The 60,948-nt window shown below is 44.6% G+C and overlaps 1 protein-coding gene and 1 pseudogene across 2 annotated transcripts; both read right to left on the bottom strand.

Annotated features, from left to right (window-relative positions):
• Positions 1 to 2,080: 2,080 nt before the first annotated feature.
• On the bottom strand, positions 2,081 to 2,652 carry LOC308616748 (large ribosomal subunit protein uL22-like; annotated as a pseudogene). Its single transcript has one exon. The product of its transcript is annotated as a large ribosomal subunit protein uL22-like (transcript).
• Positions 2,653 to 25,575: 22,923 nt separating this feature from the next.
• GCNT4 (glucosaminyl (N-acetyl) transferase 4) lies at positions 25,576 to 51,754 on the bottom strand. The gene is made up of 2 exons (XM_081233938.1): positions 51,435 to 51,754; positions 25,576 to 27,593 (listed from the first exon to the last, which is right to left on the bottom strand). The coding sequence occupies exon 2, from the start codon at positions 27,590 to 27,592 to the stop codon at positions 26,228 to 26,230; it is 1,365 nt and encodes a 454-aa protein (XP_081090064.1). The 5' UTR covers position 27,593; positions 51,435 to 51,754; the 3' UTR covers positions 25,576 to 26,227.
• Positions 51,755 to 60,948: the final 9,194 nt, after the last annotated feature.

Raw genomic sequence — 60,948 nt, forward strand, 5'->3', positions numbered from 1 at the left:
CAGGGCTCAAACCCGTGTCCCCTGCATTGGCAGGTGGATTCTTAACCACTATGCAACCAGGAAAGCCCAAGAATAAGGTTTTTAGAATTAAAAACATGCTAGCAGAAATAAGAATGTCACTAGAAGGTGACAAGTATTATATCAAAAATACAATAGAGGAAATGTTTCAGACAGCTGAACAAAATGACAAGGAGATAGAAAATATGCGACAAAACTGTTACAAGATTGATCAAGAGAGCCCAAATTTTCAATCAAGAGGACCTCCAGAAAAAGAATCAAAAAAAAAAAAGGACAGGAAATTATGAAAAAGGAAAAGAAAATTTCCCAAACTGAGGCGTATGGACCTCTAGATTTAAAAGGACCACTAACTTCCCAGTTCAATGAATTAAAAAAAGATCCATACCAATGTAAATTGTGACAAAATTTCAGGACACCTGAGCGAAAGAGAAGCCCTCAAAAGCATACAAAAGATCAGGAATTAGAATGGCACAGAGACACAGGAAGTTAGAGGACAATGGGCAAATGCCTACAGCTTCTGAGAGGACAGGATTGTCACCTGGAATTTCATACCCTGACAAACTACCAGCCACATGTGAGAGTATAAGGAAGACTTTTTCAAACAGGCAAGGCAACAAAAATTTTATCTTCTATTCATTCTTTCTCATGAAACAACAGAAGCATGTGTTCCATCAACTCAGAGTGAAAAGATACAGGGTCTAGAAAATGGGAAACTCAAACAGGAGACTGTAGGAAGCCCCCAAACAATGCTGAACGGAAGCTGCAGGGTTACAGTTGTACAGAAGCCGAGAGATCAGTCAGTGCAGGTCACAGAGTAGGACAACTCCAAGGGATTGTTTAAAAAAAGGGGGGGGGGACCCATTATTTACTTGATATGACTGTCCTGCAAAGAGCATGATTTAGTGTTATTTAGAATTATGAAGGCAAATATGAAAAAATACAATGAGAAGATTTGAAAACTGTTCTTCTGGGTAGTGGGAATTGGAGATCAGGAGGACCTTGGGGAGGTGACTATTATTTTTGTTTTGTTTTGTTTTGTTTTGCACTACGCGGGCCTCTCACTGTTGTGGCCTCTCCCGTTGCGGAGCACAGGCTCCGGACGTGCATGCTTAGCGACCATGGCTCACGGGTCCAGCCGCTCCGCGACATGTGGGATCTTCCCGGACCGGGGCACGAACTCGTGTCCCCTGCATTGGCAGGCAGACTCTCAACCACTACGCCACCAGGGAAGCCCCTATTTTTGTTTTAATCCTGTATTTCTATTTGATTTTTAAAATTGTATTCATGTAATTACTTCAATACAGCCAAAAAAAATGTAAAAGGTAAGAGGCCTAGAAATTGAAGTTCACAAATACCAAACCTACTCCTGGCTCAAATTCTTCCCTGATACGCTAAGGGATGTGAGTGTGATTGCTGTGTGAGGTCAGAGCGTGGGGCTCGGACTCCGAGGGGTCACCTCAGGTCCAGAGCACAGTTTTCCAGCCCTTCAGGTCTGGACCTAATATAGAGGGATGCTGGACCCCCTGAAAACTGGCGTACCATGTGAATTTATGAGAGACTGTGGCAGAAGCCCAGTTTAGTAGTTTATAGTGAGAAATGCAACTGCCCAGGATGCTTGGAAATCCATGTAGCAAGTCTGCACATCCTCTTTCTTTAATAGAGAAACATACTCCAGAAGCCCAATTACATTCAGGACGTTGCTTGATAAAGAGGGACTCAAAGTGAAGGATGTTACACAGTCCTCAGAAATACTTCAGTAAGATCACAGTATCCTGGTAAGTCACGCTGCTCCTTTAATAGCTACCGAAGATAAGCGAACTTTTTCTGTAAAGGGCCAGATATTCAATGTTTTCAGCTTTGCAGACCATTTCTGCTGCAAACAGTTAATGCGACAGTTACAGAGGAGCCACAGATGGCACGTACACAACAGCGCGGCTGTGGCCCAACTTTATCTGGATCCATGCAGACGAGAGCTTGGTTAGCCCTGCCTGTTAGACCTCTGTCCCCTGACAGTCTGAGAGACTTACAAATTCTTTTTCTTTTTTTTACTTTTATTTGCATTTATATTTTTGCGGCATTTATTCCCGGGCCATAAGGTTTTGTTTCTTCAGTTTCTTCTGGGATATCTTTTTCTTCTGGGCAACCTCCTCTTCTGGTTTAGTAACAATCTGCTCTTTTTCAGTAAGGATCATCTCAACGTGGCAGGGAAAGCTCACATATGGGTTGATCCGACCACAAGCTCTGTAAGTCCTGTGCCGCATCTTGGGGGCTTTATTCACCTGGATGTGCTCAATGACCAGAGAATCTACACCTAAGCCCTTAAGTTCAGCATTACTCTCTGCATTTTTGAGCATGTGCAGTAAAAATTCAGCACTCTTTTTGGGCCACTGACCCCTACGTCCAGCCCCAGTGTTTGGCCTGCGCACACCTACCAACCCCACCACTGTAACGATGGAACAGCACACATTGCTTCTTTAAAGTAACATCCCTCAGATACTTGGTGGCTTTTCAGATATGCATACCCTTAATGGCCTGGGCAGTTTCACGAGTGTTCTTAAAGTGAACATGAAGATTTGAACCTCTTGACTTGCATGATTTTGTGGGGTTTTCTGGGTCAAGTGAATAGCGAACCATTTTTAGAGGTAACCTCAGGCCGCTTACCGGAAAAATGAGACTTACAAATTCTTATTCTCTGATTCTCCTTTCTTTAACTTTCTTCATTTCAATAATCTCATAATGTCTTTAACCTCTGAGACTAGAGAAAAATTGATCTAGTTTTAGTTCTAAATGATAGCATCTGGGTTAGGTAAAGGAAACATCTTAAGGTCAATAGTGGATCAGCCTTCATATCAGCTTGCATCAAAGTTACTTGGGGGACATTTTTCACAGAGGCAATGGGGCATACCAGTGAGAATGTAAGTTCTCCTGTCTTTCAGAGAGCAGAAATTCCTTCCTTCCTCTCTTCCCTCCACCTCCCCTCCTTTGTTTTAAGCCTCTATAGTTTTGGTCAGCATTGCTAGACTTTTCTTTACCTACATGGTATACAGATCTTTTTGAGATACATCATTATAAGCACCGTGTGATATGCAGCTTTCCTCTGAAATGTGTTTGCAGTGTTTGTGCTCATTGGGAGAAAAGGCTGCCAGTATCAAGTGTGAACCAGTGTTGAGCTGAGCTGTACAACTGGTGAGCTGCATTCACAGTCATTTACGCTCCTTCTGGAGGGAAAGCACACAGCACACACTGAAGGGTGTCTGGGCCAACCCTTTCTAAGATGCTTCCTAGACCCTGCTTCAACCTCATGGGAGGGCATGATGCTATTCCTAAATGATAAAGGAAAGTATTTTCCTTATCCCCTCGGAGTTACAGAGCCCATAACCCAATGCCAGGCACATTTTCAGAGGAATGGCAGAGGGCCAGATAATTCCGGAATGGTAATTGCTCACTTGTCCTAACCCCCAGTATTAATTCCACAAACCAGCTTGCTTGGGGTTTTATCCTGCGATTCCCCAGGATATGTTTTTGAACCACTTACTCTCTTTTAGAAATTCATGTCTTATTGATCCAGAGCACTGGCTTCTCACGGATCTCCGGGCCCAATGAGAGTTATAAATGTGAAGGAGATTTCGGCCATTCATGTACTCATTAACAGGCCAGCTGCTCTGGAAAAATAAAATTTCATCATTTAAGAAATATTTTACACCCTCTGTGTGCCAGGCACTGTTCTAAGTGGTAGGAACTTCGCTGTTAACAAAACAAAGATCTGTGCCTCGCTCTAGTAAAACTTAAGTCCTATGTGGTGCAGAGTGAGGGAACACACAAAATAAATGAGTCAGGTGGTGATGAGAGCTAGTAACAAAAATAAAGTAGGACAAAAGGATAAACATCTAGGGACTTCCCTGGTGGTCCAGTGGTTAAGAATCCACCTTCCAATGCAGGGGACGCAGGTTTGATCCCTGGTCAGGGGATCTTGGAACTTTTCTGTTCCAAGTCCAAGGGATTAATGGTTGCCAAATAGACAAATACAGAATCTGAGAACTAAGATCCCACATACCCATGTGCTACAACTAGAGAGAAGCCGGCAGTGAAGAGCCCATGTGCCCTAACGAAGACCTGGTGCAGCCAAAAAAAAAAAAAAAAGGAGGGGGGTGGACTCCCCTGGTGGCGCAGTGGTTGAGAATCCACCTGCCAATGCAGGGGACATGGGTTGGAGCCCTGGTCTGGGAAGATGCCACATGTTGTGGAGCAACTAAGCCCGTGCACCACAATTGCTGAGCCTGTGTGCCACAACTACAGAAGCCCATGTGCCTAGAGCCCGTGCTCCACAACAAAGAGAAGCCACTGCAATGAGAAGCCCGTGCACTGCAACAAAGAGTAGCCCCCGCTCACCACAACTGGAGATAGCCCGCGTGCAGAAATGAAGACCCAACACAGCCAAAAATAAATAAATAAATTAATTAAAATAAATAAATTAATTAAAAAAACAAAACAAAGGATAGACAGCTAGAGTTGGGAGGGGTCGGCACGCTAGTTAGATGTGTGCTCAGGAAAGCCTTGCTTGGAGGTCATGATGTCTGAGCAGGGACTTCAGTGTAGTGAGAGAGGAGCCATGTGGACACAGGCTCCCGGCAGAGGAAACAGCGACTGTAAAAGGCCCCAAGGGCTGATCAGTCTCAGTTGTACCCACCATGGATTTCAATTTATGTAGGTGACCGAGTGATGATGTGGAAATGCTAATGCCATTGAAAGAAAAATGTATTGCTTACAGTTCCTGGGGGGATGGTGCATGCCACGCCACACAGGGCCCCACTGGGAGGAACCGGGTTCGGTCACAAGGCAGAAGTGGAGTGAGGGGAAAGCCTCACTGCCAGAGCCTTGAATGGGGTTTCCACAGCAAAGGCAGAGGAAGCAGCAGAGGCGTGGCTAGTCTGAGTAATGTAGGCGGGCTCTGGCTGTAGAGGTGGGCACTGGCCCTGGGGTGATTTAGGGCAAGGAAAACATCGGCTTGGTGTGTGAGAGTTAGACAAGGAAGTGGTTCAGAGCGTGGGCTCCAGATCACAGCGAAGGGTAAGCAACTTTGAGCCTTAGTTTGGTGCTGTGATTAATGGATGCCAAATAGACAAATACAGAATCCGAGAAAACACAGAACATTATCATGTAGGGTCTTGCAGATCATGTTAAAATTCCTACAGTGGGAAAGATGGATGCATCTGGGAGAGTCAGGAGTCCTTCCAATCACCAGTGACCTGTGTGACAGTGACAAAGGTGAGCGCCAACTGCTTATACTCAGTTTTTAAGATTCTTACTACCTCCTGACTTATTTTAGGCTCTATCCCTACACTCATTTGTACAGCTGCTTACAAGTTTTAGCTGATCATTCTTGGTATTATTTAGCACATTTTGCTTTTTCTTTCTGTTTTTTTTTTTTCCTGTTCCAAGTCCTATTTTTCTTTCTGTTCCAAGAAAAGTAACAGCAGAATTTGTACCCATGCACTTTCTAGAACAAGACGGATGATGGCAAAGATGCCAGGGAGAGCCTATGCTTTGTGATTTGTCATTAAGCTCTCATTTCATGGAAGAATGTATCATGAGATTCACACTCACATACAAGGACAGTTTAAGGTTCATTTGTGAACTCACAGATGCTTCTTAAAAAAATTAGAGATGTCTCTCAAAGCCTGGCTGTCTGACCAGCTTTGTCTTTTGTTCATTTGTTTTCACCACAATTAAAAACCACAGCAATTATTCAAATGCAGAGAACCGTAATGGCAAGAACTGAGGTTTGAGCCTTGGAAAATGAACACTTTGCTTCCCACTTGCTGCATGCTGGCTTATTTCATCTGCTGAGAGCAAAAAGGCTAAATAAATCATGTCTTCCTAGAGCTGCCTCAGTTCAGATGACAAAGAAATGTCAGTTGTAGATTCAGTCACAGAAAGCTCAGAATTTGATTCATTTGGCAGGTATTGGTTGGGCATTTGCTGTGTGCCTGGTACACACAGAGGACGTAGTGTTGAATGAAATAAACATGGTCTCTGGCCTCATGGAACTTAGGTCTAGTGGGGGAGACATTTAAAAAGGAAAAACAGAAGACGCGGAGATCACCTTCCTCCCCACGGATACACCAGAAATACAGCTACACGTGGAACAACTCCTACAGAACACCTACTGAATGCTGGCAGAAGACCCCAGACCTCCCAAAAGGCAAGAAACTCCCCCACATACCTGGGTAGGGCAAAGCGGAGAGATTCCCGCACAGAAGATCGGTGCCGAGCGGCACTCACCCGCCCGAGAGGCTTGTCTGCACGCCCGCCAGGGCGGGCGGCGCTGGAAGCTGAGGCTCGGGCTTCGGTCAGAGCGCAGGGAAAGGACTGGGGCTGGCGGCGAGAACTCAGCCTGAAGGGGGCTAATGTGCCACAGCTAGCCGGCAGGGAGTCCGGGGAAACTCTGGAGCTGCCGAAGAGGCAAGAGACTTTTTCTTCCCTCTTGGTTTCCTGGTGCGCGAGGAGAGGGGATTAAGAGCGCTGCTTAAAGGGGCTCCAGAGACGGGCACGAGTCACGACTGAAAGCGCGGAGCCCAGTGACGGGCGTGGGACGCTGGGGCTGCTGCTGCCACCGCCAAGAAGCCTGTGTGTGAGCGCAGGTCACTGTCCACACCGCCCTTCCGGGAGCCTGTGCAGCCCGCCACTGCCGGGGTCCCGGGATCCAGGGGCGGCTTCCCTGGGAGGACGCACGGCGCGCCTCGGGCTGGTGCAACGTCACGCCGAACTCTGCCGCTGCAGGCTCGCCCCGCACTCCGTGCCCCTCCCTCCCGCCCGGCCTGAGTGAGCCAGAGTCCCCGAAGAGGCTGCTCCTTTAACCCTGTCCTGTCTGAGCGAAAAACACGCCCTCCGGCGACCTACACGCAGAGGCGGGGCCAAATCCAAAGCTGAGACCCAGGAGCTGTGAGAACAAAGAAGAGAAAGGGAAACCTCTCCCAGCAGCCTCAGAAGCAGCGGATTAAAGCTCCACAATCAACTTGATGTACCCTGCATCTGTGGAATACATGAATGGACAACAAATCATCCCAAATTGAGGAGCCAGGAGTCAGTGCTGTGCCTCTGAGGTGGGAGAGCCAACTTCAGGACACTGGTCCACAAGAGACCTCCCAGCTCCACATAATATCAAACGGCGAAAATCTTCCAGAGATCTCCATCTCAACACCAGCACCCAGCTTCACTCAACGACCAGCAAGCTACACTGCTGGACACCCTATGCCAAACAACTAGCAAGACAGGAACACAACGCCACCCATTAGCAGAGAGGTGGCCTAAAATCATAAAAAGTCCGCAGACACCCCAAAACACACCACCAGACGTGGACCTGCCCACCAGAAAGACAAGATCCAGCCTCGCCCACCAGAACACAGGCACTAGTCCCCTCCACCAGGAAGCCTACACAACCCACTAAACCAACCTTAGCCACTGGGGACAGACACCAAAAACAACGGGAACTACGAACCTGCAGCCTGCAAAAAGGAGACCCCAAACACAGTAACATAAGCAAAATGAGAAGACAGAAAAACACACAGCAGGAGAAGGAGCAAGATAAAAACCCACCAGACCTAACAAATGAAGACGTAATAGGCAGTCTACCTGAAAAAGAATTCAGAATAATGATGGTAAAGATGATCCAAGATTCTATTTCCCAGATCCAAAATCTTGGAAATAGAATAGACAAAATGCAAGAAACAGTTAACAAGGACCTAGAAGAACTAAAGATGAATCAAGCATCGATTAAAAACACAATACATGAAATAAAAAATACTCTAGATGGGATCAATAGCAGAAAAACTGAGGCAGAAGAACGGATAAGTGAGGTGGAAGATAAAATAGTGGAAATAACTGCTGCAGAGCAAAATAAAGAAAAAAGAATGAAAAGAACAGAGGACAGTCTCAGAGACCTCTGGGACAACATTAAACGCACCAACATTCGAATTATAGGGGTTCCAGAAGAAGAAGAGAAAAAGAAAGGGACTGAGAAAATATTTGAAGAGATTATAGTTGAAAACTTCCCTAATATGGGAAAGGAAATAGTTAATCAAGTCCAGGAAGCACAGAGAGTCCCATACAGAATAAATCCAAGGAGAAATACGCCAAGACACATATTAATCAAACTGTCAAAAATTAAACACAAAGAAATCATATTAAAAGCAGCAAGGCAAAAACAACAAATAACACACAAGGGAATCCCCATCAGGATAACAGCTGATCTATCAGCAGAAACTCTACAAGCCAGAAGGGAGTGGCAGGACATAATTAAAGTGATGAAGGAGAAAAACCTGCAACCAAGATTACTCTACCCAGCAAGGATCTCATTCAGATTTGATGGAGAAATTAAAACGTTTACAGACAAGCAAAAGCTGAGAGAGTTCAGCACCACCAAACCAGCTTTACAACAAATGCTAAAGGAACTTCTCTAGGCAAGAAACACAACAGAAGGAAAAGACCTACAATAACGAACCCAAAACAATTAAGAAAATGGGAATAGGAACATACATATCGATAATTACCTTAAATGTAAATGGACTAAATGCTCCCACCAAAAGACACAGATTGGCTGAATGGATACAAAAACAAGACCCATATATATGCTGTCTACAAGAGACCCACTTCAGACCTAGAGACACATACAGACTGAAAGTAAGGGGATGGAAAAAGATATTCCATGCAAATGGAAACCAAAAGAAAGCTGGAGTAGCAATTCTCATATCAGACAAAATAGACTTTAAAATAAAGACTACTAGAAGAGACAAAGAAGGACACTACATAATGATCAAGGGATCGATCCAAGAAGAAGATATAACAATTGTAAATATTTATGCACCCAACATAGGAGCACCTCAATACATAAGGCAAATACTAACAGCCATAAAAGGAGAAATCGACAGTAACACAATCATAGTAGGGGACTTTAACACCCCACTTTCACCAATGGACAGATCTTCCAAAATGAAAATAAATAAGGAAACACAAGCTTTAAATGATACATTAAACAAGATGGACTTAATTGATATTTATAGGACATTCCATCCAAAAACAACAGAATACACATTTTTCTCAAGTGCTCATGGAACATTCTCCAGGATAGATCATATCTTGGGTCACAAATCAAGCCTTGGTAAATTTAAGAAAATTGAAATTGTATCAAGTGTCTTTTCTGACCACAGTGCTATGAGACTAGATATCAATTACAGGAAAAGAGCTGTAAAAAATACAAACACATGGAGGCTAAACAATACACTACTCAATAACGAAGTGATCACTGAAGAAATCAAAGAGGAAATTAAAAAATACCTAGAAACAAATGACAATGGAGACACGACGACCCAAAACCTATGGGATGCAGCAAAAGCAGTTGTAAGAGGGAAGTTTATAGCAATACAATCCCACCTTAAGAAACAGGAAACATCTCGAATAAACAACCTAACCTTGCACCTAAAGCAATTAGAGAAAGAAGAACAAAAACACCCCAAAGTTAGCAGAAGGAAAGAAATCATAAAAATCAGATCAGAAATAAATGAAAAAGAAATGAAGGAAACGATAGCAAAGATCAATAAAACTAAAAGCTGGTTCTTTGAGAAGATAAACAAAATTGATAAACCATTAGCCAGACTCATCAAGAAAAGAAGGGAGAAGACTCAAATCAATAGAATTAGAAATGAAAAAGGAGAAGTAACAACTGACACTGCAGAAATACAAAAGATCATGAGAGATTACTACAAGCAACTCTATGCCCATAAAATGGACAACCTGGAAGAGATGGACAAATTCTTAGAAATGCACAACCTGCCAAGACTGACTCAGGAAGAAATAGAAAATATGAATAGACCAATCACAAGCACTGAAATTGAAACTGTGATAAAAAATCTTCCATCAAACAAAAGCCCAGGACCAGATGGCTTCACAGGCGAATTCTATCAAACATTTAGAGAAGAGCTAACACCCATCCTTCTCAAACTCTTCCAAACAATATCAGAGGAAGGAACACTCCCAAACTCATTCTACGAGGCCACCATCACCTTGATACCAAAACCAGGCAAGGATGTCACAAAGAAAGAAAACTACAGGCCAATATCACTGATGAACATAGATGCAAAAATCCTCAACAAAATACTAGCAAACAGAATCCAACAGCACATTAAAAGGATCATACACCATGATCAAGTGGGGTTTATTCCAGGAATGCAAGGATTCTTCAATATACGCAAATCAATCAATGTGATACACCATATTAACAAGTTGAAGGAGAAAAACCATATGATCATCTCAATAGATGCAGAGAAAGCTTTCGACAAAATTCAACACCCATTTATGATAAAAACCCTGCAGAAAGTAGGCATAGAGGGAACTTTCCTCAACATCATAAAGGCCATATATGACAAACCCACAGCCAACATTGTCCTCAATGGTGAAAAACTGAAACCATTTCCACTAAGATCAGGAACAAGACAAGGCTGCCCACTCTCACCACTCTTATTCAACATAGTTTTGGAAGTTTTAGCCACAGCAATCAGAGAAGAAAAGGAAATAAAAGGAATCCAAATTGGAAAAGAAGAAGTAAAGCTGTCACTGTTTGCAGATGACATGATACTGTACATAGAGAATCCTAAAGATGCTACCGAAAAACTACTAGAACTAATCAATGAATTTGGTAAAGTAGCAGGATACAAAATTAATGTACAGAAATCTCTGGCATTCCTGTACACTAATGATGAAAAATCTGAAAATGAAATCAAGAAAACACTCCCATTTACCATTGCAACAAAAAGAATAAAATATCTAGGAATAAACCTACCTAAGGAGACAAAAGACCTGTATGCAGAAAATTATAAGACACTGATGAAAGAAATTAAAGATGATACAAATAGATGGAGAGATATACCATGCTCCTGGATTGGAAGAATCAATATTGTGAAAATGACTCTACTACCCAAAGCAATCTACAGATTCAATGCAATTCCTATCAAACTACCACTGGCATTTTTCACAGAACTAGAGCAAAAAATTTCAAAATTTGTTTGGAAAAACAAAAGACCCCGAATAGCCAAAGCAATCTTGAGAACGAAAAACGGAGCTGGAGGAATCAGGCTCCCTGACTTCAGACTATACTACAAAGCTACAGTAATCAAGACAGTGTGGTACTGGCATAAAAACAGAAAGATAGATCAGTGGATCAGGATAGAAAGCCCAGAGATAAACCCACGCACATATGGCCAACTTATCTTTGATAAAGGAGGCAGGAATGTACAGTGGAGAAAGGACAGCCTCTTCAATAAGTGGTGCTGGGAAAACTGGACAGGGACATGTAAAAGTTTGAGATTAGATCATTCCCTAGCACCATACACAAAAATAAGCTCAAAATGGATTAAAGACTTAAATGTAAGGCCAGAAACTATCCAACTCTTAGAGGAAAACATAGGCAGAACACTCTATGACATAAATCACAGCAAGATCCTTTTGGACCCACCTCCTAGAGAAATGGAAATAAAAACAAAGATAAACAAATGGGACCTAATGAAACTTCAAAGCTTTTGCACAGCAAAGGAAACCATAAACAAGACCAAAAGACAACCCTCAGAATGGGAGAAAATATTTGCAAATGAAGCAACTGATAAAGGATTAATCTCCAAAATTTATAAACAGCTCATGCAGCTCAATAGCAAAAAAACAAACAACCCAATCCAAAAATGGGCAGAAGACTTAAATAGGCATTTCTCCAAAGAAGATATACAGACTGCCAACAAACACATGAAAGAATGCTCAACATCATTAATCATTAGAGAAATGCAAATCAAAACTACAATGAGATATCATCTCACACCAGTCAGAATGGCCATCATCAAGAAATCTAGAAACAATAAATGCTGGAGAGGGTGTGGAAAAAAGGGAACACTCTTGCACTGCTGGTGGGAATGTGAATTGGTACAGCCACTATGGAGAACAGTATGGAGGTTCCTTAAAAAACTAAAAATAGAACTACCATATGACCCAGCAATCCCACTACTAGGCATATACCCTGAGAAAACCATAATTCCAAAAGAGACATGTACCAAAATGTTCATTGCAGCTCTATTCACAATAGCCCGGAGCTGGAAACAACCGAAGTGTCCATCATCGGATGAATGGATAAAGAAGATGTGGCACATATATACAATGGAATATTACTCAGCCATAAAAAGAAACGAAACTGAGCTATTTGTAATGAGGTGGATAGACCTAGAGTCTGTCATACAGAGTGAAGTAAGTCAGAAAGAGAAAGACAAATACCGTATGCTAACACATATATACGGAATTTAAAAAAAAAAAAAAAAGTCATGAAGGACCTAGGGGCAAAACGGGAATAAAGACACAGACCTACTTGAGAATGGACTTGAGGATATGGGGAGGGGGAAGGGTAAGCTGTGACAAAGCGAAAGAGAGGCATGGACATATATACACTACCAAACGTAAGGTAGATAGATAGTGGGAAGCAGCCACAGAGCACAGGGAGATCAGCTCGGTGCTTTGTGACCGCCTGGAGGGGTGGGATGGGGAGGGTGGGAGGGAGGGAGATGCATGAGGGAAGGGATGTGGGAACAGATGTATATGTATGACTGATTCACTTTGTTATAAAGCAGAAACTAATTAAAAAAATTAAAATAAATAAATAAATAAGTAAATAAACGAAAAAAAATAAATAAAAAAAATAAAAAGGAAAAACAGGACTTCCCTTGTGGTGCAGTGGTTAAGAATCTGCCTGCCAATACAGGGGACATGGGTTCAAGCCCTGGTCCCAGAAGACCCCACATGCCACGGAGCAACAAAGCCTGTGAGCCACAGCTACTGAGCCTGCGCTCTAGAGCCTGCAAGCCACAACTACTAAGCCCACGTGCCACAATTACTGAAGCCTGCGCGCCTAGAGCCCATGCACCGCAACGAAGAGCAGCCCCTGCTCGCCACAACTAGAGAAAGCCTGCGCACAGCAACGAAGACCCAATGCAGCCAAAAATAAAAAAAACAAAAAAAAGGAAAAATACCTAATGACGTTTATAACTATAAATTGTGATATGTGCCAGAAAGGAAAAGTAAAGAGGGGAATGTAATTTAGACTTGGAGGAGGTATCTAAGGAGACCTCTTTGAAGAAATGTTACTTGATCAGGCCCTTAAAAGACGAACAGGAATTTCCAGTTATCTATTATTGTGTGATAAACCATCCCAAACTCAGTGACTTAGAATACCATTTTATTATGCTCAGAAGTTCTATAGGTCAGGATTTCAAACAAGGCATGGTGATTGTGGCTTATGTCTGCTCTACAATGTTTAGGGTCTGAGCCAGGAAAATGTGAGTGTCTGGCAGTAACTCAAACAACTGGGGGCTGGAATAATCTCTAGGCCACCTCGTGCACATGGCTGGGGCTGTATTAGGCTGAACAGTGGTTCCCAAAGAGATATGTCAAGTCCTAATCCCCAGTACCGGTGAATTTGGCCTTATTTGGAAAAAGGGTCTTTGAAGATGTAATCACAGTTAAGGATCTTGAAATGCTATCATCCTGGGTTTAGGGTGGGCCCTAAAGCCAATAACTGTTGTCCTTTAAGAGAAAGGAGAGAATTGAGAAGAGGAGAAACATGGGGGACAGTGATGTGAAGGTGGAGGCAGAGATTGGGCTGATGTGTCAACAAGCCAGGGAATGGTAAGGATTGTCAGATACCACCAGAAATTAGGGGACAGGAATGGAACAGATTCTCTCTTAGAGACTCAGAGCGCAGCAACACCTGCTGACACCTTGATTTCAGATTTCTGGCAGATTTCAGAACTGCAAGGGAGTGGATTTCTGTTGTTTTAAGCCCCCAAGTTGGTGGTAATTCATTATGGCAGCCACAGGAAACTAGAATGGTGCCTAGGCTGGGATGACTCAAAGGATGAAGCAGCTACATGTGGCCTCTTTATGTGGCTTTGGCTTCTCATAGGATGGTGACTGGGTTCTGTGATGGAGCTTCCTGAAACCAAGTGTCCTAGGACCATGACCTTAAAGAGACCAGGGCAGGGGCTTCCCTGGTGGCGCAGTGGTTGGGAGTCCGCCTGCCGATGCAAGGGACATGGGTTTGTGCCCCAGTCCGGGAAGATCCCACATGCCGTGGAGCAGCTGGGCCCGTGAGCCATGGCCGCTGAGCCTGCACATCCGGAGCCTGTGCTCCGCAACAGGAGAGGCCACAACAGTGAGAGGCCCGCGTACCGCAACAACAACAACAACAAAAAAAGACCAGGGCAGAAGCTGCAAGGTTTCTTCTTACCTAGCCTCAGAAGTCACATTAAAATCACTTCTGGGGCTTCCCTGGTGGCGCAGTGGTTGAGAATCTGCCTGCCAATGCAGGGGACACGGGTTCGAGCCCTGGTCTGGGAAGATCCCACATGCCGCGGAGCGACTGGGCCCGTGAGCCACAGCTGCTGAGCCTGCGCGTCTGGAGCCTGTGCTCCGCAACAGGAGAGGCCGCGATAGTGAGAGGCCCGCGCACCGCGATGAAGAGTGGTCCCCGCTTGCCACAACTAGGGGAAGACCTCGCACGGAAACGAAGACCCAACACAGCAAAAGTAAATAAATGAATAAATAAAATCACTTCTGTCGGGCTTCCCTGGTGGCTCAGTGGTTGAGAATCTGCCTGCCAATGCAGGGGACATGGGTTCGTGCCTCGGTCCGGGAAGATCCCACATGCTGCAGAGCAACTGGGCCCGTGAGCCACAACTACTGAGCCTGCGTGTCTGGAGCCTGTGCTCCGCAACAAGAGAGGCCGCGATAGGCCCACACACCGCGATGAAGAGTGGCCCCCGCTTGCCACAACTAGAGAAAGCCCTCGCACAGAAACGAAGACCCAACACAGCCAAAAATAAATAAATAAATTACTAAACTCCTACCCCCAACATCTAAAAAAAAAAAAAAACAAACACTTGTCATATAGTCACAAGCCCAACCAGATTCAAAGAGAGGAGATATAGACCCCATCTCTCAGTTAGAGGTGTGTCAAAGAATCAGTGACCATGTTCTAAAACCACCTCAAGGAGTAAATTACGTGTCGCAGGGAGTAGAGAGGTCGAGACCTGTACTGTCCATCCTGGCAGCTGCTAGTCACGTGTGGCTGTTTAAAACATAAATTAACCTAAAATTAAGTAAAATTAACAATTTATATTCTCAGACATACCAGCCACATTTCAAGTATTCAATACTTGTGGCTAGTGGTTATCATATCGGACAACACAGATAAGAACATTTCCATCATGCAGGAGGTGCTATTGGACAGCCCTGCCCTAGACTGAGGGAAGAGCATGGGTCAAGGCTCTGAGTTGGAAAATAAATTAGCTTATAAGCAAAATAGAAAAAAAGTTGGCTGTAAGGGCTAGGTCTGCTGCTGTGTGCCCACTGCACACGTAGCTCATAATAGGTCCTCACAAGGTATATGTGTTATGAAGGAACACAAGCGTAACACTGCAGTATACCCTGTGCCAGGCCAGAGAAGAGTGGTATGAGATTGGACAAGTAGACAGGGGTCAGATTGCACCGGGGCCTTTCTGACCATTTAAACGAGTCTATATTTTATTCTAAGTGAAATAGAACTTGCCCAATATATTGCTTTGTATTTTGAATATTTATGAGAGGCATAAAAAGAAGCAGATTTATTGTGGTTAGTTGGTATATTTGTTAGTAAAATGTTCTGCTACAAGAGACAGAAATCCAAAAGCCACAAAGGCTTCACCAAATTACAAATCTATTTTTCTCTTAGTTTACATAAATGTCGGCTGCTGTCGTTACCGGAGCTTCTCCAGGTATTTGCTCACAACCCCCCAACCCTCACTTTTAGCAGGAGTGTCCTTGCTCAAAACCTGCCAACTCCCACCTTGCGCAGGAGTTAACATAAATCTTCAAGTTAAAGGGTCCAGAGATAAGAAGGGAAGCTACAGACAAAAAACCAGGTGGAACCAGCTGGGACTAAGATGGCAATGAATCTGACCTCTAACAGACCCTGAGTCTCATTACACCTTGATTTTACTACATTAGCATATTAAATGACATACCTACCAGCGACCATGACCGGACATTAAGGACCGAAAAAGGATAAAAAGGTGGTGGCAACCCACTCCCTTGGAAGAAGCCTTTCCCGGTGAATTAATTCATATGCTTCCCCATCATTAGCCTCCCTCCTCCTCCCTTTACTCTTTAAAATTAAATCCCTCTCACCAGTGGGGTGAGAAGTTGATCTGAACTTAGTTCCCGTTTCTCCATTCTTTGGTCACTGAATAAAGCTTGTGCCGTGTTGATCTCAGCTTCCGTGGTTATTTGGCTGCTCGAACACGAAAGGAAAAAGAACTCTCCCTCGCCAAGGCAGAGAGCCTCAGCTCTCGGGCTAGGGCCCGAGCAGGGTCCATAAGACTTTTAATTCGGTAACACTATGGTGACTCTACAGTCATCAGGAACCCAGGCTATCGGTTGAGGCTTCCACCTCACTGTCTAAGATGTCTACTTTGATCCAGCTATTATATCTGCTTTCCAGCCAGTAGACAAGAGAAAAGGGGAGATGGAGAGCCCCTGCCCCTCATATCCAGGGTGAGCTCACAGCCAGATCCTTAACTTAATTACCTTTGCAAAACCCTTTTTTCCAAATGAGGTCATATTCACAGTTACGGGGGTGAGGGCTTAGACACCTGCTCGAAGTAAGGACACTACACCCCACTGGCCAGTACTTTGTCATAGGACCACACCTACCTTGCAAGAGAGGCTGGGAAATATAATCTTTATTCTGGGGAGCATGTGCTCAGCTAAAAAGGAGAGTTCTATTACTATGGAAGAAGCAGAGGTAGGATGTAAGGGGCAGCAACTATCAACCTCTGGCATCATTGTGAAACAGAAGGGAAGGGGGCAGGGCACAACCTTTAAAAGAATGACATAGCCATTGAGGATGTGACAAAGACTGATTAGAACAAACTAGGTCCAAGATGGTGGAAGATTCGACTTCTAGTAGACCTTAAGCCTCATTATACACTTGTTTAATACGTTAGCATGCTAAATGACAGCTCTGAGGCTTATCATAAAAGGCCAAAAATGGGGCAGCGGCCCAATTCCTGGAAATCCCCATCCTTTATCCAAAATAGTTGGAATAATCCTCCCACTCATTAGCCTATGAAATTACCCAGCCCATAAAAACTAACCACCTGTGTATCTCTCTAAATAAATCCACTTCTTACCTATCACTTTATCTCTCACTGAATTCTTTCTGGGATGAGACGTAAAGAACCTGAGCTTCATCAAGTCCTGAGACCAGGTGTGTGATGTCAATGAAAAGACTGCGGGTTCAAGTCCCAATCTGGGTTGTGTTATTTCAGTTGTATGCACATATGCATTTCCCACTAGAACACGAGCTCCTGGAGGAGAGGGAGCCAGTTTTATTCTCAATCCGCAGCATCTAGCATATAATAACCCATCACTGATTGTGTGTTAGTTGCCTACTTGCTCAATTTTTTTTTTTTTTAGCGGTACGCGGGCCTCTCACCGCTGGGGCCCCTCCCGTTGCGGAGCACAGGCTCCGGACGCGCAGGCCCAGCGGCCATGGCTCACGGGCCCAGACGCTCCACGGCATCGGGATCCTCCCGGACCGGGGCACGAACCCGCGTCCCCTGCATCAGCAGGCGGACTCCCAACCACTGCGCCACCAGGGAAACACTACTTGTTCAATTTTGAGGTTGTTTACTAATTCCAACATCTTTTTCAGAAAGATTTATTTCCTAGAAGCCACACCTTCTTTTCCCCTCTACTTGCTGGAAGTATAAGGAGACTTTTCTCTAGTCTTCACCCTGAGAATCTGATGCGGCTTCAGGAAATAAACAAAAGAGCAGAGGTCCCCTAGAAGTACCCCCATCTCCACCCCCATTCCCACCCCCACCCTTGGAATTTTTAACTCTCAAGCTAGTCCGCCCTGAACCTCCAGCAATTTGTCACTTACATTGAAGTGTTCCCACTGGTACTGGCTCCAGCTGTGAACTTGTGCCCCTGGTAGGTTGTGATTCTCTGTAGTTTCTTGTCACTCCAATTTTCAGGGTGATGGTTGCCTTGTGACCTCAGTTTTCTGAAGGATGTAGGAAGAGTTGTTGATTTTCAGTTTGTTCATCTTTTTTCTTTTTGAGATGAGGATTTGGGAAGTGGAAGGATTGGTAGGAGGAAAATAAAAGAGAGAAAACGCAAGTGACAGCAAGGAGAGGCAGGAAGCACAAGGAAGGAAGACGCTTACAAGCCAGGAGCCCCACCTTCCTGTGGCCGCCTCACTTCCTCCATCTGGCCAGGGATTCATGCAACTGACCACCCAATTCCTGCTGCTGCTTCAGCCTCCAAAGTAGTATTTTTCAACTCTGACTGTTCATTAGAATCAGCTGGGGAGCTTTTATAACTCCCTGCACCTGTCTCCCTTAATTAGAAGCACCTTAGGGGGTTCTAATGTGCAATTGGTTTTGAGAACCAGTGATCTAGATTCTTGCTACTCAAAGGGTGGTCCACGGACCAGCAGCATTGGCACCACCTGTTAGCTTGTTAGAAAGGCAGCATCTTGGGACCTACCCTAGACCTACCGAATCAGAATTTGCATTTTAACAAGATCCATGTGGGATTTGTATGCATGTTTGAGAAGAAATGATGAGGTGATCCTCCTATACCTCCACTTCTGGTTGTCCTCACGAAGCAGCCAGCTCCCTAGAAAGTGCTATGTGAACTAGGCATCCTGCTGAATTATTTTAAAGTTTTGTTTGATGGTTTCTTTTTTGTTGTTGTTTGTTTGACGGTTTTCGACTGTGTATTAATATTTTTGACTACAATGGAAAGAAACCCAATTTAATCTTGCTTAAACAAAAGAAGGGATTTAACTGGGCTGGGATTTAACTGACCAGAGGGCAGCATAGAGCTGGTCTCAGGGAAGACTGGATTCACTGCCTTGAATACCTTGAGGACCCTCTTTGTCCTTCTCTATTTCTTCTCTGTTGCTTTTGGCACATTAACTTCGTTGGCTGATACAAACTTGGCCAGGTGGTGGGGTGGAGAACTGCCCTTGAGGTATATCTTTGGGTTTTGTGATCAGAGAAGAACAAGAGGTTCTTATCCCTTGGCAGGAATTTGAAAAGTCCCAGGAGCCCCGATTGGCTTGGTTTAGGTCATGTGCCCCCTCAGACCACTCACTGTGGCTGTGAGGGACTATAATTGGCCCACCCTGGGTCACCTGGCCACCTCTGTAGCCAGGAGGGCCGTTTTCTGAAGACTTGGGAGGGATGGGTGGAGGGACAGGGGCCGAGCAGACGGAAACAGTAGCTACCTTTATAAGGTTTCTGGTTATTTGCACTAGTTTTTAGATTACAATCAGCCTTTGATCACAGATCATGTCTTTTTCCTTTCCAGTGTCTGTCTCTCCCACCCCCAGTTTTTATTTTAAGGTTTATGGAGCTGGTTGCAAGGCTTGTTGAAAAAAAATCAGCAGTTTCCATCTCTTCCCCCGTTTCCCTTCCTCGGAGGCGACTAGTTTCAGTTCTCTGAACGGGTTCTTTGGCTTTACTTGCACGTTTCTGAATGACATCCTTATACTCCTACACTTGATGTTTCAGTCTTAGGCAGTATCTATTGATCACCAGAATGGGAGATGATTTTGATATCTTTCACACACACCCACACTCCCCACCCCATGTGTTCACACTTTTTATCTCCCCAAGTTCCCAATAAATTATATCAGCATCGTGTTGATTAGATCAATATTTAAATAGTACATGATGAACATTATTATGATTATGACTATGAAAACAGTACCTCCAGTTAAGCCACAGCTGTACCACTCATTGTTCTCCTTTGAGTTCATAATTTTTTTCCCACAGACATTTATTCAGTCCTTAATTCCCGATGGTCTAATTTGCTTCTAAATAAATACACTCAGATTTACGAGGTATTCATTATATTCATCATCCTGAAGAAATCTCTAAAGCTTTCTGACCTACTCCGGTCTGAACTGGTTGCCGTTTGCATTGGTACCCACCTTTCATCCTAGGATGTCCCTTCACCATCACCCTAGGGATCCCTTTCACCTCTTTCCATATTGGATTCCATACTTCCTGCACAAGTGGTCTTCTCAACAACAGTGAGTGAAACTACCTGTAAAACTGGATTAATAATAACCCTGAATAAAAAAATAATTAGTAGCCATTAAGACAAAATGAAATAATGGGTGAATGATTGCAATGTCCTAGAAAAACGTCGTTTAAGTTAGGGATCAGGTTCTGCTGTTAGTAATAGAGAAGTGAGGTAACAGTAGCTTAAAGTACATGTCAGTTTTTTTCTCCCATAAAAAAAGACTGGAGGTAGGTAGTTTGGGGTGGTTCAAGTGGCATCTTTTTATTCTATCCTTGCCTTATAACTTACACCCTCATGGTTTTAAAATGGCTGCTGAAATTCCAGCTATTACAAACACATTCCAGGGAGTATGAAAAAGAAAGGGAGGTGGGGGAAAGGCAAGCTAGGTAACCCACAGTTCAAGTGTGTTTTCAGCTGCCCTGTGCGATGACTTCTGCTTTTCCTCATTTGCCACCATTAGTTGAAAGTGACTACATATTTAAGTTCATTTAAAGGTCAAAAAAGAGTAACTATGGTTCAGGCATCCAAAATGGAGCTGGATGGCCATTCTGGATGTGGTTTCAGACACTTTCCTACATCACTGAGAATTTGAATCTTCTCTGAATTATATCAAACTCAAGGACACCACCAGCCATTTAAAAAATATCTGCTAGCTGCAAACTTGTTGCTTCAAAGTTCTCTCCCTCTTCGCAACTGTGTAATCATTTCAGATCCCAACCAACCCTTGCTTAACAAACACTCTTACTTCTTGCCAGCTTCAATCCTAATTCATGACAATGTATCTAACCTTGTGGGGTTTTGCCTTTATAAGCCTCCCCCATTTTGTAGTCCCAGGGAACATAATTCAAGTGCTTCTTGAAACTGTCTCCCTGGCTGCAGTCTTAACAACTCCCCAGTAAATGCCTCCTTATTTCAGTCAGGTCTCCTTTTCTGAAATTTTAGTTAACAAAAGGAAGACTGGGAATTAACAGTTGGTCATATTGTTGCTCAGAATTAAACCACAGAAGCCAGGGAGAATGGATCCTAGAAGGAACTACCAGCCTTTAGATCCTTCCTGGAATGAAGCAGTCATCAAAATGTAAACTTCGAGAATAATACTGTTCTGAAAGACCTCTTTACTAACCATGCATTAAACACCTTCTTTGATCTGTTAGAGGACTGGCTGCATCCTTGCTTTAGGCAAAGGTCTTTGCTTACCTTTGAGAATCAGCCTAGCCATTCATCAGAATAAATACAATTTATTTCACATAGGTTGAGGCTATAGTTGATATACACCAACTGAGTGTCCTATACAATTCCTTGAGAGGGAGATTTGCAACATATATAAAAACCAATACGTTAAAAAAAAAATCCATTCTCTTCAGGATTGTCATTCCTTGCTCAGAAATAAGGAAGTGACTCAAGGAAAGAAAAAGATTTATGTATAAAGCTGTTCACAGCACCATTATTTATGACAGAAAGAAAAAAGGAGTTTACAATTCAAATGCCCTACAATAAAGGAAGGACTGAGTGAATTATGGTATGACCATTAGATAGCCATAAAGATCATGCAGCAACATGGGAAAGTGATGGAAAATATACTGGCAGTGGGAAGAAACAAAAAATGGATACGGGTATGGATAAGATTAGAAGGGCATTCAGAGAACTATAATGGTTTTGTCAGGACGTTAGAATTATGAATATGAATGATTTCTGTTTAAATTTCCTTTATTGTTCTATAGAAAACAACAGCAATATCAAAAACAAAAAAGTAAAATAAATTTACCCAGGTCATTGACCAAGATTTTTCCTCAGATTCTTTCCTATTTGTCCTCTGCATGATTTTGTCCATGATGCTCCCAGGAAGGACAGTGCTACTCTACGTGAAGGCCATACCTGAGGTCAGGTGAATAGTCTTCCTGTGGCTTTTATGCATCTTCGTGGGTTGACACACTGATCATCTGTCTCTGAAGCACAGCTGAAGCTGTTTATTATGCATCATCATAGAAATTTTTTTCCAAGTAGTAGGAATAAATTTGCAGTCATCTACTTTCCCTTGCCAAGGTTTCTTCATAATCGGTTTCATGAAACTAGAAGCCAGTTGTCCTAGTTTAGATGCAGATTTGTAGGCACCAAAGGGAATTAAAAATATATGGAATTGCTAATCTGGGAATCAAGCCTATGGGTCTTCAATATGATGCTGTATACCTACCCATCCTACCACTGCCACTACCAAAAGCAGTCCAACTTCTTTCATGGGATTACATAGTTGTCCAGTTTGGCAAGACCTAGAATTAACCTTAGGTTAAAGTAGATGTTAATTTTTTTATCTTGAAGTTTCCTAAAATGGCCCTACTCCTTGAGATGGATTGTGATTTATGAGTGTGACATGCATACTCCCTGTCAGCTAGGGAGGCTGGGGACTCTTACAGCTTTAGAAAGTGTGATAGAAGAAAACTAACTGACCAGGGGGATTTTCAGAACAGGGGTGGGAGCGCGGGGATCAGTGATGACAAATGCTCCTCTGCTTAGTAGAGCTGGAAAAGATGGTGTTATTCAGGACACAGGGAAACTCATCCAGAATCACTCACCAACCGAGCCTGAGGATACTGGCGGAGCCAGGGTCCTCATGTTCATGGGGCTTACAACCAAGGCAGGTATCCTGGTGCAGAGAGAAAGAGTTGATTTTCCAGGGGTTGAGGGATGTGAGATAAAGAGCTCAACCTACTCTATTGCGAATAAACTTCCATAAAGTAATCAAGGAAACAAGAATATTTATCTAGATAGTTAATCTTAGAGGAGAAACCAACTTGAAGGAGAATGAAAACAGAGAAATTCTGAAAGATTCTTTGAGATTTTGCCAAATTAAATTCAAGTTTGTGTGCCTATGTTCTGTGTATAGTGCACACACTGAATTTTTTTTACTCTGATGTGAAATTAACTGTGTTCTTCAAATACTGGGCAAGTGTCATCAACTGAAAGAATCTTTGTGGGGAACCAGCACAACCTGAAAAAGGAAACATCAAAGATTCCAGGGCCTTGGTTTTGGGAGCACGTTTTATTTGACAGTACTGGAGAATTAACATCTAGTAGCAGCATAATACAAAAATGCAACACCAATCTACTTAAAACTCATACAATGAGAAATATGTCGTTCAAACAAACAAACAAAAATTAGGAGATTTAGAGACCAGTTGATAAAAATGTTAACAAAGATCAAAACTCATTCCATCATCAACAGCAACAGTTATAACATACATGGAGTACATTCACTTTACATTCTCAAAAAAGATTGTCATTTTGTTTTCTCTGCAATATGTCAATATATATATATTTATGTGTAATATTCACATTCTGGAAGACAAGAAAAATCTTCAAATTTAATTCCCTAAGTTTAAAACATTACATATATTTCACTTCAAATAACCAAAACATTAAAAATAGCAGCAACACTGGTCTTTAAATATTATTACAGTAGGTTATTCACATAATGTAGATATATTTGGGTAGCTCTTTCACTATTAATTTTATCTAATATAACTTACAAACTCCAAGGTCCTGGCCTCATTGCCAAGTAATAATCTAGAGTCAATAAATACTATGCAAAGAATAATTATAAAACACAGACTGCAGAACATTCTCCAGACTCGAGAGAATCATACCAAAGTGTTTTAGGGAAGAATCAGGTTTGATGGAGGTTTGAAGGCATGCAGGGAATCTGCAGGATTTCCAAGGCAAGAGAGAATGATCTGATAACCTTCCTGGAATGTCAGGAATTGAATCCTGAGAAATATGTCCATGTGGAGAAGGCACTGCCACCTCTTCTTGGTGTCATGTGTCATTTGAATATGGCACTAAAGTGATTAACCATTGGAAAATATCCCAATAAACAAGGGATAGAATCATTTCTCACCAGGAGGCAAGACACCAGACCAGGAGGTCGATATTTATTTTTCATCATTTTCATTTATTCCAACGACCAAAGGCATAGAAAACAAGATTTCGACAGGGCTTTGTGTATTTAAGCCTGGATAGTAGGAAAAGTATTTCTACCCCTACTCCTGATCTAAGCCACTGGGACAATTTGCTAATCCTATTCGTTTAAAAGGAGCCCCCAGATGTGGTGAGAGGGGTTTCTTGTACCTGGATTCTGTTACAAAAGTTGCCCCTGCAAGTGTGGCTTCTTTTTGTATTTCGAAGGTTTTTCAGAAAAGGTAAATGGTTAAGTGTCACAATGGGGTTAGACCTATGTTTGCCTCATAGTAAGACTGCTCGCTGATATTTCAATCATTTGTCCTCACTTTCAAACCACTTTATATATTATTTCAATTGATTCTCACACAGAAATGTGTGAGGAAGCCAAGGACACATCCAACTGTTCACTTTATAGACCAAGAAAACTGAGGCTCCTGGAGATCATAGTGATTAGATTGTCACGGTCACACACATGGAAAAACTGGTAATTTGAAAGGGGTAGGGGAAAAAAAAGGGAAAACCAACAAGTTCAGGAGAAAAAGAAAGGGAGAGAGAAATGGTGCCACTTGGCAGATCGTATCATAAACTTTAAAACAAGCAAAAGGCATTTCACATGTAGAACACAGACATTTGAAAACATTTAAATACTTGTCTTCCAACAGTCTCATACTGGTCTTGATGACTACATCTTTGTGTAGTTATTGAGGCTGACATTGAAACATAAGATCATGGAGAATTTCTTACATGAGTTCCATTATTTCCCAGGAGACATAAAAATATTATAGCCTGTTCTGAGGACCCCACTCCTGTCCCATTTCACCTCCAGCACAATAGTTACGTGAAAATATATGTATATTTTGACTGATTTTGGTAGTTTTCTAAGGTGTAGGTTTCATAAAATATCATAAGTGAATATTCTTGCTATGTCCTTAGGAAAATTAGCTTTTTCTCTCTTGGATTGAAGCTGAGAAGACTGCAATGAACTTAGAGCTTTTATAAGTTTACCTTTGGACTCCACTTGACAGTTGCTGGAGAAGTAAGAACATTATTTTAATGACTAATAGTTAATTTAGTAAGCTGTCATATTTCACACAACCTTTTCAAGAAAATTTAGTGATTCTTAGCTTGACAGCTCCACAAAACAAAATTATACTATTCCATTGTAAAAAAAACTTACATATAATGATAATCTATGAACAGAAAGACTTAGGTTCAATGTTCTGGAGAGTGACACTTTGAACTGTTAATCAGTTTTTAACTTTAATCAGTAAATGTATTAAAGAAACAGCTGAATTACAAAGGAGGTCTTTCATGACACCATTGCTTCACATGATGGAAAAGTCACCCAAATCCCTTTGTTTCTCCTCAGGCACCACCTGTCCCAATCCTCCGACTTAACTTCACCCCCTCCCTAACATCCATACACTAGAAATGCCCCCCAACAGAGTCACCCAACCCTGAATTGAATAAGCGAGGTACCATAAGGTAAGTTATGCTTTTGGCAAGCAGGAAATTGGACAATTCTTTTAGTTCTTCTGAGGTAGTAGAGTCTCTCCTTCTAATATTCTAATGGTTAAGAGAAGTCTAGGGAGCTGAATTAAGAGGCAAGTGGAATGTTGGTCACTGTACGTCAACACTGCTCTGAAACTGGTGGTTATTATGGCTATATAGTTACCGCACACTCCACAACTTCTTCAGTGGGACCCTGACTGTTATGTGGACAACTTAAGATATGAAGGTTGCTGTGTGATTGGGGTAAGCCACAGCTCCTTGAGGGCACTGTATAACTCATCACAACTTGGATGCAATTCCTACCTGTTTCTAAAAAAGTGCCTGGCATATAGCAGGAACTCAAGAGATATCAGGTTACTGACTGTTGAAAATCTCCCATTTAGCTCAGTGAGATTACAAGCAAAAACATACATAAATACACCCAACCAACCACAGACTAATTGTCACTAAAGGCCAGGTCACTTTCCCTTGTGTGTGGAATTGTAGACACCTTTCAGACTATGAGAAGGTTCAACGCAAATGGTACTGGCCATGGTATAGCATGCAATTCCATATTAACCTTATTTCCATCATGGCTTTATCATAATGTGGTTGTGGCTGTTTTAGCCATGAATAACTTTTCTGAAGATAAAGTGATCCACTCTCTCTGCTGTTCTTCAAGCTTTTCTGCCAAGCATTTAATCAAGACAGGGTCCACCTTAGAATCAAATTTATTAGCAAACCAATGTCCATCTTTCATAAGCCACCTTAGTTCTGCTGCTCCATAGATACACACACTTCGGAGGTGAGAGCCAGTACAACTGGGATAGAAAAGGCCTTCTAGATAATTCCATTTGACTAGGCGGGTCTTACTCTGTAGGTCAGACACATCCTGGGCTGTCCTAGAAATCTCCCCGGGGATTCCTGGTACCCGAATTAAGGTGGCCCAAAAGTGCTCATCAGGCGAGTATGTATCTTTAGACCAGGCAAAAAAGTCTTTAACGAGGGAGTTGTTGAGAACATATTTAACAAATGCTCGACTTAAAACAAAATAAGCACTGCCAACAAATATCTCGATGTTATGAGGGGGGCCTTCCTTGGAGATGTTTGTCCTCACTGGTAGTTTCACATATTCATAAGGCACCTGTCTGAGTTCATGGTGATAAGTGAATCTTTCCATCTTAGTGTTAGGGGGTTTCACTGTCTCTAACATATTTGATCCGTTGAGTTTCTTCAACTCTGACACTAATTCAAAGTTTGATTTCAAAGGAAAATCCTGCCCACACAGGTTGATAACATATTTCCACTGAACTGAAGACTTGAGAAGGTCTGACAAGCAATTTAAATCAGCCTGGAGTCTGGAAATGTGTGCATATTGCACAATCTCTAATTTGGAAGCAATGAAAATATTGGAGAAGCACTTAGCTAAATTGTTCATGGCAACTTTGAAGGTATCAGATGATTTACGGTCATAATGGATGCAGTAAATATTGTGCTGGTTGTATATAGCATGGATTAGCCTTTCAACCATAATTGCATCTTTGTGAACAACCAAAGAATAGGCTATTGGGAAGCTTTTCTCCTCCCTTGAAACAAGCTTTTCATGGTAGCTTCGTAGGGCCTGATAAATGCCACAATCACTGGTCATTGCCACGACATCATCATCATCCAAGTCGATGATGGTTCTTCTTCTTATTTCCAGACTCTTGCCAATTTCCAAAGGCTCCTGTTCATAGACACCTGAACAGTTAATCTCATACCCGATTTCATTCTTAACATGGGTATATCTGTTCTTTACAAAAGGCGAGGTACTTAGGAAGTACTCAACCAAGTAAATGCCTCTTTCAGGGAAGAGGAGGCGTTTCACATTTAGAAGCTTCAACAAGGAGAACAGCCATAGGGTTAGAAACAGGATGAAAACTTTCTGCTTTAGGTGGTATTTAAAACAACATTTGAATGTCTTCATTCTGTAAGAGAGCAAAGGAATAATTCAGTTGAAATATGAAGAGAAAATTAGTTCAGTTCAACAAACATCCACTGGGTGCCTACCACCCACCAGGCAGAATGCTGGGCCCAAAGATGATTAAAACAAGATTCTCGTCCTTAAAAGAATCCAGAAACAAGGAGATGGAAATATGTACAATGGTTGTATTTTGTCGTAGTCTGTGTTAACTACACCTGATTTTGAGAGATGTTGGTTACTAAATAGAATGAAAAATAATGTTAACTCCTAAAATATAGGTACTAAGTATCTTAATTGTATTTGTGCTTAGCGTATTTGGGGAGGGATTGCTCTGCTTTGGGCAGAGGCCTAGAGAATTGGATGTTGTCAAGAGGTCATTAGAAATGCAAATGACCCCCCTGAGGCTAAAAGGAATATCCATCTAGATGCTACCTTCATATCCTGATTAGATCTACCTCTGATGTCAAATGGGGAAAGCCCAGTAAATCACTGCTATAAACTGAATGTTTGCATCCCCCGCCCCCAATTTTAAGTTGAACCTTAATTGCCAATGTGATTGTATTAGGAGGTGGGGCTTTTGGGGAAATTTTTAGGTCATGGGGGTGGAGTCCGCATAAATAGGATTGATGCCCTTATAAAAGAGACCCCAGGAAGCTCCCTTGCCCCTTCCACCATGTGAGGACACGGTGGGAAGCTTGTTGTCTATGAACCAGGAAGCAAAGCTTTCATCAGGCACGGAATCTGCTGGAGCCTTGACCTTGGATTTCCCAGCCACTAGAACTGTGAGAAATACATTTCTGTTATTGATAAGCCTCCCAGTCTGTGGTGTTTTATCATAGCTGCCTGCGTGGACTAAGACACCCACCTTCAGAAATAAGAGCAGTGGGCAGACCCCCAAAGGAGCTATAGTAAATGTTAGACACTAACATTTTATATAGATTATACAAATTTGGTAAACTTGCACATTTCACTAATTTATTTTGTTAGGCCCCATTTCCTCACAGGGATTAGAAATTTAGCCCTTAAAATGAAAAGAACCGGACGCACTGAGAAAAGGCAGGGGCCAGGGGCCAGTTTGGCAGAATCTGTCAGTTTTACGAACCCATCCAGAAGAGCTCACGTGTGTGCAAAGAAGGTATGTAATGAGAAGCTTCCCTGAAGTTAAGGCTAAAGACTGAAAAGCACTAAAATGCCCTACGGGGCATTGATTAATTACACCCACACTGTGTGAAAAAGCCTGAGAAGAATCTGCACATATCCCTGTGGAACAGTCCCCACTGTAGACTGTGAAACAGAAATAAGGAACAGTGTAGAGTGAGCTCACATATGTGTCCAAAAAAGACTATATACACCCAGAAGCCTAGACACAAAGAGCACACGTTGCCAAACTTTTTCTTTCTCTGTCACAACTACTCACCTCTGCCGCTGTAGTGGGAAAGCAGCCACAGACTGTGTGTAAATGACTGGGTGTGGCTGGGCTCCAGTAAAACCTTATTTACAAAAACAGGCAGCTGGCTGGATCTGGCCCACAGGCCAATACTTCCAGAAGGACTAAGGATCTGGAGCCTGGGGAGGAGGGGGGTTTACTTATCACTGAATAGCCTTTTGGACTATTAGAATGTTGAAAATGACTATATTATTTTAACAGATAAAAATGGGCTACCCAACAGAAGGGCATTACATGTGCTTATTTGGGGAGCAGCAGGAAATGGGGAAATCCTAGGAGTATTACCCAGAGGCTCGAGGACAGGAGGGCTGACCAAGCTCCTAGGCCTGCTTCCAGGAGGTTCAATTACTGAGCCCTGGGGAGGTCTGAGGAGCCCACATACAATTTCCTTACACATCTCAATAAATCTTAACCGAGGACATAATCACTGCACCCTATTTCCTTAGAAGAGGTAGCAAGGCATTTGAACCTGATTTACTTTTGTAGTTTTCTTTTATACAGATTGATTGAAAAAGCTCTCCTAGGAATGCCATACTCTCATTCACCCTCACTTGAATTACCCTCCTTTAAAGAACCATACCTTATTTATCAACGCCGAACTGTTCTGTAGAATCTGGGTCCTCCCCAGCACACCTCAGTCTCTCCTCTGTGGGTTTCTCCGGGGTCCTATTCTTAGCTTACTGCTCTTCTCACAAACACTCTTCCTTGCTTTTGGGATTTCCATGTATATACATCGCCAACACCTTTATCTTCAGCACCTAGGTCTTGCCCAAGCTTCTGACGTGAACATCCAATTGCTTGATAGACATCTCCACTAGATAGCCCACGGGCACTCAACATCAGTGAGTCCATAACCGAGTAGGACACCTTCACCTCTCCTGTGTTTTCTGTCTCAGTTTATCCACTCAATGACCCAAGCTCGAAACTCGAGAGCCACCCGACTCTTCCATTTCCTGTACACCCACAGAATCATCTCACAAATACGCCTCAAATTCATCCCTTCGTCTCCTTCTCCATTACCAGGTCCAGACAACATCTTTGCTGACCAGCATCACACTTACATAAAAGGGCAAAGGCTTCAGTGCCTGGGGATAACCTGATGACATCTCCCCAGACTGGGAAAAGGTCAAAAGCCCCTTTCAGGATTTGATAAAAGCTCATTCTCACCAAAAGGCTTGCACCTCCACCCCTTGTTCCTTCTAACTTGGGGAAAGGAATGCTTTCGGTCAAAGGCAATTCTGGCCTGGTGAGTAGGTGAAGGGGCTTTACTTGGACTTAGGACAGGGCAGAATAGGGAGGGCTGCTTGTTTCCCCTGATGTTAAAGGCCGTCCCGGAGACAGACGAGCTCTCCTGCTTAAAGATGTCTGGCGTGGGAAGAAAGTCAGAAGGCAAGGCCTCTGGGCTGTCCCGATTCCCTCCTCTTCTTCCTTGAGAATTCATTCTTGTCCCTGGCTGGCGACGCTCAGACACAGGGCCCAGAGCTAGCTCCCCCAGGACTCCTCACAGTGTGCTTGCCGCCCCTCCTTCCCGGGTGCCCTACGACCCTCCCTCTCTGGGCAGGCAGCCATGGCCTCCTGGCTCAACTCAGACTGTGGACGACGCACTAGCTGGAGTCGGGAAGTGTGTGCTCCAAGCCTCCTCAGGAAGGGCAGGGAAGCGCGGTTGCAGGTTAGAGATCACAGTTCTCAACCTTAGCTTTTCTCAGGACACAACCTCTGCATGAGACCCACAGCCCCTCCCAGCACAGACGATGTTGACATACATACAATGTTGTAGAATGAATGTCTGCATGCTTCCATGTAGTGCTGTTTGTTAATTTAATAATATCATTATTATTAATGCAGAGTCACTCAATAAAGAGTTGTTGGAACTCCCCTAGTGGTCCAGTGGTTAAGACTTCGCCTTCCAATGCAGGGGGTGCGGGTTCAATCCCTAGGATCCCTGGTCGGGGAGCTAAGACCCCACATTCCTCATGGCCAAAAAGCCTAAGCATAAAACAGAAGCAATATTGTAACAAATTCAATAAAGACTTTAAAAAAGGTCCACATCGAAAAAAATCTTAAAAAAAAAAAAAAAAGTTGTTACTTGGGGTACTGTTCTACCAGGGGCCAGGGGTGGAGGGCTGGGAATGATTTCCAGAGGCGTGACCCAGGTGTGACTGGAGCTGGCTGGGCTAAGGCTGGCAATTACGCAGCCAAGTCTTTTCTAGACGAAACCAGGGCAGCGAGGTCACCTTCTACAAACACCCCACCCACTCTTTCCCCCTTAAAAGCTCATGGGCAGAGAGCAGGCAGGTGTTTTGCTGCCACGAGGTAGTCTTACATTACAAATAATTCCCCACCCCCGGCAGAAGGGGTATTTCCCTCCCACCCACCCAAGCAGACGAGGAAGCTGACCTGCTTAGGGAGTTATCACCACATGGGCGCGAGTGCCTGGTGATGACGCAGAATCATGAAGGAAATGGCAGCAAGGGTGGATCGCTACATCATATGAGGTCTATTTGGATAAGTCAATAAAACCCCAGCAGGGATGTGGAATGCAGCATTCTCCCCAAACCATCTTCTTTTCCTCTACCCTCTCAGGCATTGTTTACAGTCTTAAAGGAAACAGCAGGCACACCAAGGTACACCCCAGCTAAGTGGCTATAATTGCATTCAGGGCTAAATGGCCACAGCCATTAGCAGCTTTTCAATGAACTCTCGTTCCTCAGCAATTCGTCAGCAATTTAAAACCCAGAGCTGTCACTGAAGTACGTGACTCCTAACCCAGGGCAAGAGGGCGAATGGTAAATCACCAACGAACTGGAGGAAGGGTTGTGCATGTGGTTTAGCTTAGGCACCAAGACTGCAGGGCCCACCGTGCATGTTGCAGATGAGGTGGCCTCTGCCTTTCCGCCCCCTCCCTGCACACCTGCACGTCTTCCCAGGCGCTCACACAGGTGTGTATATGTGTGTGTGTGTTGGGGGAGCTCCGGGAGGAGAAGAGAAAGTAGAGCAAGGGCTTCAGGATGCCCCAGACCCGGACATGGATCCCTGGAGAAGCAGTGGCTTTAAGACCGATCAAACTAAGCCTGGTTTTCTGGTCTCAAATTGGGGATTAGAAGTGTCCCCGCTGGGGCTGTGAGGGCTCTGGAGCCTGGGTGAAAGGAGTTGCCCGCAGAGGTCCCCAGGGCACATTACAGGTCTTTTCTTTCCCGGCACCCAGCTTGCCTGACTCCAAATCTTGGGGGTTTTCCAGTGTAGTACACAGGGCGTGCTGGTGCTTGTTTTGTTTTGTGTGTTTTTAAGAAAAGAATACACTAGACGGGCTTCCCTGGTGGCGCAGTGGTTGAGAGTCCGCCTGCCAATGCAGGGGACGTGGGTTCGTGCCCCGGTCCGGGAAGATCCCACATGCCACGGAGCGGCTGGGCCCGTGAGCCATGGCCGCTGAGCCTGCGCGTCCGGAGCCTGTGCTCCGCAACGGGAGAGGCCACAACAATGAGAGGCCCGCGTACCGCAAAAAAAAAAAAAAAAGAATATACTAGACAATTTTAGGCAGTGTGAAGGAAATGACCTGCACTTTTCTGACCAAAGGAGGAGGTGGAAAGTGCAGAAGGAAGGATCAAGCGGCTGGGAGCTCATAAGACCTTGCTGTGGGCTGAGCTGGAGAAGAGGCAGCCACACGTGGTCCTGGCGGCACAGCCGGGCTTTAGCTTGCGGGAGGCCCCTGCGCTGGACCCTGGACGAGCCCCTCAACCTCTCCACATCTCTGTGTCCCCATCAGTAAAAAGACATTAATAATAGTAACTACCTCAAAGGGCCTTTGAAGTTAAGTGAGGTAATGCATGCAAAGTGCTTTGGCACAGTCCAGATCTTGACTGCCTGGTTAATGCAGGTGTGACTTCAATACTTTAGAACCAATGCTTGAATGCGTCCATGTCATGCTCGTTATTAATTTAGTAGTATCATTATGCTTCATGTAGAATCACTCAATAAAGAGTTGTTACTCGGGGCATTGTTCTAGGTACTCCGTGTGTAATAACTCAGTTTCCTCCACAGACCAGTGAGGTAGGTACTACCTCTCTCCCTCTTTTTTTACAAGACAGGAAACAGGCATGTGGAGATAAAGAAACTGCCCAAGGTTATACAGAACTAGAAAGTGCTTTAGTTGGAACTTGAACCCAGAGAGTCTTTCTCCAGGGATGAACCCTCTAGGCAATGCTGTCTCTTGGAATATAAATCTAAAAATACTCCTTATTTGCCACAACAGTTTTAGTCCTTGATTAAAATTTCTCATTACTGTGTCTTATCTAGCTGTCCTAAAGTTGGAACAGAAGTGAACATCAAACCACGTTTGAAATCCTCAGAACTTCCACCCAGTTTAAGGGCTTATTTAGACAGAGAATCAGCCTGGAGGAATGCTGGCTGATGAACACTTCTGCTCCTGCAATCAGAGGCTGGCGCCAATCCACATGCCAGTGAAGAAATCAGTCAACCTCCCGGCCAGTGGAATCCACTAAAGGAAAAGAAAGCGAGCCCCTCCTAAGAAATTCTGCCATCAGTTACACTTGTAGCCTGTCACTGACTATTCACTGATTCACTGGTTCTTGTTGTGACCAGTGACACAGATTGGGCTCTCTGAGAATTACTAATTGTTTTAGAGAACTGCCTGGGTTCAATCTCTCTCTACGTGGTGAATATTTCCTCTATGGGCCACCTGTAAATTCTTAAAGTTTGTATCATTATATGTCAGTGTAAAAAATAGGCTTTGAAGAGTTTATTGATTTGGAAATGTCAGAATTTTGTTTCTTTCTAAAGTCTTACAAAGAGGAATCACTTAAGAACACTAATATAAAGATGAGCTCACTCAAAAAAAAAAAAATCCTGATCTAGTTGAAAAAGTCAAGGTCCTCATACTGCACCTCTTTGATTTCAATAAAGCCATTGATTCTCCCCTTGGTGACGTACTCATCACCAAACCCAAGGAAAGTTTTGGAGTAAGACCATTAGTGGGAAGATGACTCAGCTAAGATTCATTTCCTCAATGCCCCCATAGCACCTGAAGTTAGCAAAGGAGCAGAAAGGCAAGTTTCTTGCTCTGATGACCTTACATCTTCATTGTTCTAGAGGGAAGATTGCAAAAGGCAAGTAATTATCAGACTGTGTGCAGCTAAACAGTAAGACTGGTGTCACTGGGTCATTAATACCATACAATATAAATTGAGGACAAACGTCCTCAAATAATAAGAGGTTATAGTCTCAAAAAGGAAAAAAAAAGGTTTTCCATTCTCTGTTTGTAAAAGTAAACTTTCTTCATTATTTTCTTAAATCAGGAAGTCAAAATAGTTTAAAAAAGAAAACAGAACTCACCAGTAGTCTTCCACCTGGCCATAGCATTCTGTGGCAGTACGTCCATCCAGACTGTTTTAAATAAACATGCCTGTTTTGCCTTCCTTTTTTAAAATTTGGTAAAAACAAAAAAAATTTTTTAATTAAAAAAAGTTTTTTACGTTTCTTTTTTAAATTAATTTTTATTGGAATATAGCTGATTTACAATATTGTGTTAGTTTCAGGTGTATGGCAAAATGAATCAGTTATACATATACATATATCCACTTTTTTAGATTCTATTCCCATAGAGTATTGAGTAGAGTTCCCTGTGCTATACAGTAGGTTCTTATTAGTTATCTATTTTATATAGTAGTGTGTATATGTCAATCCCAGTCACCCAATTTATCTCCCCCACCCCCGGCTTGCTTTTTAACAAGAAGGCTCACTCCTTAGGCACTGCCTTAGCTGTTTCTTTCATTTCACAATATACTGTGAATGAGTCCTCTTCTAAACTGGGTCTGTGAACTGTTAGAAAGTAAACGATTTCTGAGGTCAACATAATTTTCTATAGGAAAAAGACAATTGAAATAATAGAATTGACTTTTCTGGGCCTTCCCCACCAAAGCTGAATTAATTATCCCATAATTCTTGAAGAAGCTTAGAAGGAAAATCCTAAAGCTGACAAGAACTTCAATGTTGATTGAGTCCAAATTCCTCCTTCTCTAAATGAGGAAGCAGAGACCTACCCATCATTAGACCCTGTTTCACTCTTGGGATGCCAGGAACACGTTCCCCCGTTACGTACATGTTTGTATATCCAGCTGCTCCCCCTTAAGCGAGTGGAGAGAGGGGGACCTCTACTCCCCGTACCCAGGCCCCCTCAGGTGGTACTCAGTCCAACTTGGCTCCACGGCCCCCTCAGCTGAGGCTGTTCTGGCCAAAGTCAACAAAAATCTTCATGCTGCCAGAGTCAGAGGACACAGACCTGTTGCTCTCTGATGGTCTATGCTGAATGCCAGTACCATTTACATTATCTTATGAATTCCATTCAATAAACCTGTGAGGGAGGTACTATCATTGTCTCCATTTTTCAGATTAGGAAACTGAGTCACAGAGGATAAGTAGCTAGTATGTGGAGGAGCCAGGATTTTCAACTGTGGCCCGATTTCAGAGCCTACGCTATTAACCATAATGCGAGGTTGCCATTCCAATCTCTTGGCAGTAGAAAAACCTTGTTGGTTCTGCATCCAAAATGTAGGGGATGTAGGGGAATCCACCCATCCCTTTCCACTCTAACCCAAGCCAGCATCAACTCTTGCCTGTACATGAAGTAACTTCCTCACTAGCCTCCCTTGCTTCCCTCTAACCCAGGGGTCCCCAACCCCCGGTCCACGGGCCGCATAGCAGGAGGTGGGCGGCGGGACAGCGAGTGAAGCTTCATCTGCCACTCCCCATCGCTCGCATTACTGCCTGAGCCTTCCCCCACCCCGCCACCCTGGTCCATGGAAAAATTGTCTTCCACGAAACCAGTCCCTGGTGCCAAAACGGTTGGGGACCGCTGCTGTGACCCACTCTCTGTACTGTAGCCAAAAGGATCTTTTAAACCCACCAATCACATCACTCCCCCTCCCTACCCCACTCCTTACACTTAGACCACTTTCACTTGGGTTTCATTGCACTTACAGTAAAATCAGAAATCCTTTCCACGGACAGAGGCCCAGCCTGTTCCTGCCCCTGCCTTCCTCTCCATCTTTTTTTTTTTTTTTTTGACATCCTTGCGTGGAGGTTCTGCACAATGTTTATTGGCTAGTTTCTCAGGGGGTTGACAGTAACACTAACACTTCATACATGGCCGAGAAAAAAAAATGTGCTTTTTTTCTTTAAAAACAAAAAAATTTAAATACCCAGCATCATAAATAAAGTAGGTTATCGTATTCTCTTATTTTGGATCCCCCCGACTTTCTGCTTCAAACGCAATAACAGTCCTAGTAGCGCTGGAGCCCAGGAGCTTGAGGTGAGAGGGTGAGGGTCTGCTTCCACAGTTTGCACTGAATTCTCTCCAACTTCATGTTATTCTGCTTTTTTCTTGCTCATTAAGCTCTAAGCAATACCAGCCTTTCTACAAGTCCCTAGAACACCACAGTCTCTTTCCTGCCTCAGGACCTTTGCACTTGCTCTATGTTGAGATCATTTTTCCCTGAATCCCGGCCTGACTGGCCCTTCCATATCCCTCAAGTCATAGGAGAAATAGCCTTTCCTCTGATCGTCTCTGATCACCCTTCTCGAATCTCTTTCCTCTCTGTCACACTCTGTTTTCTTCTCAGCACTCATCACAGCAGCAGTTACTTTGTTTACTTGTTTATTTCGATCTCTGGGACAGGCCTCATTTACACTCTACCCCCTGCCCCATGTACATACCTACCTGGCACAGGGTGGTTGCTCAGCAGAACAAAATCAGAAGACCCAAGTTTTATGTGGGCTCCGCCACCAAAAATGCCTCAAGTGTCCCTGGCAAATTATTTAATGTTGGGTCTTTATTTCCCAAATGTTGAAGGGGATAACATTTTTGCTATCCCACAGTGCTGTTATGAAAGTCTTATGATACAATGCATGTGAAATAGCTATGGAAGGAAAACTGTGGTATGCAGAAATCAGGTACTAGGACCTTTACAAGATGAATGATTTTTTGGGAAACCAACATATTGACTTTTTCCCAGTTTTCTAAGTAGTGCATTCATTATATTTCTAAAATAGTACATTCATTATTCTCTTCATTCTGACATTCTTATTATGTTTTTCACTTCCTGACAACATTCTTTTTTGTTAATGCCTGAAGTATATTGTTCCCGAAGATGTACATACACCTATCTTCGATTTTGAAAGGTAGGAAGATGGTTACCCTAGTTAAACTTTAGAATTTTTTCCCCCAGTCTGCTCAATACTTTTTGAAAGATCGAGAGCCAAAGAATTCCTTTAAAAGACATCCAAGAAGAGCAAATGGAACTAGTTCTGTGCATTTACAACCAGCTAAACTGTTTCTGTAACTTTATGCATTGCAGAAGCTGTAAACTTTTCCCCTGAGTTCATTCTCTTCAGGGGCAATTCTCTAGAAAGTACAAAACTGCAATGACTTGTTCTAGCATCCCTGTCAGGCAAAGCCATCCCCAGGGACCACGTAAGAAAGTGGTCCTGAGGAATCTGCAGCAATGCGAGTATACAAAACATACCCTCAAACAGGGCCTCCGACGGCTCAGTTTCTCAGATCATATGTCCAGTTAAAACTGTCTCACTCAGGGAAATAAGATGCCCCTCTTCCAAAGGGGCTCTGGTTGAGGTCCCTGTGGACCATGTCACAACTGATAGCTTCCTCTACAGGCAGCAGGCTTCTGTTTACAAGTACAAAGACTATGGTCACCGCTTTCCTTAAACGAAGGTCTACCTAACTTGCAAGATTTGAGAACAGAGGTCTGAATAAAAATCCTGGACAGTAATATCAGTCTATCAACCACCTCTAGATTATACTTCTAACAAATAGTAACTTGGCTGGAGCCTCTCCGGTTTGGGGGAGATTTATAGGGTCATCTAAGGTCACGTGGAAAACGAGCAACCCACATTAGGATGTTTTTACCCATGGTGGTCCCTCAAGGTCATTGCAAATCTGGGCTTGCAGCAGTAGAGAAAAAAAGTGCCAAATTCAGCCAGCTGTTTATACTCACACCAATTAGGAGACAGCCAACGATTCTGGGCTTTGTTGCAACTGGTCCACGGGGCAAACCTCAAAAGCTGATTGTGCGCGGAGCGGCTGGGCCCGTGAGCCGTGGCCTCTGGGCCTGAGCGTCCGGAGCCTGTGCTCCGCGGCGGGAGAGGCCGCAGCGGTGGGAGGCCCGCGTACCGCAAAAAAAAAAAAAAGCTGCTTGTGTATCATGCTGGGCAAACTATATGGCTAAGAAGTCTTTAGTAGGAAGTCAAAAGGACCAGAAATGATCCTACTGAAGGAAAAGTTTCTTATTTTGTAACAATTTATGACCCTCATTATGTTGCAAAACATTGTTTTTCCATAAAAACAAAAACAAAAATGCTGGTGGGGGGGTGGGGTTGGTTCAAAAATACCTATGCCCTCAAATTTCAGCTCTGATGGCAACAGCTTAAATCAAACGTTTCCTTCTTTGTAGATATAAAAGGTTACAAAAAAGGTGCTCGTGATGTATTCAATCTTTATCTTCCAAGCTTTATAAACAGAGAGGTTACATTCCTTTCTCCAGTTCTCTGCCTTCCACACTTAGCTAGCCCAATACAGAACCAATATATAGTTTATGTTTTATGTTCTAACTTTAAAATGTGGCTTTATTTTGGCTTCTTTTTCTATAAAGAGGAAAAACTGCACTGAAAAACATTTAACTCCTTTAAAAAAACAAACAATCACATGTTTAGTGCACTATAAAGAAAAAAGAACTTTCTCTGCCCAAGGTCTACATGATATGATTTCCACCCCATCTCACCCCACCCCAGAAATTTCTGGAAGCACTTCTTTGGTATTATATGGCTCTCTATTTTACACTGCCGAAATTAATTCCTCAAAGGTTATGCAGCAACTGAAGAGACACAGTAACTGATTGCTACACCTGCATTTAAAGTAGAATTTCCAATGCTGTAACTACATCAGAGGGAGCACAGGGACCCACAGAGGTGAATCAAGGGTACAAACAGCAAAAATGACTTACACACTCTCCATGAATGGATTAGATACACTCAGTTTTTTATTGCGATACGCGGGCCTCTCACTGTTGTGGCCTCTTCCATTGCAGAGCACAGGCTCCGGACGCGCAGGCTCAGCGGCCATGGCTCTCAGACCCAGCCACTCCGCGGCATGTGGGATCTTCCTGGACCGGGGCACGAACCCGTGTCCGCTGCATCGGCAGGCGGACTCTCAACCACTGCACCACCAGGGAAGCCCTACACTCAGTTTTAATTCATCAGAAAGGCTCCTTTGTTTACCTTCTGTGTTCTGCCACTGTGGTGGGGAGCTGAGCCGGAGATTTCAATATGCTTCTGCCCTTCCACTAAAAAACTCTAGACTGGCATACCTGTCATGATGTTACCATTGAGTCAAGATCTGTACTGTTTGGTTTAAAATGGAGGTATTGGGCTTCCCTGGTGGCGCAGTGGTTAAGAGTCTGCCTGCCGATGCAGGGGACGCGGGTTCGTGCCCCGGTCCGGGAAGATCCCACATGCCGCGGAGCGGCTGGGCCCGTGGGCCATGGCCGCTGAGCCTGCGCGTCCGGAGCCTGTGCTCCGCAACGGGAGAGGCCACAACAGTGAGAGGCCCGCATACCGCAAAAAAAAAAAAAATAATAATAATAATAAATAAATAATAAAATGGAGGTATTGTCCCAAGAGCTTGTGTGCACAGAGATACAATGAAGTTAAGACCCAGGAACTTAAGTTAAAGGTTCTGCCAAAATAGGAATTTCAAAAGCAGAGGTTTCATGTAAAACCAGCTGGCATCTCCTACAAGGAGACATTCTAGTAATGGTTTTTATTATTATTTGTATTTTTATTGCGGCATTGTTGATTTCCAACATAAGTTCCAGGTGTACAACATAGTGATTCACAATTCCTAAAGGTCATACTGCATTTACAGTTATTATAAAATATTGGCCATATTCTCTGTATTACACTATATATCCACGTTAACGTATTTATTTTATACATGGTAGTTTGTCCCTCTTAATCCTCTACCCATATCTTGCTTCTCCCCCTTCCCTCTCTCCACTGGTAACCCATAGTCTGTTCTTTATATCTGTGAATCTGTTTCTTTTTTGTTATATTCTCTAGTATTGGTTTTTCCTTTTTTATGGGGGGCGGTTCGCGGGCCTCTTACTGTTGTGGCCTCTCCCGCTGCGGAGCACAGGCTCCGGACGCGCAGGCTCAGCGGCCATGGTTCACGGGCCCAGCCGCTCCGCGGCACGTGGGATCTTCCCAGACCGGGGCACGAACCCGTGTCCCCTGCATCGGCAGGCGGACTCTCAACCACTGCGCCACCAGAGAAGCCTGTTTTTTCTTTTGAAATAAATTTATTTATTTATTTTATTTTTGGCTGTGTTGGGTCTTCGTTGCTGCACAGGGGCTTTCCCTAGTTGCAGCGAGTGGGGGCTACTCTTCGTTGCTGTGTGCGGGCTTTGGAGCACAGGCTCTAGGTGTACGTGCTTCAGTAGTTGCAGCACACGGGCTCAGAAGTTGTGGCTCGTGGGCTCTAGAGTGCAGGCTCAGTAGTTGTGGCACATGGGCTTGGTTGCTCGGAGGCATGTGGGATCTTCCCGGCCCAGGGCACGAACCCGTGTCCCCTGCATTGGCAGGCGGATTCTCAACCACTGTGCCACCAGGGAAGTCCCTCTAGTAATGGTTTTAATTAAGATAACAGGTCTCAACATGTAGGTTTTATTTTCGGCTAATATAATAAAAAATTAAAAAGATTAGTTAAACACTAAACATATCGGGCTGCCCTGGTGGCACAGTGGTTGAGAGTCCGCCTGCCGATGCAGGGGACACGGGTTCGTGCCCTGGTCCGGGAAGATCCCGCATGCCGCGGAGCGGCTGGGCCCATGAGCCATGGCCACTGAGCCTGCGCGTCCGGAGCCTGTGCTCCGCAACGGGAGAGGCCGCAACAGTGAGAGGTCCGCATACTGCAAAAAAAAAAAAAAAAAAAAAAACCCTAAAACTAAACATCTCAGCAAATTTATATGCCAACTGTACAGAATACAAAAGTAAAAGACTCTTCAGATCTCCAAATGTATTATGTTACAATCATTGAAACAGTGTGGCCAGAATAGACAGAGTTCAGTGGGATGAAATTCAGAAACAGATCTAGTAGGTAAGGATTGTATGTATGGCTCTAGTAGAGATGGCAAATACCTCCCAACATCCATCCTCCCTATCTTCTTTACTAAGAGAATCTCTATATTGCTGGTGGCAGTAACATACCCCTCTAAAAGACTTTCTCCCCTGCGTACCGCAAAAAAACAACAAAAACAAAAAAACCCTGATTCACGGTGGAAAGTATGCCATTTTTTTCCCCCTTCATCCACTTTTCTGCCTGGAACTCCAACATGATGGCTCGCATTGTAGCAGCCACCTTGGGACCATGAAGAACAGACCAGGAGAATATTAGCAACCTCAGCCCCCAAATCCTCAAAGCACTGAACCACCGGCAGCAAATGCCCACTCTGCATTCTCATAACGTGAGAAGAAGCCTTTATATGTGTAAGCAATTTTGCAGACATGCACTTTGAAAGATGACAATATGAAGATGGCAATGATTCTCTCTCTCTCTCTCTCTCTCTCTCACACACACACACACACACACAATAAAGCTTAAACCAGGTTAAAGTGTCTACTTGAACAATAGTATAATCCTGTATATTGTCAAGTGCAAATGTGTCTCACATGATGCTGAAATTCTCATCTGTCTGGATTTTGAGGCAGATGCTGGCTTTAGATAAACCTCTGAAGAAAAGCAAACTCCAAGAGTTACCAGTTTAACTCTGATATTGGCATGAACAGAGCAGCTTGCTCACCAGGCCTCAGGTAAGCACCACTCAGCTTACGGCACACCTCCTCTTGGTTTTGGCCAGGAGCCCCATATAATCTCTGAAGGTCACCTTGCAGGCTGGCTGCCTTCTTGAGAACTTGTTTGGTTACAAACTTGTTGTACACCAAGAGAAAGATATCACCACCACGTAGGGTGAACTGTGTGGCGTAGTTCTTCCCTCCTCTCCTTCCTGCCACACCCTCGGCTCCCTCCATCTCACCCTCCTGCTTCACCTTTGTACACAGCATAATGGTTTGGAATTTAAAGCCAAGGTTCTGAGTTCAGTTCTGATTTCACTAACCAGCTGTCCCTAATCTCGTTAGCACTCTGCCTCCTCATCTGTGAAAGAGGGCCAGGGGCACTCACTCACACGGATGCGGTGACGACTAACTCAGCTCACGCTCTGGGTATAGTTTGGCAGGAAGAGCTAATGGGCACTTGGGGTGCATTGATGGTAAGAGGTCAAGAGCAGTTAAACAGGCAACAGCCAGGGAGGAGCACCAGATAACATAGACCAGGGGCTACTCTGCAAACGTGGACTGTGCTTTGTCCGCCACGTGCCAGCCCCACTCCTGCACCCAGAGACCACCTCCAGAGGCATCAGCAGGGGGTCTCCATCGGGCAGGATGATGCAGAGGCCACATGAAAACCTTCCACATTCTCATGGTCAAGAGGGAATCAGACAGGTGCTCACTGTAATATTCTTACAACTTTTCCATAGGTTTGAAATTTTTCCAAAATAAAGTTGTTGTCTTTTAAAGAGAGAATCATAGGGGCAACAGGGAGTGGGCAGGACTAAAAGCCTTTGAAAGTCTCTGCCTTATATGAGGATTCAGGTGACACATTTTTAGTAGCATGGTTTTAAACATGTTTTGAAGTCTAGTGTCATCGCTGTCTTCTCTCTATAATCTATACTTTCAAAGTGTTACCCCGTTCACTTCTTTGTTATAAAAATAACTTTTCTTTTGTTGTTCCATATTTAGGAATTAGTTGATGATCATAAAAATATTCCATTATTTTATGGTGGTAAAATATACATAATATGAAATTTACCCTTTTAACCATTTAAACAAAATCAGTAGTGTTAAAAAGTCTCTGTTCCTTAGCCTATCCTAGAAAAGCCGTTCCGTAAATGTTAGAGAGATCATGGGTGGGTGAGTGGTTGGACAGATGGAAAGATGGGTGGTTGGATGGATGGAGAGGTAGATGGACATGGATGGATCCATGGTTAAAATTTTAACCATTTTTAAATGCACAGTTCAGTGGCGTTAAGCGCATTCACACTGTTGTGCAACCATCACCACCATCCATCCGCGGAACTTGTGCATCCTCCCCAAATGAAACCCTGTGTCCATTAAACACTAAACACTCCCCTCTCCATGGCCCCTGGCAACCACCATTCTACTTTATCTTCCTATGAACTCGACTCCTCTAGGAACCTCGCATTAGAGGAATCATGCGATATTTGTCATTTCCTGGCTGGTTTATTTCACTTAACATCATGTCTTTAAGTTTCATCCATGTTACAGCATGTGTCAAAATTTCCTTTCTTTTAAGGTGGCGTAATACTCCCTTGTATGTATTATCATATTTTGTTTCTCCATTTGTCTGTGGATGGATACTTCATTGCTTCTATATCTTGGCTACTGTGAGTGCTGCTGCGATGGCCAAGGGTGGACAAATGTTCATGTCCCTGCTTTCACTTCTTCTGTGTACCGATCTTATATATGCCTTTATTTTTATATATCCTATTTATGTCCCCATTCAGTTGGCCGCCCATCCAGGAAACATTAGCTGTGTGTCTACCACATGCCAGGCAGGCACTGTGTTAGATTCTGGAGAGATACACCTAGAAACTGCTGCCTGGGGGAATGAATACAGAGGGAAAGAAATAGTGAGGTCTTAGGAGACTTGACAATGCAATCTGAGAAATCCCAGTTATTCTGTTACATTTGAATTTTATCATCTAGAGATAATCTCCCCAAAATGGTAAGTCACTAGCTAGCGTTTGGAAACGTTTCTGTTCTTTAGGGATTCTCTTGCTGTCGTGTTCCTTTCATGTTCCTCCTTCCTGAGCATCTCTCCTCTGGTCCCACGTCCGTTCCTCCAGCTCCACAATCTCCATTTCCCCCAGTAGTACTGTCCCACGATCTAGCCTTCGCAACTTAAGTTGTGCCTACCTTGTGTGTCACTCTGCTTCTCTCTCCCGACCCATCTGATACAACATCTTTCTGTCTCCGCCTGACTGAGAGTAGGGCAGGGTGGTGGCTATAAGAGCTGAAGTAAGGGAGAACCCGGAAAAGATGATGGCTAGCAGAGAGAGCCCCCCTTGTTGCCTCCAGGCAGAATGTGGGCAGGTGGGTAAAGGCCGCCACAGTGCAAATAGTCCAGCTACGCTACAGTGATGCAGAGAAGAAGGAAGAGAAAAGGAACCTTGGCAAGCACAGGAGCTATGCTAGGCCTTGTTCTTCCTGATCCTGGGGGCACATGCTCGCCCTCTGCTGCCGTCTGGTAGATGACCAGGAAAAATACCAAGGTTTGCAGAGCCTTTGGAAACAAGTCCAACCTATCCAAGAGCAGACAGGCCGACTGTCTGAGCCTGAGCATAGCCAGGAAGCCCTCCTTCAAAGGGGCAACCTCATCTATTCTCCCCTGAACTAGATTAGAAAAACAGAGGGCGTGGGGGAGAAGGAAAAGCAATCAAAGAGCCAGAAGTACAGGGTGTTCATGGAGATTTACTAGAAATTACAAATTTTATGAATTACAAAAATAAGTGCCCTTATCACCCGGCACTTTTTTTTTTTGCTTGCCATGGCAAGGGAGAATGTCACATCAAAAGCGGTTTGGTAGCATGCTGGAGGAGAAAAGTAGGCTTGGATGTTTTTTATATATATATATTTTTTTGCGGTACTTGGGCCTCTCACTGTTGCGGCCTCTCCCGTTGCGGAGCACAGGCTCCGGACGCGCAGGCTCAGCGGCCATGGCTCACGGGCCCAGCCGCTCCGCGGCACGTGGGATCCTCCTGGACCAGGGCACGAACCCGTGTCCCCTGCATCGGCAGGCGGACTCTCAACCACTGCGCCATCAGGGAAGCCCAGCTTGGATTTTATTGGGATTTTTTGCAGTTTGGTTTAACCCTGGTCTTTCAAACCAGGCTGAGGGAGGAAGGACAGGGCTTGGGTAGGATTGGATAAGGATCATGAATGATGGAAAAGTGCAGGATTCCAGGCACTTTTTCATGCCCTAGCAATCATGGCTCAAAAGCATTCTTGCCATAAAATTGTTTTGCTTTTTGACTTTTTAAACTTTTTTTGGTGTGATTATATTATCTAAGTGTACTCCTTTAAGAATCATGTATGAGTACCATTTTACATTAAAAAAAACATTAAGGGCTTCCCTGGTGGCGCAGTGGTTGAGAGTCCGCCTGCCGATGCAGGGGACACAGGTTCGTGCCCCAGTCCGGGAAGATCCCACATGTCGCGGAGCGGCTGGGCCCATGAGCCATGGCTGCTGAGCCTGCGTGTCTGGAGCCTGTGCTCCGCAACGGGAGAGGCCACAACAGTGAGAGGCCCGTGTACCACAAAAAAAAAAAAAAAAAAATTAAATAACCCGAATCTCTTGGTGAAATATGGACTTGAGCACAAAATTCTTGAGTTCTAGAGCCTGGGTGGGAAGGGCTGTGAGGCAGAGAGGAACGACAAGGCACAATTTTTGCTTCCTATTATTTGGAAATTTCTGAATTTCACCTTAATCTGACCATAAATAAGCTGAAACTTACCTTTGTGTCACCTACGAAAAATACCCCAAGCTGATGGTATAAACATAACAGAGAGAAGCAATCGTCACAGTCCAACTGCTCCTGCCGACATGCTACGGAGATTGTTCTGTGAGGGGCACAGGATGGAGTTAGAGAACACGGTGCCACACGGGGAAACCGTGCGAGGGGCACATCAGAACAGCAGTAATTTAAATGCAAACAACGATGGGACTGTTAATTATTCTTCTGATTTTAGCCCCACAAGGTCTGCAAAAGATGCCAAGTTTTTAAGCCTCATTAACTGTGACGAAGGCCTCTAACAAAGAAGCTCATATTGTTATTAATTCCTCAGGCCAGGACATCAGCAAATTGGCACAGGACTCAAAGGTTTACGTGAAAAAGGGCAGAAATGGGACTCAAATAGATCTGGACAGACTTGGATCTAGTAAGACGAAATTTAACAGAGATAAATACAAAGGCTAACACTTAGGTCCAAGAAATTAACTGCGTCATACCAGATGGAGAAATGTGATGTAACAGGAGCATCTGGAGAGAAGAGTCCAGTGTTCTGGCTGACCCTGCTCTGGAGGAGTCCCAGTTCATTTGGTATAAGACTGCCAAAAGATTTTTTTTTTTTTTGTGGTACGCGGGCCTCTCACTGTTGTGGCCTCTCCCGTTGCGGAGCGCAGGCTCTGGACGCGCAGGCTCAGCGGCCATGGCTCATGGGCCCAGCCGCTCCGCGGCATGTGGGATCTTCCCGGACCGGGGCACAGACCTGTGTCCCCTGCATCGGCAGGCGGACTCTCAACCACTGCGCCACCAGGGAAGCCCCAAGAGATTTTTAAAAGGCAGAAAAACCAAACCAGAAACCAAACCAGTGTGGTCCTGGACAGCGTGAGAACCAGAGAGCTGCAGAACGTGAGAGCCTAAAGGGATCTTAGAGGGCATCTTCCATCAGTGTAGACTCTGGGACAGAGGACGGGATGGGTCTGTGTCTGGGTACAACCCTCTACTAGGACACTGTCTCACAGCAGGTAAGCAGCACAGTGAGAAGCGAGTGACCACAGGAGGGAAATGGAAGTTTAAGACAAAAGAAGTGAAAACTCAACAGGAATGAAAGCTGGCTCCAAATATTAAATCGTGGGCTGCTGGGCCCCATCCCTAGAGGTTCTGTTTCAGCAGGTCTGATGGTTGCAGAATTTGCATTTCTAACAAGTACCCAGGTGACGTGCAGCTGGTCCAGGGACCACAATTTGAGAATCACTGTTCTAAGTAACAAAATCATTGTTTTTGTTTTGTAATATATATATATTTCTAAGATTTTACTAAGATACAATGGCTTATTTCCCAGTAAGTCCAAATTAGGGAGAATTTATTGGTACTAAAACACCACATATTTGTATTTAGATTATGCTCCTTTTAAAATTTCACATTGTTTAGCAGAAGTTCCACCTTTACTTTCTGACCCTTAGTGTTTCTTATTAGTTCAGCTTCATAAGGCAGACTTCTGCTTCTGCTTCCGTTTCTGGCATTTTATATAATAGGTAGTTTCCCTCTGGTCTTCTTCCACTTTTCCTGTATTTTTCTATTGTGTTCAGCAAATCAAGCTTCATTACATATTAAGATGTGACCTGCTTTTATCAAATGGTATCTGGTTTCCCACATCTTCTAAAATAGTAAATATCGACCCAATCCTTTCCCCCAAAGCCCACCTGAGCACACTGTGCCCAGGGGCCCATTAGATTTTGAAGCAGCTGCATTTAATTCCTGATTAATTTGATCTTATATACGTGAAGTTTCAGCCTTTAGATCCCACTAGGAAAATTACCAGCATATGGAAATGCATATAAAATGACATGCAAAGCAATGCAAATTAATATAAAACATACATCTCTAAACTGCTTGGGAAAACTCTGTAAGCCTTGACATTGAGATATCTGTTTCGCTTCTTGTACTCTGACAAGCAGTGACTGGATCCTTTTACTACAGTTAATTTCATGTAGCATCGAGCACCTGACACTTGTTGACATGCTAAGTGGGAGGCGACCCTGTCTGTGAGTCAGGCAAATGGGATCCTGGCTTTAACTTTGCCACTATTTGGCTCTAAGGCCTTGTACAGGTTTTCAAAATTCTGAGTCTCAGATTCTGCATCTAGAAATGATGGAAATGACATCACCATAATAAACCCACCAGCACTAAGGCTTACTGAGCACTCATTATGTGCCAGGTAAAATGCACACAGGCACACACTGTACATAGATGATGCACACACATGTTGTGCATACATGATGCACACATGCCTACCTTGTGCATACATCATGCACACAGGCAATCCTCACAACCGCCCACAAGAAGGTACCATAGAACGTGTACCCCTTAGATGTGGTGCCATTTCAGAGACTAGAAAACCAAGGCAGAAAGGTCAGGAAACTTGCACAAGGTCACAAGCTAGGGAGTGGCAGGGCCAGAGCCAGGGGCCCTCGGCAGTCACACTCCAGGGGCCACTCTTAGCTACACTGCAGCTCTGTTTCATGATTTCCATCTATGTTTCTCCTAATCATTAAACTTGCATGATCTACAAAGTAAAACTTCAAATTTCACCGCCATATGGGCTTCAAAATATTGTTTCAGTAGATGGTGACGGTTTATGTTACATGAGTTTGATATCAGAATGGCAGCACAATCATACTCATTTTTACCTACTGCTCCAAGAGTGGGAGGGGGGGGTCCTGAGATATCCTGCGTGTTCCACGTCTCCTCCCAACTTGCTCCATCCCATTCACATATAAATATGAGGCTCTCTCATCTTCAAAAAGCCATCCCTCCATCCCACTTCTCACTGGAGGAGTTGCTTCCAGGGAGTTAAGTGCGGTGGCCACTGTTAGTCCTCAGCCCCCCAGCACACACACACTGGCATCATGCAAGGTGCTCACTCCCACTACGGTTTAGGTTGAGACTCAGCACCACTGCCCTGGTTCTCCTCCCACCTCTCCCCATAAAGATAGGGGCTCTTTTCCAGGTCACCCCCCCATTTACCCCAGCCTTAAAATAACACCTCAATACAGATGACCCCCAGCTTCTTTGGAGGGTCTGCTTTCTCCAGCCACTTATTAAGTATTTTCACTCAGGAGCCTCAAAAGCAGCTCAGACTCAACAAAAGCAAATGTATCTTTCCTCCCCCAAGCTGCACCTCCTCCACGTTCCTTTGTAAATGGCAGCATCCATCTACCCAAGTACTGAAGTCCAAACTTAGAGGGAGTCCCCCTGCACTCTCATACCTTACAGTAAACTAGTCAAGTCACTCCAGAGTCTATCCTGAATCTACCCACTTGTGTCATCCTCACTGCCACTGCCTCAGATAGACCTCCAGGCCCCTCATACGCCCCACCCAAACTAGCCATGTCTACTTCAGGGGCTCCTCAAATCCATTCTCCACACAGCACCTGGAGTTTTGTTTTGAATCTAAATCTCATCAGGATACTTTCAGGTGTGAAACTGTCTTGAGAATCAAGCCCACAAAATGGCCCCAAGGCCTGGCATCATCCAGCCCTGGCACCTGCTGACCTCATCTGGCGCCATTCTCCTCCCCTCAGTTCACACTGGACCTCTCCTTTCCTTGGACTCTCCTTGCTCTGCCCTCCTCTGGTCTTAGGGTGCCCTCTTTCCTGGGGTGAGAATACTTGCCCTTTCGCCTCCTCCTGCTTAGTTTATGCAGCTCCTACTCATCTTTCGGGTCCCCCTTAAATCTCCCCAAGAAGGCTTCCTGCCTCCCCCCAGACCAGTGAGCTACCTCTGTGCTCCCACTGCACCCTAGTATGGGCCTGGCACACAGTAAGTGCTCACTAAATTTGGATTGACGGATTGACTTTTCAACCTCACATCATACAATCTGTCTTATTGCTTTCTTCCTGCATTCAAACCTACAAAGGCCCAGGTCACCAAGTCATACTCCCAACAGTGGTGGCTCTGCTGTCAGTCATTCTCAAGGGAGCAGATGCTGGGCACTGTCACGTACAGTCTCCACCACCGCCCCCATGACCGAGCTCATTCAAAGTCAGGATGATAACTATTTATTGCCTGCCTATCCCAAGGGTACTTAATGTGATGCCATCAAGGGCCGACTTGACTTATGGCCCAACTCCGCCATTCACTCCTCTACCCCTCTGGGCAGACATTGCAGTATTTAGTAAATTTGCTTCTCAAAGGAACACTTCTCACCAACCCCCCTCCCCCAAGGAAACTCTCCTTTCACTCAGTGCCACAGAACCTGACTCTATGGCTATTGTTTCTCTGCAAATACAAGTAAGATATAAGATATGATTCAATAGCATCTTAATCGGTCATTTCTCACAGACAATTGATCCTTCGAAAGTGCAGCAGAGGAACTGCTCTGTGCAACAACCGACTTACTTTGAAAGATTTTACTTCCTCAAGACACCATCAACAAAAGCTATCAAAACGGACAGCTAGGTTCTAGATTGTCTTAGACGGCTAGGTGGCTTAATAATAAGGGCATGCTTCTGGAAGATCAGAAGGGGTGACCCCTGTCTACCAAATCACATGGACACTTTATTTAATATCATCCCCAACTCCCTTAATCTTCTGGCTTGCTGCTTTTCAGTTTAAAGGACGAGAAGAGGAAAAGACAAGTGCCTAAGGGCTAAGGCCACCTCTCCCTTACCCAGCGAGGGAAATACACGGTTCCCGGCTACAACAGGGAAAACCTCCCCCAGGCTGGAAAGCTTAGTTCTGAAATTTACAAAACAATACCCACCCACTAGCACTTTTAGCCTAAGTTAAGATGGTAAACTGACTCGAGAGCCCAGACCTCGTGGCTCGGATCCTCGGAGGCTCCCAGCTCGATGGAGGAGGTGCCGCCACCTCACAGGGGGACGATCCGGGCCAGCTCTGCGGCACGAAAACTTGACCTTAAAAAGCGCAGAAGCTCGTCCCAGCGGAAGGCGCGGCCAGGGGGACTGCTCCGCGGCTTCTAATCCCCAAACTATTAAGAGACACCCCACTCCCACCTGGCCCTAAAGGAGAAGCCACGCCAGCAGCCCGTTCCCGCGCCACGCGCCGGGCTCCCGCACACTCGCCTCCGCCGCCCACAGGCAGCGTGGCCCGGCCCCGCGGGTGCAGGGCTGCAGAGAAGCAGGCGTCGCGATTCCGGCTCGGCACGTTCCTCGCGGAGCCCGCCCCTCTGCGCCCCTCACCTGGGCGGCTCCAAGTGGCCAGGAGACCGAGACAGCGGTACCCCTGACCCCGGAAAGGGCGCGTCCGGGAGCCGCGTTCTCACCGCTCGGCGAGAGTCCCGGGAAAACCCTGGTGCGGACGCGCCCCGCTGCTCCCGGCCTCCCCGCCGGCCCTGCCCCGGGAGCCGGGGATGCGGGCGCCGTGCCTCCGTCTCCCAGAACACCCTCACGCTGACACGCGCTGGTCGCCTGGCAGCCCGCGGACCTCGGAGAACTTTCCAGCGTCCGGCCGCCGGCGGGGCCCCAAAGTCAAAGCGGGCGTGCAGCCAGGCCAAGGCTCAGCCCGCTAACCCGCTGCGGCTGCCCCGGGCAGCCTCCCTCCGTCCTTCCCTCCCTCCCCCCTCCCCCACCTCGCGAGGGACGCGGCGCCTAAGTCTTCCCCCGCTGGAAAGTGAAAGTCGCGAGAAGGGGGTCCGGGCGTCCCGGCCATCCGCGGCTGGGCCAGGAGCCCCGCGCGCTCCTCGCTGGACTGCGTGGCCAAGTGGACTTACGAAAGGGAGCGGGGGGAGCCCCGAGCGCGGGGTCCCCGCGGGTGCAGGAGCCGCTGCGGCGGGACCGCGAGCTGCGCTGCGGACTCCTGGTCCGGCGGCGGCGGCGACGGCGACTGGCTCCCGCCTCCTCCTCCTCCTGGTCCTCCGCCGCCACCTCGGCGGCTCGCCCTGCTAGAGAGTTGCTCTCCCTCGGCCGGGGACGGGAGAGCGCCGAGCGGCCCCCGTGACGTGGAGGGGAAGGAGGAGCGCCTCCGCCGCGCTCCCGCAGAGGGAGCTCCCGCCCCTGCACTCGGGGGTCCAGGCTTCGCGCTCGAGACAAAGTTCCCAGGCGCGCGCGGCGCGCTCCGCTCTCTGCCGCTGCCCTGAGCGTCAGCCAGGTTCGGTTCCCTCCCCACATTAAACGGCAAGAAAGTCGAGGTTTGGAGAGCTAAGTGACTTGCCCAGAGATGCTCAGGGGGCGGTGACAAAGCAAACACATCTGCGACTCCTTGCTTTTCCCTCTGCGAGGCTCCGGTCCTGCAGGAATCGCCTCGCTCTCATTGGTAAGACCAGGATAGTGTCCCACGCAGCCTGGAGAAATATCATCTAGGAGCAGCGTGGGAAGGGGGAGCTGTATGTCCAATAGTACGAAGTTGTGTTTCAGTCTGTGCCTACATTTCAAATAGACATTCTAAAGCTTCCTCTTTACCCTCAAGCGGGGGTGAAGGTGGCGGGCTGTGCCGGCGCGGCATCCGGTCCCAATTCTGCTCACCAAATAATTGCCTGAAAGCAAGCACACGCCTACTTAACCAACTGGGCAATATCTACGCCTCAGCCTTGGTAGCGGGCTCCTGGGACTATACTAACTCTGTGAAGTGGATGCCCGACGCTGTGCTTGTAATTCCCGACCTTCCAGACGTCTCCCGTGGCGCTCCAAGTCCTTGGGGGCCAGAGGCTCCTGGGCCCCGCTTCACAGTCAGGGGATGCGCCAGGGAAGTCAATCCCAGCCGGTTTCTTCCTTCCGTCCTCAGTCAACTCATGTTGGCTGAGAGCCTGCTGTATGCCAGATGCGTTGGTGAGGAGCCAGAGAGGACCAGGTAAAACGGGTTAGGCCTTGAGACCCAGGGAATCCCAAAGAGGGAGCGCTGCATGGGACCCCATATCCTTTACTCCCAGGATCTGGAGTCTGCCCACAGTACTAGAGACTCTGAGACCACCCTGCCATTAAAAAAAATCCCTTGTGTTCCGGAAAGCAAGTATTTTAATATCCACCTTGCAGACTTATTTTCAAGCAAATGACCAGCTTTGCATTCATCTCCTCTCTAGTGCGACCTCCTCTTTCTGGAAGAGTCATTAAAGGTCACATTATTCACCCTTCTGGTCTCCCTCATGATGATGATGATGATAAAAACAATTAAGGCTTCTGTTACCCACTGTGAGCACTGTTCTAAGCAGTTTATGCAGATTCATCTTTCAATCCCCACAACTTTATGAGGGAAATGCCATTTCTATTCTGCTTTTACGGAGGACCAGAGAGAGGTAAGTGAGGTGTAATAACGTACCTGTAAGGGACAGAGCCAGAACTCAGCCCTGGGTGGTCTATCTCAGTGTCCATGCCATTAACAGCTGAGGAAATGGAGGCTTCCAGGGCTGGAATCCAAATAATCCACCAGCCACCATCAGCCTGGTTCACACCATAGATTCCAGTTACCTAAGCAAGGGGTGCTATGAAATCCATACACACACAATTCCTCCCAAGTTGGTCAATTAAAAAATTTGAATATATCATATCATAAAGTAGTTGTCCATTCACTTACTTGCTCCCCTGTTTCCAACTCCCATATCAACCTTTTTGTCATAAAGCAAATTGTTTCTATGATGGGACCTTAAAAAAATACCTTTACCATAAAGTTTGTAAATTTTTTTTTTCTACTCAGACCATATTCAGCTCATTCCCTGTCTTCTTCAGTTAGTTACTCTCTTCCCTTAAAACCTTGCTCTGATCAGCATCCCAGGTCTTCAGAAAGGATGCCTCTAGGCTGGATGGTGGCCCACTAAGGCCTCTGCTACACTCTACAGTGTGCTTAGCATCCCCAGGGTATTAGTTTCCCAGGGCTACCTAACAAATTACCACAAACTGGGTGACTTAAAACAGCAGAAATTTATTCTTTCACAATTTGGAGGCTAAAAGCCTGAAATCAAGGCATTGGCAAGGCTGTGATCCCTCTGAAGGATCTAGGAAAGAATCCTTCTCTGCCTCTTCCTAACTTCTGGTGGTTGCTGGCAATCCTTAGCATTCCTTGGCTTATAGCAGCATCACTCCAATCTCTGCCCTGTCATTACATGAGCTTCTTTTCCTGTGTTTCCTCTGTGTCCAAATTTCTGTCTTCTTTAAGGACACCAGACATTGGATTTAGGGTCACTTAAGTCCAGTATGACCTCATCTTAACTTGATTACAATACACATGCAAAGACATGAACTTTGAGGAGACACTAGTCAACCCAGTACAATCCCCAAAAGTCATCGTCAATGAAAATGTATTGCTTGAGCTAAGGATGCAAAGAGGCATAAATCACAGACCTTGCCCTCAAAGAAAGACACTGTAGTTACAGAGGTAGTCCCTGCACTCGGAACATAAATCACCAACAAGATAGGGGATGCTTAGAGTCAACTGACTGGGGCCAAATGGCAGCCATGCCAGAGGAATTCAGCCAAGGGGACACAGTCACTGAGGACACCACTAAAAGATTTCACTCAGAGTGGCAGGGTGGGTGGTGGTGAGTTCCAAGTAGATCCTTGAAGGAAAAGTAGGAAAAGCAAAGATAAGAAAGGAGGGCTTATCGAAAGCACAGCTCCAAGGGGGAAGGTGTGCCTGGCAGAATCTTACTTCTGAAGTTTTGCTGTAGAAATGAGAGGCTGAAAGGATGCAAATAACTACCATATGGAGTAGAACATGGTGAATTACTTTGGCTATAATAATAGTATGCTGTAATGCTGCAGCAATTAGCATGTTGTGAAGTGGTCTCTCGTTCATTAATTTTATTTAGTCTTAAAAATGACAATCCTGAGTGTTATCATATAACCAAGGATCCTGGGGCTCAAAGGTCAAGTAACTTGTCCAGGTCAATCGGCACATCAGTTGTAAAACTGGTAGGAAACCCACTGGTCTCGCTATTCCTCGTTCAGGAATTTCCCCACGAAATGATGTTGCCTCCTGGGTCAGCCTTCCAGTACTGATTGTGTTGTTCTTGGCCCAAGGAAAGCATTTGAAGAACAGAGTAATCCTGCAAGAAATAGAAAGGCTCCTAAAAGCCATATAAATCCCAAATTGGAATTGTGAAAAACCCTCCCAAGCCATCTGAATTGGTTTCACGAAACCTTCTGAGGAATTTCTAATGTAGTAAAAAGTCTTTGGCCTTCAGAAACATTATATGATCCAGTGGCCTTCTGCAGAACTCAGCTGTTTATCTTAAGGAAATAGGGGCTGAATGGAACTTGAAGGCATGCAGAGACATTGGTAAGAAGCTGAGGGGAAGTTGAGTACAAAAGACAAATTACACCACAAGGTGGTAAGGCAGCAGAAACTGATAATCGAAGCTCTGGGTCTGGGCTCACCAGCGTGGAGTCATACACAGATGACCAGATCTCGGCGTGTTTTGGAGCCTTTCTAATCAGAATTTGTAACTATGGCTACCAACTGGAAGCAAGCAGGAAGTCTAGCCTTGGGCTGAATGTCTGATGCTTAATATGTTTCCCTGGATTTTCCTTTACTTAGCAAGCAGGTAACTTGCCAAATTCTCTTCTGGCTGAGTCTTTAAAGGTATATTTAAGGATGAAATCCTTTTGCGACTAGGGTGATTCACTGAATTCTTGCTTGTGCAAAATGCCGCACTGGTTGCTATGGAAGAATACAAAAATATAAGACAGTCCCTGACCTTGAAGAAAATCCCATTTAATTTAGGAGACGTGAGACATATAGAGTAAACATGGTATAAGTGAGACTACAAATGAAATTTGTAAGCAGTTTCTCGTCATTCAATTGTCTGTTCAGATGCAACTTTTCAAAACCAGGCCCTCCTGGCTCCCCTTTTAAAAACAATGGCTTGCCCCACCTCCATATCACCTTCTAGCCCTTTATCCTGATATGTGGGCTTTATGACATTTATCACTATCTGAAATTAAATTTTTCTGAATTTAATTATTAAATTAAATGTTTGCTTGTTTACTCTAGACATACTCAAGACATAATAACCATGAGGACATGGAATTTGTCATGTTCTTTGCTGTATTCCTAGCACCTAAAACAATGTTGAACACACATTAGGTGCTCATTAAATATTTGTTAAATAAATGAATAAAATACATATTAATCAACTGAAAATGGGCTGAGATAACTTGGATTAATGTAGTGTTCCCCACATTTGCCTTATAAGAATCACCTAAGCAGCTGTCAAAAAAAATTCCCTGGAGGTTTTGATTTAGTAAGCCTGGAGTAGGGCCCAGGAATCTCTATTTTAAAGAAGCATCCCAGGTGACTCTTTTAATGGGGCAGCATGAGAAACACAAGGTTAATGCAGTGATTGATGGTGGGTGAAAGAGAAAAATGAAGTGATAAGAGCAGGTGCCCGAGGTCAGTGGCTGCTCATTGGAATCATCTGGGGGAGATTTAAAGAGTACTGATGCATAGATGCACAGATTCTGGATCAATGAAATCAGAATCTCTGCCAGTGGGTCCTGGATTTGGGCCAGTTTTAAAGTTCCTCAGGTGATTCTCATGATCAGCCAAGGCTGAAAAGCCCCTAAGGTCTGTGGAAATATTTTATCAGTACTCCAAGCATATTGCTAGGTTGTGCTCCAGTGGTGTCCAGCTTCTTGGATCCCTCAGCTGCAACCCTTGATCTCCTAGTCTGGAAGGGACATGTGTAGCTCGATTTGCGGTGAACTATAGTAGCTTTTTGCTCTTGTTTAAAAAAAAAAAAAGTCATTTAAAGCAACAACTGAATGTAATCTCTTATACTTCATGGCTGGAGTGGAAAACACCTACAAGAATATTTTTATGGTGAGAAAGTCAAGGCACCCTGAGCAGAGCCTAGATGGGCAGAACTGAGTCACAGAGCCCAAATGCTATGCTTGTAATACAATGAGGAAAGCATAGGAGAACACTGAGTTTCTCTCATGGGCCTGGAGAAAGGTGATAGGTGGCTCAGGAAAGAAAGCCAAAGGGAAGATGTAGAAAGAGTCTATAGATGTAGTTCTCAGCCTGGCTGCGTATTATAATCACCTGGGGAGCTTAAGTCATTACTGATGCCCAGACATTCTCAAAGATTCTGCTGTTATGGATATAGGGGTGTAGTGTGAGTGTGCATGTGTGTGTGTGTGTGTGTGTGTGATGCAGCAGGGTTGTTAATCAGAGGTTTACAGAGAAAGGGGGGAGCCTGGTAACTTACTCCTTATAGAAACAAAAGCTACTATGTGCCAGCCACCGGGATGCCCGCTTTGCACAGATTATCTCATTTAATCCTCAGGAACATCTCAGGAGGGAGGCACCTTGGTAGCTCCATTTCAGACATGGAATGAGACCTGGGGAGGGTCACAAGGTTCCCTAACCAGTGAGTGGTGGAGCCAGGATGTCAGGTGAGTCTGCACTCATATCCACCGTCCTATACTGCTTCAGCCGGAGCAGGGTCTAAAGAGAACGTCCTTGGGGAGAGATTCCCTGTGGTAGGGGTCATGTCCAGTCAACCTGAGGTTGTTTGCTGTGCTGTGCTATCACTCCTTCCCCTGTACCACCAAAAGCCTTCAGTGAAGCCTGCCCCACAAGAGCGGGGGTGGGTGGCGCTTTGGGGGAAGGACCAGGGGGCTGAGATGAGCATGCGGTAGACAGATGTGGGGGTGAGGACAGCACTAGTGGCTGAGAGCAATGCCCAGGTACCAAGCTGACCGGCTTGCTGATGAATTTCATAGAAAAGCAGCTACAGGGACTTCCCTGGCGGTCCAGTGGTTGGGACTTCCCCTTCCAATGCATGGGGTGCGGGTTTGATCCCTGGTTGGGGAGCTAAGATCCCACATGCCTCGGGGGCCAAAAACCGAAAACATAAAATAGAAGCAATATTGTAACAAATTCAATGAAGACTTTAAAAATGGTCCACATCAAAAAAAATCTTTAAAAAAAAAAAAAAAAGAAAGAAAGAAAAGCAGCTACAATGGGAGAGCCTATTCTTGGGAAAATGTAGAGCAATAGGGGTACCTAAAGTCAGGGAGGTGGTGGACTTTGCCCTGTACATTGACTGAGGGATTCAAGTCATTCTACTTGGCTTCTAAAGGAAAAGGAGATGCACGGGTACAGAGACTTAGGGCTCTCTGGTTTACATTACTACACATAATCATTCGTGGCACAGAGCTAAGCTCTTCCAAATTTTACTGTTTACTCCTTTTTTCACCCTGGTTTTTTATTTGGCTGAGAACCAACATATTTTTTTCTTTCCTTTTTAAAAAAATGGAAGTATAGTTGATTTATAATGGTGTGTTAGTTTCAAGGAATTATATATATATATAATATATATTATATATGTATATATATTCTTTTTTTTTTTTTTTTTTGCGGTACGCGGGCCTCTCACTGTCGCGGCCCCTACCGTTGCGGAGCACAGGCTCTGGACGCGCAGGCTCAGCGGCCATGGCTCACGGGCCCAGCCGCTCCGCGGCATGTGGGATCTTCCCGGACCGGGGCACAAACCCGTGTCCCCTGCATCGGCAGATGGATTCTCAACCACTGCACCACCAGGGAAGCCCTATATTCTTTTTCAGATTCTTTTCCATTATAGGTTATTACAAGATATTGGGAACCAATATTTTCTTAAACCTCTTCATTTCCATCACCAGCATTGCTTTTGGGGCCATTTTTACCCAAGAAACATAGCTTTTGTTTTGTTTAATCATTTCACGACAGTTAATGAGTAGGCAGTAACGAACAGAGAACAAATAAGCTGTGCTGAGATGAATATGCTGGGGGATTGGCGAGGCTCAACCACCAGCTAGGTGATTTGCCTTACCACTTCCTTGCCTCCAGCTTTGAAGGACATGAGCCAACTTCATATCTCAGCCACAATGCCAGGGGTCATTGAACTTCAAGGTGTCTTGTGAACAGGGAAAAACAGAAATGTTAACTGCTTTTACCTTTAGAAGTACCACTCTTTACATTACAGCTTCAAATGTTTGCATCTACTGTTCCTACTTTAAAGTCCCTGGCAAAGTAGCCTAAATGAAAGAATATGAACTTACAAATATTACAAAGAATATGAACTTACAAATATCCAAGGAATTTAGAAGTTAACTATGTAGCTTTTACTTGGGACTTTAAATGGAGGCGACTTGATTTGACATGGCCTCAAATTCTGTTCCTCTTATTTAGGTGGTAAGAGAACTGGGGACATGAGAACATTATGATTAAGTTTAAGCAGATAACACATATATATACAATCTAAAAAAAAAGGTTATGAAGAACCTAGGGACAGGACAGGAATAAAGATGCAGATGTAGAGAATGGACTTGAGGACATGGGAAGGGGGAAGGGTAAGTTGGGACAAAGTGAGGGAGTGGCATGGACACATATACACTACCAAATGTAAAACAGATAGCTAGTAGGAAGCAGCCACATAGCACAGGGAGATCAGCTCGGTGCTTTGTGACCACCTGGAGGGGTGGGATAAGGAGGGTGGGAGGGAGACACAAGAGGGAGGGGATATGGGGATATATGTATACATATAGCTGATTCACTTTGTTATACAGCAGAAACTAACACACCATTGTAAAGCAATTATACTCCAATAAAGATGTTAAAAAATGTAACTACAAAGAAAGTACATAATTCTAAATACATTTCTGTGATTGCATTAAAAAAAAAAGTTTAAGCAGAAACTTACCACATGAGATGAGAAGAAATAGAAGACGAGGGAGTCCAAAGAAGTATACGTGGAGGTTACGTGCTATCAGCCCTCACAGTCTTGAGAATCCAAAGGGACTTAAAATACAAGTCCTATGGGCACATGCATTCAATTAACAAGGTAGTTTTCTGTGAAAATTGAGTTTGGGCAATATCTCAGATGAATAAACTTTACACATTATTTATGCCTGACACTCCCTAGATTGAAAAAGAGAGAGCCCAAGAGCAGATACCAATGTATTCATATTGAAACTCTTCCAGTAAGACTTCTGCATTCCATTTTCTACCAATGAGTATCTCCGTCTGTCCTGCCTATCATCCACCAAAGTGAGCAAACACTGACACCTCTGAATGTGTAGGTGGCAGAAGTAAGTAGGGTCACTGTCACTCAGAGTGATGTTCACAGCTTTAATCATATTTTCAGGTAGATAATTTTGGTTGAGACAGAGGAAATATATGATACCTAACAGCATGAATTGTGAAACCAGATTACCAGGTTCGAATCCCAGCTCTACCACTTGGTAGCTGTGTGACTTCGGACCAAGTTACTTCATCCTATACCTCAGTTTCCTCATCTATAAAATGCAGATAAAATTTCCTGCCTCATAGGGTGTGGTATTAAATGAGTTAACACGTTGGAAGTGCTTATAACAATGACTGGTACATGTTAGGTGCTCAATAAATATTAGCTCTTACCCCACCCCTGCCCCTGCCTTACACAGGTTTTTTTTCAATAAATTTATTTATTTAATTTATTTATTTTTGGCTGTATTGGGTCTTCATTGCTGCGCGTGGGCTTTCTCTAGTGGTGAGCAGGGGCTACCCTTCGTTGTGGTGCGGTGGCTTCTCTTGTTGTGGAGCATGGGCTCTAGGTGCGGGGGCTTCAGTAGTTGCGGCACGTGGGCTCAGTAGCTGTGGCTCGCGGGCTCTGGGGTGCAGGCTCAGTAGTTGTGGTGCACGGGCTCAGTTGCTCCGGGGCATGTGGGATCTTCCTGGACCAGGGCTCGAACCCGTGTCCCCTGCATTGGCAGGCGGATTCTTAACCAGTGCACTGCCAGGGAAGCCCCAGGGTTTTTTTTTAACTGGCAGTGTGGAGTTTGTACATCTGACTACTTTCCTGCACATGGGCATGTACTTACTTCTCGCAGCCAGTCAACGTAACCCCACTTCCCTGGCTAGTGACTGCTTTGGAACAAGCAGATGGCACAATTTTGTCTAATGACATACAATTTCCTGGGGTGGTGGTATTCAGGGAAGGTTTCTTCCCAAAAGACGTGCACTGGAAGAAAATTTTCCTTCCTTCTTCTAATAATGCTGTTTCTGCATGTACACTTGCCTATAACAGCAGAGCCATCTTGGCACTGTGAAGGGAGCTGGAAGAAAGATGGAAACAATCATGATATTGTTGAATTAAAGAATTAACCAACCCCCAAATTCCTACCTCTGGACTTAATATATGAAATAGTAAAATTTCCATTATGAGTATGGTTTTGTTATCATACTTGAAAACATCCTGATTGATACTTCTTGAGTATCTAGTATGTTTGAGATATTTTATTAGAAACACAAAGTACAAAACCCTAAACCTGACC

Source organism: Mesoplodon bidens (genome assembly GCF_964165515.1).
Source record: "Mesoplodon bidens genome assembly, chromosome: 4".
Classification (NCBI taxonomy): domain Eukaryota; kingdom Metazoa; phylum Chordata; class Mammalia; order Artiodactyla; family Ziphiidae; genus Mesoplodon; species Mesoplodon bidens.

Bases quoted from the DNA above. Each gene is read 5' to 3' on its own strand.
- GCNT4 (XM_081233938.1), bottom strand. From the start codon at position 27,592: ATGAAGACATTCAAATGTTGTTTTAAATACCACCTAAAGCAGAAAGTT.